Genomic DNA, 72,089 nt, shown 5'->3' with positions numbered 1-72,089 from the left:
AATATATGAAAAATACCTTCTCCTCAAATACTGATTATTGCCAAATTGAGTCGGAGATTGAAGTGCTCGAAATCACCAAAACTTAACTAAGTTGGGGCTCTGAACTGAACTGCTAAAAATAGTCATCTGAGTGAATACAGGATCCTGCCAAAATAATACTACCAGAAATAGCCACTAAGCTAAGTTGTAGAATCCTTGCCAAGAATAGCACCAAAAAATGCTAAAAAACCAACTGCTCAAACTGACCTGCCAGAAATAGCCATCTGAACAGGCCTACTGACATCCTGCTAAAAATAGAACTGCTAAAAATAGTAAGTGTTTGCAAAGTGATTTTAACCACATTCTGAACAGCCGTCGCACCTACTAAAAATAGTAAGTTTGGAAAAATTCACCCAATGCAGATGCATGTCGAACAATCCTGAAGCTCTTTGAAAACCCAAAAGGAATCCAGAATCCAAACTATCAAAATCCCACATATACCCCTTGAAAACACCAAAGAATCCTCCTATAAAATAAGAAACCTTAATTTTTGCTCCCGACTAGCCTACGGGCCTCCAAACTAGGCTAATGACCAACTGAACTAATCACTGCAGAGAAGGGGACATTACAATTTGCCCTTCCCGAATTTGCTTTTCCTCAAGCAATGCCACCACAAATCCAAAAAAATTTAAATTGATCCACACCCAAGCAAATACGAGCCCAGGGTCCCATGTTCATCTCAAGAAGAACCTACCATGCTGATGTTGCACCATTCTGATCACATCAGTGAAAACATCATGCCAAAATTGCACTAATCTCCCTTGTAAAACCAAAATGTTACCATCCATTATACCCAAACTGAAAATCCCTGAAGGATTGAAATCAATATCATGCATCATCTTGTTCCCATAAGGCTCTAAGTAATCAATATCAATAGTTCCACTAACTATCACAAGCTTGGGCAATAGAAAATAAGGTCTACTCAACTCACATTCAAACTCCACAACACATCTCCATATGGTATCTAACAGAGCCACGATTGTAAATGTGACTTCTCCGAATCTTCCTATTAGGAGGAAAACAATCATTTGCAGGAGCTCAACAAACTCATTCTCATAACTCCACATGAATCTACTAGGCCTCAATGGAATTATTCTAATAAAACCATGGAGACTTCTGAAATCTCTTATAGTTCTCACTCCAAACATCTCTGAATGATGAACCATAGAAAGAAAAGGTTCATTGTCCCAATCATAAGTAGAAGAGAGGGCATAAGAATAACCACTAGTTAGAGCTTGAACACTTTCCATACACAGATACCGATTGTCCCAACTCACCATACCTGTCATCCGAGACAATAAACCCATCCTGCCAAGAGATTGTGAAGTATGAAAAAGAGTACACCAGTAGCACACCAAGTCCAAAATGATTGACTTGAGATCTAATTTTAGGAAAATCAGCATCCAAGAAGATGAACTGCTGCAACACAAGAAATCATCGTCCAAAATAACACATATGCTCACGTTCAAGGCTAGAAATATCTTCTCTAGTGACTCCAACTCTGCATGGAACCATCCTTTGCTCAAAATATCTTCCCAATCTACTAGTTGATGAGCAAAAGGAACCATCAAATGGCTGGTAAAGAAGGGAACAACACCATCAAGTCTTAAAATTTGTTCCTTATCCCTCCAAAGATCCTTCTTTCCACATGTAATAAGCTCCATCAGACCATGTTGATGATCTCGAGCCTGGATACCCAACTGAAAGTGATTTTCAATATAGTGAAAATAAAACTCAACACATTCCCAAGTGATAGTGAGGACCAAGTGTATACTTAAGAAATTGATGTCTCCTCTAGTGAACCCTTGTACGACAACTAAACTATGTTTCAACAACACCTTGATGTCAAAGATATTGAAGTCATCCATCATGAAGAGATGGTTATCATAACTTTTCTCAATACCCACTTCAAAGAAAGGGTTATCAAGAACCTGGAAGCCATCCCACTCATAAGAATACAAAGATGGTGTACTTCTGACGGGCTGCAAGAAAAAATCAGAACTTTGTTTCTTGCAATTGTTGCTCCCATAGCTGCTCCAAGACTCTTGTCTAACTCCACCAACTAGCTGAAAATTCTCAATATCATAAATAGGATTAGACTTCACTAATTCTTTGGGCCTTTGATTACAATCAAAATTTCCATTCTTGTCTTCAATGACTCCTTGGTTGTCCCTAGCCTCACACCCCACATCATCCACATGATGACATTGCTCAACACCAAGATCATGATCAACATTGTGCACTAATAGATCTAATTTATGTTCAAGAACATCATCAAACCCTTGAATATTGGGAGTCTTATAGACTTTTAAATCTACTTCCACCCCATTGTCACTTTGATCAAACAAGAAGGCAGCCCCAAGATCAAGTGTAATGTCACCATTGTTTACTGATATAGAATCCTCATCAAGTTCCATTTCATCATCTGGATCAAAGGGAAATTCATCCCACATGATCTCCTCATCGTCCTTACCTGCCTTCACACCTGGATCCCAAATACTAAAAAGTTGATTACTTGGCTCAGTTAGGAAGTGCTCACCATAGCTCCAAGTATCATCCAACTTAAATCTTGAATCTTCTCTTGGTTTCCACACATTGTTATTTTGACCAAGTGCATTTCTAGAACCAAATGATGTTTCATCTTCCCACTCAAAAAGTGGATTGTCATATGTTTTCACTATAGCCATCTCAAACAATGGGTTATCAACAATCTGAAAAGTATTTCCTTTTTCCAACTTAGACCAACTATCTTGTTGTCCTAAATCTGAAAATTCTAATTTAGGACACTGCTCCAAGTCAAAGACTTTCAGAATTTGGTCAATCTCATTCTTCAAACTAGGAGTCTTAGCACCATTATTCTGAAATGCAATTTCTGATTGGTCCTCTAAATCTGCCCCTTCAATGTCATCATTTTGGTATATTTTAAACTCACAAAATAGGACAGCCTCTTGGTCATTAGGAACTTCATCATTAGCTGCAATATTTTCAGATTCATGACATGAATCTCCATCCAAAAATCTGTTAACCTTTTCCTCTTGTTTAATATCTTCAATTTTCGTTTCCTTTTCCTCTAGAAGCACATGAGTGTATTCAACACTATCACTAGCTCCATAAGAAAACTTAATTCATCATGCACATCCTCAATTACTATTTTTTCATCTTCTTTCGGCAATGGTCTCAAGGACAAATAATTGTCCAACTTCTGAACCCACGATCTAGCAAAACTCTTATCACTACCGTCAAAGTTTTCTAGAGTAACCTTTCCAAGGGCTTGTTGATAATCTCATGGAGCATGAGGTTGATTATCATATCTACCACCTCTTTTCATATTTTGGTTCATAAACTAGTCAAAGGTGAGGATATTCCAGATCTCTGCAGGGAGAGAAACATACTCCATGTAACTATTCCTTATTTGATCCATTGTTGATATCTCAGTTTCAGCTTGAGCCACTTCCTTGGGTAGGAAGATGGGTTGCAAAGGCCTTGGTACTAACCCTCTAGGTGTTCCTCCATTCTTGTTAGCTTAAAGTCCATTAGTGGGCTAATTAGGAGTCCCACCATAATTCTGATTAAGTTTGGCCAGCAACTGGGACATCATCTTCATCATGGTTTCAAATTTTCTTCCCACTCTAGCATAAGGACCCTCATTCTGTTCTGTTGTTCTCTCTACCATAGAATCAACCACTGTTTCTCTGTCACTCAAGGAGAACTCTGATCGATTTGAACTAATAGACTGGCAAGAAAACCAGCTCTTATACCACTGTAATATCCCCACAATTTTTTTTCAATTTATTTCTAGTTACAATCACAACAAGAACCTGTTAAGGTTAGTAAATGAAGATACAATAATGTTGAAACTGTAACCCTTCCACTTTCTGGTCACCAAGTGCCCAATATGGGAAGGTGAGAGCATACGGTGTTGAGGGGATCGTTAGCTTCAAATAATTGGAAATAATATAATGTTTGGGCGGCAAGCCAGCCCCTTCCACTTTTCACCGAGATATGGAGAATATTAAAAATCACTTGGCAGTAAACCAGCCAAGGATGATGCAAGAACTGAAGAACAATCACTCTATCGCTTATGCAGCGGGAGGACTAGAAATGAAATAGCAATCAACTCCACCGCTTATTCAGTGAGAGGACTGAAAATGAGATTACAATCAACTCACTTATTCAGTGGGAGGATAGAATTACAATAGATAAGAAGGCAGCAAGCTAGTCTCTTCCACTTATGCAATGGGCTAAAGAACAACAATCCAAGTATATAGTTGTTAGTACTACTAATCATCTTTACAATGCAAACATGGATTACAAAATTAATAGAATCATTGTCCAAACTAGGCGGCAAGGCCAGCCTCTTCCACTTATGCAGTGGGACTAAGAGAATTCAAATAAATTATTGTTAGTACTACTAACAAGCATTACAATATGATTCATCATGGATATTCAAATGTGAAAACCCAAACTAACATCTGAAACTTATTACCAAGACTCTTCACACCACACCCATAGACTCACACACCTAAAAAATAGCTTCAACCCCAAAAAACTAAATCTGATATAAATGAATAGCAGGCTGGAAATATAGACCAGCAACATTAAAATCCTCAAAAACACTTCTAAATCACTCCCTGCACACTCAAATTATCTCTAAACACACTCCAAAGAACCCACACACTCTAAAACCAACTCCACGCAAGGAAACACTCCAAACTAACAATTTTTCAGATTTTGATATGCAACCCATGTGCTGGAAACACACAGACCAGCAGCTTAGAAACTCACAAAAATGTTTGTAACTCTATTCACACTCAATGAAATGACCTCCAAATGGATACAAATGAGAGATAAAAGACAGGCGATGAGATTAGAACCAACAAAATGCACCCAAAACCCCCAAATGAATTTATGCACGCATTCCCAAGTAGCCTAGCATAGTACTACTAGGAAAGAAGTACGATTTGCATTTAAAAATTAAATAGTCAACATTAAGTTCTACAAACTTACAAACTTGATCTCTTGTGGCATAGAAAGAGAATGAGCCACTACCTAGAATGATCTAACACACGAACTAAGAGTTATGAACTAAAACGTGCTACAACCACACCAAAAACCAGCAACACTGAAATCCACACCACACTGAAAATCTGCAAATGCACACTAAAATCGAACCACACATTCAGAAGATCCAATCACAGCTAGGAGTGATATCTCACACTCGAAGTCTGTCAAGAGCCCTAGGAAGTATTCACCCTTGAAGATTGTCTGGAGTCATTCCGACAGCATAACAATATATTTTCTCTGGATACCAAAATGAGAGCCCAAGTCACTTACTTATAACTTTTTGCCAGCCAAATTCAAATTCAAATACACTCCAAATATGCCCAAACCAAATGTCATTCCATTTCATCCACATTTGGCATTGCATTTCATTTCATTTCCTTGCACAAGTTCGCCCAATTCAATTCACCCAAAATTGCCCTTTTTAATAAATATAAGTGTCATAAAATAAAGTGTAAAGTGGGCACCCAACTATGACTTCAAAATAAAAAATATTACTAAGACAATATACTTAGAAAATTGCCCCATTTGCCTTGAGTTATAATTTAATTTTTAACACCATGATGACCGCCTTGAAGTCATGCAAATTTCGCCCAAATAGAATTAGGATAAAATTAATATTTTCTCCCTTCCTAAGTCGTCCATTCATAAAATAATCAAATATTAATACCTCATACCTAAGGTATTAATATATGAAAAATACCTTCTCCTCAAATACTGATTATTGCCAAATTGAGTCGGAGACTGAAGTGCTTGAAATCACCAAAACTGAACTGAGTTGGGGCTCTGACCTGAACTGGTAAAAATAGTCATCTGAGTGAATACAGGATCCTGCCAAAAAAATATTACTAGAAATAGCCACTGAGCTGAGTTGTAGAATCCTTGCCAAGAATAGCACCAAAAAATGCTAAAAGACCAACTGCTCAAACTGACCTGCCGAAAATAGCCATCTGAACAGGCCTGCTGACATCCTGCTAAAAATAGAATTGCTAAAAATGGTACTTACTAATAATAGCATACTGCTACAAATAGTAAGTGATTTTAACCACATTCTGAGCAGCCATCACACTTACTAAAAATAGTAAGTTTTGAAAAAGTCACCTGATGCAGATGCATGTCGAACAATCCTAAAGCTCTCTGAAAACCCAGAAGGAATCCAGAATCCAAACTGTCAAAATCCCACATATACCCCTTGAAAACACCAAAGAATCCTCCTATAAAATAGGAAACCCTAATTTCTGCTCCCGACTAGCCTACGGGCCTCCGAACTAGGCTAACGGCCAACTGAACTAATCACTGCGGAGAAGGGGACATTACAGAATGGGCTGGAAATTGCTATGAATTATTTGGGCAACAGAGTCGATAGGATGGAACTGACTATGAAGAAGATAGTCGAATAGAACTTCCAGATTCTCAAAGCCTTTGTGGACAATATGAACATCTTGATTAATAGATTTGATAACATCATAGATAAAGAGGGCGACAAGGACCAGTTAGATAAAAAGGGTCATGAGAAGAGGACTAGAGCCAACACCAGGAATCAAGGTGACATCAAGGGATGAGAGCTGGATGATTTCAAGACCTCTGCGAACAACATGAAGCAGATGGTAGTTCATGCTGAAGATATTATGAAAAATATCTAGTTGTCTCGATCTCGGTCTCTATCTTTGTCTTTGTACTATGCTCTTGAGGGTCTTTATGTTATGTGTTTTGAGATCCCTTTTTGGTTCTGGGGGATCAGTTTTTGTTGATGGAGTAATCAGGCACGGTTCTTTTAAGCTCTAATGCTCTCTCTTTTTCCTGATATGTAAAAGGTTCGGGTTCCTTTCAAAAACCTTTTTTTACTTAATAAAAACAAATGTGCTACAATAATATATAAAAGTGCTACAATTTGAAACATATGCGCTAAATCTCTTCTCAAAAGAATGAAAACACTATTCAAAAGTCCTAAATCATCAAATGCGTTATTATTCTAATCATATGCGCAAACAAAATAAACAAATGTGCTAGACAAAACATATGCATGAAAATAAATTACAAATGTGTGAAAACTAAATGCATATGTGCTAAAACATTGAAAGCACTGAAAAACTCAACGAATGTGCTAAAACTACTCACAAAAGTGCCAAAACAACAAAAAATCCGAAAAAAAATTGTAAACCCTAGCTAGTGCGATATTTCAAAATTCAAAATCTGACCTAAAAATGCATTAAAAAAATCAATACAAGGCAAGATTAGGGGTACCTACCAAGGGATCATATTCTGGTGGCCTTTGGAATCTCCACACTTGCTTGAATTAGAGTTTGTGATAGGGAATCACCATTCTCACAGTTTTGGCAGCACTCCAAAATCTCCAAGTGGGATCTCTTCCTTTCACTCTCCAATCTCCTAGTGTGCAAATGATTTAGCAATGGGCCCAACTCTTGTTATATATAGCTCCTTATTGACCTAATTGGAGGCATTTTAATTATCTAATTTGAGGGGCATTTTTAATTCAAAAATTAATTTTTCACACATTTATCAAGGGATTTTTATAATTTTTCATGAGATTGATCAATTATTCAATTTTTTTCAAAAAAAATCATAGATCAATCTCCCGAGGGGGAACACCATCAATATTTGACTAACATTAGGGGCAAAATTGAGACTTGATTTTAATTTTTAATTTTTCTTTGAAACAACATTGTTTCAACATTATCTCAATCTGGTATGTCAAATTGAGCACCCAAGGCAGCCAACTTATCTGCTTCCTTACACAAGTGGCAATGGGAGAGCAAGGAGGAGTAGGAAGCGGCAATAAGAGAATTCAAAATTCAAATTCTTTGCAAGGTGCAAACTCTGGTTCCAATGGTGGGAATGGCCAGAACAATGTTGTTGTTGGTCCCATAGGAGAGAAGGATAAGCCTTTGGACATTCCAGAGGTTGTTGTCATACCGCAGATTGGTGGTACTCTACCAGAGAAGATAGCGGGTTCCTCTGGGCTTCTGGGGGAAGCATCCAGTGGGGGGCCCATCCCACATGATGATTCCTTGGAGAGTGGAAAAGAAACAAAAAAATGGTCTTCCCTCTTTGGAACTAGACCATCTGGTAAATCCTCTCTACCTCCTGTCAAGAATATTTCTAATCCTTCTGGTGGAAAGTTCGCTATCTCTATCCCTAATATGGTCCTGGATCATAATATAAATAGTATGTCGAATTCCTTGGCAGGCAAATTTATGGGCTCGCGTCCTAATATTGAAGTTGTTAGGGTTTATGTTAAATGAAAATGGGCCCTGAAGGGTAATGTTGAAATCTCGGCTTTACCTAAAGGCCTTCTGTCTTTTACTTTTTCATGTGAAGAAGATAAATTAAGGATTCTTTGTGGGAGCCCCTAGATGGTAGGAAAGACAACTTTGGTTCTTCAAAAATGGCATCCGAACTTGAATATGAACGACTCTCCCTTGGCACAAGTTCTAGTTTGGGTAAACCTACTAGGTTTGCCTCTTGAATATTGGACAGAAAGCATCTTCTTAGGAATTGCAAACTCCTTTGGTGAACTCCTCTCTATAGACCCAATCACAGCTTCAAAAAGGAGACTCACTCATGCTAGGTTATGTGTATGGATAGCCCATGATGCAGATATGCCAGAATAGATAGATCTAGTATCAAAGTTGGGAACATGGAAACAACATATTGAATATGAATCTATTCCCTTTGCCTGCTTCCATTGTAAAAAAGTAGGTCACTGGGCAAAATCATGTCCAATCAAGATGAAGGCAAAAGCCAAGCAGTCTAAACCCCAGACTGAAAATCAAAGGGCTCCAGAAAAAATGGTATGGCAAGTTAAAAACTCAGAGAATAAGGAAGAAAACTCTAACCACCTCAATCCATTGGAGGAGAAGAAGGAAGCGCCCTCAACTTCTATTTCTAGCCCCTCAACCCAGGAAGTATTGACAAACGAATCAACCAAATTCAACACCCCGGTTACTACTCAAACAGGGGATCTGAAAGATTAGACTGAATCTTCAAATGATATAGCTGAAGTAGTAGCTAACACTTATGAGGGAAAGGAACTGCAAGAGAAAGATGACCAACTTGAGGAAAGGGAGATCCCTGACTCCCAAGAACAAAAGACTTACTCTTCACTGCTCATGCATAGTTTTGAAATACAAGAAGCTTAAAAATGTGCAATTCTGGTATGAACCTTTCGGACTTAGACCAGAGCTCAAAAATAGTTAACAGTGATTCAAATGCTTCCAAAACCCCTAACTGGGGTAACAAAGAAGAAATTTCCAAAATCCTCAGCAACCCGGAAGCGGCTTCTGAGATAGATGTTGAGTGGAAAATACCAAAACATAGGAATAAGAAAGGAACTACTCCCTCAACTTCTCTCCTAAGGAAATCTAGCAAAATAGCTCAAGCTAATGTTGGGTATATCTCCTCTTCCCTAGGTCAACCCTCTAACCATAAAGTTAGAGACAAGGAGGCTAGTAAGAACATTGCAGATGGGACCCAAAAGACTCTTAAGGAGCTAGGAATTTGTAAGTAACTATGAAGATTATCTCTTGGAATATAAGGGGACTCAATAATCCCCATAAACATGACATCATTAGGAATATGATAAGGGACAGTAAACCTGATATTTTTCAAATTCAAGAAACCAAAATGAGTAGAGAAAAAGTTGAATCTTTGAAGTTTTTCAAAAATGGTAATGTTAGTGGTGGTAGTTCAGAAGGTGCTTATGGAGGCATAGCTACCATCTGGAACTTTAATACTGTCAAAGGACATGTTATTATTCAGGAGAATAATTTCTCTTGTATCAAATTTGAGCATTTAAAAGATGGTACTTCATGGGTTCTCACTAACATTTATGCTCCCAATACTTTGAAGGCTAGAAATTCCTTCTGGAAAAAACTTATACAAGCCAAGGATAGCTTCAAAAATCTTAGCTGGCTGGTTATGGGAGACTTCAATAGTCCTTTGAGAGAGGAGGAAAAATTTGGAGGAAGTCCCCCTCAGCTAGAAATTAGGTTGGCCCTTATGGATTTCATTAATTCTCAGGCTCTCAATGATTTGGAAATACAGGGATGCAATTACATTTGGACTAACAGGAAAATTGGTAATGATCTTATCCAAGTTCGCCTTGATAGGACTCTCATCTCTGATGATTGGTATAGTCATTATTTTTGTTCTCTATCGGCCCACATTCGGGTTGGATATGATCACTTTCCTATCACCTTCATTGCTGATTCAATTAATAGAAGGAGACACTTCCCCTTCAGATTTGAAAAAATGTGGACCCTTCACCCAGATATCAAAAGTAACATTCAGAAATGGTGGAGCATACAAGTGATAACTCAATGATGAACAATAAGTACCAAACCGGTACTGAGAGGGCGGGGTGAATCAGTACAGTCACAAAAACTTTTCCCAAACCAGTTTGACAACAAACACTGTAAATGTCTGACAGACAGTAACACCGGTCTGAAATAGAGTGCAACCAGTAAAGCTAAGAATGACTATGACAAGCATTAACCGGTTAATCACTTAGCTTTCCACTCAGCTTAAGACTGCACTTCCATTTCACCCTTATGCATGAATAGGTAATTTATCATCAGAAATATAATAACAGCTAGCTCAGCATGATTTACCTTTAGACACAAATCACTTAAATCATCACATGAAAAATACTATACATGACACACAGATTTTTCACATGGAAACCCAACTAGGAAAAACCACGATGGGGATGAATACCCACAAGTTTCTTTTGAACTCTTTAGAAGTCCTCTTTGTTAGGAGCCTAGTCCAGTTAAAGACTGTTACAATAGGTTCTGCTAGGAACCAATCCTATTAGAGATCACCCAGTTAAAGGATGGCTAAATACCTGGTTAAGGGTTAAACCCTGTTAGAGGTTACCTTGTTAGAGGATTTCAAGAACTCAATGAGTTTGAGTCACCCTGTTAAAGGATTTACAGCAAGCTGGTTAAAGCTACCCAGTTAAGGGATTTTCCAACTGTTGAAGTGGTTAAAGATCAATGGGTATTACAATGATTTGATAATAGCACTCAATGCCTGATGCAGATATGCTTAAGTTCCTTCCTTTTGCACACACACTATGCAAGAATCAATCCTCTTATTTCATCTAGTCTGGCAAGAACCACATATCTCTGCACTTAGATACACACACACCATTTGCCAACAACCTCAACATGAAACACAACATCGACCTTATAGAACACAGATAGGTCGGCAACATAAACCCTAAACCCCAAACACTTAGGTTGAGCAATTGATCGGATCAATCTTGACCATTGAACACTTTGGATTTGAATACAACGGTCTTGAATAGATCTCAAGACATTCTTCGTCATTCGTTCTTCACTGCTTCATGGAGGCGATAACTCATCACGCGTTTTCCACCATTTGCAAAGACTTCGCACATTCCTGAGGTAGATAGGATCAATCTCCTTCATGCAAGATCCTTCACATGCACAAGGCCAATGTGGCAACATGATCTGATCTTGATTACAATGCTAGCTCATCACACAATGTCATCATTTGAATCACACGGACTTGGAACACTTCAACCGGAAACCCTTAAGCTAAGACTACCAACCGGTAGTCATACCATATTAAGCCTTACTAGAAAACATTCCATATGTTGGTTCACATTCTATCATACCGGTTCACTTGGACAAACATACCGCTTCACCTATTGCTCATATACCGGTTATACTAGTTTATACCGCTATACCGGTTCTCTTTGCTAGCTTCTTAGCTTCAATATACCTATTCACTTCTTTGCACATATATCAGTTCACCACATTATACCGGTTCACTTTTCAGCATATTGTCGGTTCACTCTCCTATATATTGACATCAATGACAACATAATATCATCATGTCAACATACTCTGCACAAATGCCAACAATCTCCCCCTTTGGCATTGATGGCAATATACAAAGATATTACCTAGCATCACATCTTCTGCTGCAGATATCTTCTCTACTTCACATCTTCTCCCCCTTTGACAACAATGCCAAAGTGGAGGCACAAGTTTTCCTATTCCACTATGTTGCTCCCCCTGAGGAGTAGCATCCTTCAACACATCAATCCTAAAAAATATTGGACACTGCAATACCTGACTGATGTGGAGCACATACTTTCAGTTCACCTCTTGAAGGGGCAGCACCCCTAATTCACCTCTCAAATAGGTAAATATAGCCTTTGTTAGAGGCTTGGTGAATATGTCTACTAACTTCTCCTTACTGGAAACATGTTCCAACACAACCTCCTTGTTCTAAACCTTCTCCCTCAAGAAATGATACTTGAGCTCAAAGTGCTTGGTTCTAGCATGCAAAACTAGATTCTTGGAAATGTTAATTACACTTGTATTGTCACAAAATATGCTTATCAGTTCAGATACAGGAACTTTGAAGCCATTTAATACATGCTTCATCCAAATAGTCTGGGTGCAGTTCATAAAAGCTGCAACATACTCTGCTTCTGCTGTAGACTGAGAGATACAACTCTGCTTTTTACTCATCCTTGAGACTAGTCTACCACCAAGGAAGAATGCACCACTAGTTGTGCCCTTCTGGTCATCTACATTACCAGCCCAATCAGCATCTGTGAACACTTTCAAGTTGAAATCATTATTGTATGGATACCATAACCCATAGTCAATTGTTCCCTTCAGATATCTAAGAATCCGCTTGACTGCTACCAAGTGGGATTCTCTTGGGCTTTGCTAAAACTGAGCGGTAATACCCACTGCATGTGCAATGTTCAGTCTGCTATGCACTACATAATGCAAATTACCAATCATTGATTGGTAATCCTTCTCATTTACCAATGCTGAGTTATCCTCTTTTGATAATTTACAACCGGTCACCATTGGTGTACCAACCGGTTTACTGTCTTCCATGCCAAAGGTCTTCAACACCTCTTTGACATACTTGGACTTAGTAATAATGATTCCTTCTTTCATTTGTTGAATCTGCAGTCCAATGAAGAACTTAATTTCCCCTATGAGTGACATCTCAAACTCTTTTTTCATCTCATCTGCAAAATCATGACTCATCTTGTCATCTCCTCCAAAGATGATGTCATCAACAAATACATCACAAATCAGAATCTGATTTCCTTCTAATTTCAAATAGATATTTCTATCTTCACTTGTTCTTTCAAATCCAATCTTCACAAGATGTGAGTGCAAGTGTTCATACCATGCTCTAGGTGCCTAATTTAGTCCATACAAGGCTTTATGTAGCCTACACACCATGTCACTATCTTCTGATAGGGCAAACCCATCTGGTTGCTCTATGTACACCTCTTCTTCAAGTATTCCATTTAGGAATGCAGATTTTACATCCATTTGGTATACCTTGAATCCTTTAAAAGTTGCATATGCAAGAAGCATACACATTCCTTCCAATCTTGCTATTAGAGCAAAGGTTTCTCCATAGTCTTCTCCTTCTTCTTGGGCGTATCCTTTACACACTAGTCTAGCTTTGTTCCTTACCACTGTGCCATCCTCATTTATCTTGTTTCTAAAAACCCATTTGGTTCCAATGACATTTTTATGCTTTGGTCTGGGTACCAAAGACCATGTACCATTCTTCTCTATCTGGTCAAGTTCCTCCTCCATTGCCTTGATCCAGTCTTCATCTTTATGTGCCTCTTTGAATGATTTAGGCTCAAATTCAGAGATCATACATGAGCTTTCTCTAACCTTTCTTCTTGTAAGAATTCCTGCATCTTTGTCTCCTATGATTTTCTTTGGATCATGATTGAGTTTGACATATCTAGGTATGTTCTTGAAAGATTCCTCTTGCTTTTCTTCTTCATCCTCATCTTCATCAGCATCAGCATCCACCGGTGTAGAAACACAATTACTGGTACTAGGATGATTTACAACCGGTTCCCAGAAGGTTACTACTAGTTCATCTCCTACTTTCTCACTGTCGGTTTCCTTAGGTTTCCCAGAGTTTTCATCAACCCTAACATTGATGCTTTCAACAATTCTCTGAGTCCTATTGTTGAAACATTTGAAAGCTTTACTCTTGGTGGAATATCCTAGGAATATTCTTTCATCACATTTTGCATCGAACTTGCTCTGATGTTCACTCCTCTTGATATAACATTTGCTACCAAACATTCTAAAGTAGCTTACCACTGGTGTCTTACTGGTCCAGTACTCATAAGGAGTCTTATCCTTTCCCTTTTTTATGAGTACCCAATTCATTGTGTAGACTGCAGTGCTCACCGCTTCTCTCCAAAAGGTGTGAGCAACTTTTCCTTGGATCAACATAGTTTTAGCCGCTTCAACCACAGTCCGGTTGTTTCTCTCTGCTAATCCATTCTGTTGTGGAGTCTGGGGGGCAGACAGTTGCCTCTTGATGCCATTCTCTTCACAATATTCATTGAATTCATCGGAAGTGAATTCCCCTCCTTGATCAGTTCTAAGGCATTTGATTCTTCTACCACTTTCCTTCTCTACCAATGCTCTGAAAGCTTTGAACTTTCCAAATTCTTCAAACTTGTCCTTCAAGAATGTGACCCACATCATTCTTGAGCAATCATCTGTAAGAATCATAAAATACCTATCTCCCTGCACACTCCTAGTTTTCATAGAACCACACAAATCAGTATGCACAAGATCAAGTAAGTTGTCAGCTATGAAAGATTTACCTTTGAAGGTTGAGGAAAACATTTTCCCCAGTTGACATTCTCTACACAAAGGATTTTTCAGTTTTCTCAGCATCGATAGTCCTCTAATTGCCTTGATCTTACTAGCCTTCACAATGTTTTCAAAGTTTACATGGTAGAGTCTCCTATGCCATATCTAGCTATCATCAAACTTAGCCATAAGACATGTACTTATATTTGCATTTAGCTGAAATAAGTTACCCTTGGTCTGCATACTGGTGGCCATCAAATCACCATTCTTTCCTTTGATTTTTCACACTCCATTTTTGAATTCCAGAGTGAGTCCACTATCATTCAGCTGGGCAACACTCAATAGATTGTGTCTAAGACCTTCCACCCAATACACATTGTCAACATTTCTCTTTCCATTCAGAGAGATGGACCCTCTTCCTCTGACCATACATGGTGCATCATTACCAAAGCGAAGCACACCACCATCATATAGAAACTTGCTCTGGTCACCAGTCATATGATGAGAACAACCACTGTCAATAATCCACTCATTGGAATTATCAAAGCGGGAGACAAGAGCCTTCTTGTCTGATACATCTTCCTTTACTGCAACAAACACAATATCTTCATTCTCTTCATCTTCTGATTCCTCATCTATGACACCTTCATCAACTGCAACAAAATAGTTTCTCCGATTTCCTCCTTTGAATTTCTTGAACCTCTCTAGTTTGTCCTTGTTGTCACCATTAGGACAGTTTATAGCAATATGTCCTATCCAGTTACAAGAAAAGTATTTCAAAGGGAGCTTACCTCTGTATTTACCGGTTCCTTTAGGAAGTTTCCTAGCAAGAAGAGCTTCAAATTCCATCAGGATCTCCTCATCATCCATTTCTCTGTTCTGTCTTGGTTCACCACTGGTGCTTGCTTCTTTTCCTTTTCTAGATGATACAGCAGAAGCTCTAAAAGTTGATTCAGTCTTTTGAACACTGCCATCAAAACTATTTAACTCATAGGCTGTCAACTTTGCAATGATGGAGTCTAGGGATACCTTATTCTTGTCTATTGATCTCAACTCCTAAATAGCAGCAACCCTTATTGCATAGACCGGTAATAAGCATCTCAGAACTTTGCTTACCACAATGGAATCTTCCATTTTACCACCTGCACTCTTGATATCTCCAACAACAGTTTTGATTCTTATTACATACTATTGAATGGTCTCACTTTCAACCATCTACATGTCTTCAAACTTCCCTCTAAGGCTTTCTTCCTTAGCTTGTTTTACATGCTCATCACCGCCATAGATATTCTCAAGAGTGTCCCATACTTCTTTGGGATTATCTTTATCATGGACATAAATAAACTCAATGTCAGATAAGCTGTTGATTAGGACTTCCATGACTTTCCCATTCTCCTTTATTTCTCTCTTTTGATCATTGGTGAGAGTACCAATAGGAATAACAAAAGCATTCTCAACATAGCTCCAATGTTGAGCACCCATGCTTCTGATGTAAATCTTCATTCTGTCCTTCCATATTTTGAAGTTATCTCTATTGAAATTTGGACCTTCCCTCTTCATCATTACAATAGGATCTTTCCCTCAAGTGATTAAGCTTACAACACAGAGGACCTGGAGGATTCTCTGATACCAATTGATAACTCAATGATGAACAATAAGTACCAAACCGGTACTCAGAGGGGGGGGTGAATCAGTACAGTCACAAAAACTTTTCCCGAACTGGTTTCACTACAAACACTGCAAATGTCTGACAGATAGTAACGCCGGTCTGAAACAGAGTGCAACCAATAAAGCTAAGAATGACTTTGACAAGAATTAACCAGTTAATAACTTATCTTTCCACTCAAATTAAGACTACACTTCCATTTCACCCTTATGCATGAATAGGTAGTCTATCATCAGAAATATAATAACAACTAGCTCAGCATGATTTACCTTTAGACACAAATCACTTAAATCATCACATGAAAAATACTACACATGACACATAGATTTTTCACGTGGAAACCCAACTGGGAAAAACCATGGTGGGGATGAATACCCACAAGCTTCTTTTGAACTCTTTAGAAGTTCGCTCTGTTAGGAGCCTAGTCCGTTTAAAGACTGTTACAACAGGTTCTGCTAGGAACCAATCCTGTTAGAGATTACTCAGTTAAGGGATGGCTAAATACCTAGTTAAGGGTTAAACCCTATTAGAGGTTACCTTGTTAGAGGATTTCAAGAACTCAATGAGTTTGAGTCACCCTGTTAAAGGATTTATAGCAAGATGGTTAAAGCTACCCGGTTAAGGGATTTTCCAACTGTTGAAGTGGTTAAAGATAAACAGGTATTACAATGATCTGATAATAGCACTCAATGCCTGATGCAAATCTACTTAAGTTCCTTCCTTCTGTACACACACTATGCAGGAATCAATCCTCTTATTTCATCTAGTCTGGCAAGAAACACGTATCTCTGCACTTAGATACACACACACCATTTTCCAACAACCTCAACATGAAACACAACATCAACCTTATAGAACATAGATAGGTTGGCAGCATAAACCCTAAAACCTAAACACTTAGGTTGAGCAATTGATCGGTTTAATCCTGACCATTGAACACTTTGCATTTGAATACAACGGTCTTGAATAGATCTCAAGACATTCTCCATCGTTCATTCTTCACCGCTTCATGGAGGCTATAACCCATCACACATTTTCCACTGTTTGTAAAGACTTCGCACATTCTCGAGGTAGATAGGTTCAATCTCCTTCATGCAAGATCCTTCACGTGCACAAGGTTGACATGGCAACACGATCTGATCTTGATTACAATGCTAGCTCATCACACAATGTCATCAGTTGAATCACACAGGCTTGGAACACTTCAACCAGAAACCCTTAAGCTAAGACTACCAACTAGTAGTCATACCATATTAAGCCTTACTAGAAAAAATTCCATATGTCGGTTCACATTCCATCATACCGGTTCACTTGGACAAACATACCGCTTCACCTATTGCGCATATACTGGTTTATACCGCTATACTAGTTCTCTTTGCCAGCTACTTAGCTTCAATATACCTGTTCACTTCTTTGCACATATACCAATTCACCACATTATACCGGTTCACTTTTCAGCATATTGTCGGTTCACTCTCTTGTATATTGACATCAATGGCAACATAATATCATCATGTCAACATACTCTGCATAAATGCCAACAACAAGTTGAGGGAACTGCTATGTATAGAGTTGTTAAGAAGCTCAAAAGTATAAAGGATAACATAAGACTCTAGAATAAATTCAGCTTTGGGGATATTTTTGAGGCCAAAGGTAAAGTCCAGGAAGACCTTAAAAAAATAAAGGCTCAAATCTAGAAGGATGATTTCAGTACTGTGTCTTTTGCGGATGAAAATGAGACTCTCAAAAAATACCATGATATCATTGCTAAAGAGGAAACCTTCTAGAAGGAGAGATCAAGATGCATTTGGCTTAAGGAAGGAGATAGGAACACAAGATTCTTTCATATGTTGACGATCAAGCATAAAGTTGTTAATAGGGTAACCAAACTAATGGTGGATAACAGGGAGTTGGTCAAGAAGGATGAAATCAGGAACGAAGCTAAAAGGTATTTCTCAGAACTGCTCAAGAGGGATCACAGATTTGATGCTAAAGCTCAATCTTCTTTTCTTCATAACATCCCTTGTCTCATTGATGATCAAATGAACATCTCACTCTCTTCCATTCCTTTTAAATTGGAAATTAAAAATGTTGTTTTTTCCTTTGATGGTAACAAAGCGCCTGGCCCAGATGGCTTCCCCATGTTCTTTTTTCAATATTTTTGGGATATTTTTGGGAAAGATGTCTCTAATGGGGTCAAGGAATTTTTTGGGGCTAGAAATTTTTTGAAAGAAATCAATGGTACTTTTATTTCTCTCATCCCCAAAACCCAAGGTTCTGACTCAATGGACAAATTTAGACCTAACAATCTTTGCAATTCTTTTTATAAGATTATCTCCAAGGTTCTTACTTCTATAATTTTATCTGTCCTTCCTACTTTAATTAATCACCATCAAAATGGTTTTGTCCCTGGAAAATAAATTCTTGACTCTATTATAACTGTCCATGAGAACATTCATTCTCTTGTTAGAGCAAACATGTAGGGTCTCATCCTCAAGCTTGATCTCTCCAAAGCCTATGATAGGGTTGACTGGCCTTTTCTTGAGAAGGTTCTTATGTCTTTTGGTTTCTCCCCTAGAGTTATTGACCTCCTTAGCCAACTTATCACCTCTACCTCTTTTGTTGTTCTTGTCAATGGTTTGCCTTCACCCTTCTTCCAAACTTCTAGAGGTCTAAGGCAAGGGGATCCTATTTCCCCCATCCTCTTCATAATTAAGGCATAATGTTTTGGAAGAACTATGAAAAATATGGTTTTGCAAGGCTCCTTTAAGGGTCTCCAACCTTCTTCTGCTAACCTTATTTTCTCCCACCAATATTTTATCGATGATACTATTATCATGGGGGAATCTAGTATATCTAAAGCTAAAACCTTGAAGAGTACTCTTTGTAAGTTTGCCTTTGCTTCTAGGCAGCTTATTAACTGGGTCAAAGGCGAAGTTTTTTTCATCAATACTCCTGAGAGAAGACAATAGAGAATCAGCAAAATCTTGGATTGTAGGATTGTTGATCTTCCTATGACCTATCTTGATCTCCCCATGGGAATTGCACCTCCTGATCCTTCTGGAGTTCTCTAGTGGATAAATTTCATAAAAAACTAGCTGGTTGGAAAGGAGCCCTTTTAAGTCAAGCTGGAAAGCTCCAATTACTTAAAGCTTCTCTTCAAAGTATTTTTATTTATGTTCTAAGTCTTTTCAGAATTCCAATTAAGTATGTTGATGCAATCGAGAAAATTCAAAGAAGATTCCTATGGTCTAGGGTTGAGGACAAAAAAAGAATGTCTCTGGTGGCTTGGGACCAGGTTTGTAGACCAAAAAGTAAAGGAGGTCTAGGCCTGAGGAGAATTCGAACCCTAAATGAAGCTCTCCTGTCCAAACAGGTCTAGAGAATGTTTCATTCAGACACTGAATGGTGTAAAATCTGGCAAAGTAAATACTCTCTTTTGTCCTCCTCTCTTTCTTCTTTTATCAATTCAGATCTCAATATTAATGGATCTCACATATGGAATCATGCCTCTAAATGCAAAGAAAGCATAGCCAAAGGAGTGATTTGGAAATTAGGAAATGGTAGGAAAGTTAAATTCTGGGAGGATCCCTGGCTTTTTGATAAACCCTTGACTGAAATCAATGAAAGGGCCCTCCATGCTCCCTCCTGTATTAGAACTTTTGGCTCCTTAGTTTCTGAGCAGAACATTGAAAGTATTCACCCTAGGCTTTCTAAGCTTAAGATCCATCTGTCTTCGGTCTGGTTGAATAAAGAGGAAGACTCTCTGATTTGGAAACATGAACCCAAAGGTACTTTAACTATTTCCTCTATGTATTGTATCCTTTCCCCCACCCCTTCAGGTAATCCTTACTGGTCTAAAGCCTGGATTAAGGGTCTTACCCCCAAGATTAATTTTTTTCTTCTGGACCATCCTCCAAAATAAGATCTTGACCCTAGACAACCTAAAGGGCAGAGGCTTTGCCTTCCCTAATAGATGCGCTATGTGCCTTCAGGAGGAAGAGTTTGTGGACCACCTTGCCATCCACTGTTCCTACTCAGCCTCAGTTTGGGAAAGATTTCTTAAAAGTTTTTGCATTGATTGGGTGTTTCCTAACACTATCAGTGATCTGTTTTCTTCCTGGAACTTATATTGGACTAACTCCTTTTTGAGATCTATGTGGCAGCTATCTCTTCCTCACATCCTATGGTGACTATGGAAAGAAAGAAATAATCATATCTTCGGGGATGTCTCCCTCAATCAGAACATTGTGTTCCAGAAAATTCACTGGGCGATTCTGGAAAATATTGGGATCATTGAGGGTCCTTGTTTCTCAAACAAACCTTTGGAATCAAATATCTTTAGTGCATGGAATTTGAAGATTGCTGACAGTTCTGACCCCAATCACAATAAAAGACTTGAAGCTAGATTGAAAACCCCCCTTATGGTTGGTTCAAAGTTAATTTTGACGGTGCTGCAAAAGGTAACCTAGGTCCTTCAGGTTGGGGAGCTATTCTTAGAGATGACAAAGGAATTTGCAAGGAAATGGTTGTTGTCCCTATTGGAGCCCAAACAAACCATAAAGTTGAAGCAATGGTAGCTCTCTAAGGTATTCTTCTTTCTAAAAAATGGAATTGCGCCTACTTATGGATTAAAGGGGACTCAAACAATATCATAAAATGTCTTAAGGGGATCTCAAAGCCATCATGGTCAATCAACAACATCATCAATACTGCTATAGAACTTATTAACACTTTTTAAAAAAAGTTACATATACCACATTTACCGGGAGGCCAATGGCTCTGCTGACTAGGCTTCCAATGCAACGGTTAACAAAGAGGAAATGATTACATGGACGGGAGAGCAAGGACCCCAAAAATGTCAAGAAAATCATTTTTAATGATCGATATAGAAGCACTCCAAATATTTTTGATGGACGGGATAATAATGAAAAGGACTAATTGGAGTACTTCGAGTCATTATAATAAAGAGAGCCTCATTTATTATAATACCTATTTCATTAGTTCCCACACTTTTTAGGTAACTTTGATAGCTCCAACAAGATTTCTGGCTAATTTGCTCTGCAAGTTTCAAAATTTGGCTCTGAATAGCGAGAACATGGGTGGTAATAGGTAGTGATATGAACCAAGTAGCTACAAAGAATGGAAACAGAAGGAGGAGGTCTGGAGCATCCTGCAGAAGGGTGGTTTTTCGAAATTCATGGAGAGACTCCACGGACGGGATGACACAGTTACCATTTTTTTCTACAAAAACTGGAGAAAGGGTATGCTGAAAATGGGAGACCAGACTATTGAAATTGATGAAGATCTTATTGCCGAAGCCATGAGCTTGAGAAGAGAAGGTTGCAACTTCTACAGAGATAGGAAACTCAGCAAGGAGGCTATTGAGAGATATCCAAAAATCGAGAAGGAGAAAAAATGATTGGTAAAGTTGAGAAAAACCTACTACCCTCATAGGGCTTTTGTCAAACCCTAGTGGGAGGTCCTCTTTGTTTTAATGTGCTACATTACATTAGATGGTAGGTTTACAAAATTTTATGGTTACCATTTCATCCTACTGAATCATTTTAGGCACGATGAAAAGGTTAATTTTCCTTATTTTCTACTCTTCTCAATGAATGCCACTATTAAGGCCTACAAAGATAACCCAATGGGGGATACTGCCATGCATCAAGGCCTAATGGTCCTTACTTATGGCCATCTCAAGGCCAATCAAATAGCCCATATGCAGCCCTCTGTAGAGTCTGAGGAGGAGGGGTCTGACTCTACCTTCTCACTGGAGGAGGAGTCTGACAGTGACCCCTCGAGTGATTCTAAGGAGAGCATGGATGTTTTGGATTATGAAACTGGAAAGAAGAGGAAACACATCAAAACAAGACCTTCTTCCTCTAAGGGTAAAAATCACAAAGGCAGAATCCCCCAAATTAGCCTTTCCTCGGAGGAGGAGGTCTCGGAAGACTCAAAGGAGGAGAACCCTCAGGGATGCTGAAAAAGAAGACAAAAGTCCACACCCAGACCAGAAATAAGCACAAACAGAAGGAGGAGAATGTTAAGGAGCTAGAGGTGTATAAGCAGGAAAGGACCTTGGAAGCCGAACAAAATCTAGAGAAGGTGACCATGGATGAGGCTCTTAGGGTTGAAGACATAACTACTTTTTGGGACACCCCAAAAAAGGAACAGGTTATCTCTGGTAAGGGTGATCCCCCCCTAACCCTCTTCCAGAGGGTATGCAAGGTTTCATGGATACTATGGAGTGGCTTATAACTGGTTACAAGAAAGCTGTGGACGACAACAAAAATCTCTGCAACAGAATTCTGATTTTGGAAACCATCAACACTAGGGAAGAGAAGACCATGGCTAATTACATAAAGGACCTGAAAAATACCATTGCTAAAGCTGAAAACATAAGATATGCCTTCAACCCCAGGTTTGAGAAAATACAGAAAGATTTGCTGGAAAGGAAAAATCTTGTTGACGCTAATGACCAAACTATCTCAGATACGTCAGTAAAGTCGGCAAAATTTAGGAGTGTCTGAAGAGCATTGCTAAACAGAGTTTAAGCATCTTGAAGATTTCTGCTAGCAACACTAACACTCTCATCAGCAAACTGGATGAAGAAAAGGAAATCCTGGATATTGACCCGGACACTAAAGTAACAGGGGAAGCTCAAGGTCCCAGAACCCGTACCAGAGGCAAAAAGAAAGAAAAGAAACCTAACAAGGACCTAGAAGATCTTAAAGTTGTTGGGGCCACCTATGGCCAGTTGGAGAAAAAGGTGGAGGACATGTTGAAGACTATACCTGTGTAGCGCCTTCCTTGTTTCTTTGTTGTTGTTTTTCTTTGCTGTCTTTTTGGTTTGCTGGCTTTTTTGTCAGTCATTTTGTAAGCAATTCTTAAGCACTGGACTTATTGGTGTCTTATTTTAATCTCCTTTGTTAAAGGTTTCGGGTCCTGAAAACCTATTTTTCTAATTAATCAGAACATTATCTCAAACAGGGGAAAATTGTATACACCTAAAAATGGCTATGACTAATCAAATAAATATTTATTATTTATTTAATGATTATTCTTCTCTTAAATAAATAAATTGAAAAGTTCATTTATTAAATTCATTGGTCATGTTCTTCTATATCAATTTATTAGTTACATATTTATTAAAGTCTTCCTTGATCAAATAATTCTAAATTATTTAATTAAATATCTTTTCCACATCATCTCATTTGCTAACTCATTTCTATATGTGGCTAAATAAATTAATTTTTCCTATTTATTAAATTAGCTGCATTTAATCTCCAACTTCTAATTCCTATTCAGGGGAAGGAAAAATCCAGTTATTCTCCTACTTCCTATATTCTCTCCACTGCTCCTACTTCTTTGGAGGAGGTTTTTTCACCTCACCCTAGTCAATAGCCACTTGTCCTACATTTCCTAGATCATCTCCAACCATCCTATATTCTTATCATTTCCAACTGTGGTCAATGTGAGCATGTTGCCACTTGGACTCCTCTTCCACCTTTTCCTCCATCCTACATGAGTAGGAGGAACATCTTCCTCCTTTTTCTCTCACATCCTAACCAATCACTCATATCCATCTATCTGTCAAGATTCACTCTCAACCGTTGATCCTTGCCACATGGGATTTTGCTCATGCAAAGTCTATAAAAGATGCATTTTAACAACAATTTGAAACTAATTGTTATCTTGCAATCAAGTCATTTTAGAGCAATCGAAGCATTTTAGCAATTTATAGTGTGCCTTTGTCTTAGCATAGGTTTTTCATATAGCTACATAATATCTTTACATAAACCTATTTTAGCTTGCATTTATAATTCAAATACCACTTTTTGTTCATCTATTGTGATCTTGAAAACCAGAAGTTATGCAATCTGAGAGCAACACATCAGCAAGCAAGATCAAAGGTGATAGGACACAATAAGATAATCATTGGAGGTTTACTGGTTGTAGTTTACTTTTTTATTTTGTTTCATTGTTAATCTTGAATGTTCTATAGGATTTGAGTTTGTGGTAGCTTAGCATAATCTTGCAGGTTCTTCATTCATTTTTCCAAATTACATAGTCACAATAGAGGATATGGCCACAATAACACCCATGTCAATTTCTTAACTATAACCAATAATGGAAATCTCCTTGATATCCATTTCCACAATAATGGTGAGACAACTAATAGTAGAAGAATCCTAATATACCTAACCTACAATAACATCAATATTTAACTCAACAGCTAACAATCATGCCTAATTCATTACCCTAATAATAAAAAATTATGCTTAATCCAACCATATGTTCTTTTGCACAACCAAGTGCACCATAGTTGTTTTCTCAACCAACACCCTATCCTAACAACAAGCCCATCCAATAGGCTTACACTAATGAGACTATCCAGTTTCCAACCTACATAGTTGAGATCGGTGATGTTAACTTGTTCTTTGATAAAACTCTTACTGCTCCTATATCCCCACAAATCACAAAGTTATTTGATGATGAAATAGATATAGATGTCACTAACAATGAGAAACTTGAGTAGACCCAACCACATCTTGATCCCACAAATAAAGAACAACAATTCTTAGAAAAGAAGGCTACCCAAAAATACCACCCTGAGGCTAAATTTGTTCCCTTGGGTCAGATGAAAAATTTCTATGTAAAAATTCCACTTATCCAAGTCATAAATTATGTACCAATATACAATAAGACTATCAATGAATTGTTTCTTAAATGACCGAGGAGAAAAAGGAAAGACCCCCAAACTATTTATGTCAAAGGACAACTAGCTGATATTATGTTAGAAACCCTAGTTGTTCCCAACTTTGGTAGCCTCATAGTGGATATCCATATTAATGAGACACTCATAAAAATTACCTTGATCAATCCTAGTGCAACCATAAACGTGATGACTAGAGAAACAAGAAACAATCTATAAGTAATGAATTTAAAAAATATGCCAATAGTACTCCAACTTGTGGATAGATTAATGGTTATACCAAAAGGAATGATTTAAGACCTAGTTATCACACTTGACTCTTGAGAATACCCTACTAACTTCATGATACTACAACCTAAGGTCAATTTTGGAAGATATCCATTGATTTTAGGCTGACCATGGTTGACTATGATAGAAACCTTTATTAGTTGTAGGTCTGGAAATATGATCATCTAATTAAAATGTCACAAACAAGTTGACTCTTTATCCTCAATCACAACCCCATGTTTATTTAGATTATCTTGTATGTCCAAGTTTGGAATATGAAGAATAATATTCTCTCCAGACACTTATGACTATAGAGAGGGGGGTCGTGATAGATATTCATGATGAGGATGGATTTATTGCCCACATTATACAAAATACGTATGGGATGAACTTGCAACAAGATGATTTTTGGCAATTATTATCTTGCCAACTACATAGCCTATTATCTAATGTAGTAGAATCCATTTCCACTATATTCCATGAGCTCCTATTGTGATGCTAAAAATGTGGTATATAAGAGGCATACACATATAATGAGATAATAAAAACATAATTGAAAAGCTTAATTGAAAGCTAGATTAGAAATGCAAACCATAAGCCTTCCTTGAAATGTCCCATTTTCCTCTATTCTTGAGGACCTTGAAGGTGTTAGATTGATGGGCTCTCAGTGGAGCAATGACCTCCAAAGTGGCAACTCAAGAGTTGAGTAGCTATTTGATCATGATTAACTATGGAGATGATATGAAATGCATGATTTAAGAAACTAGATTAACATGCTATGATAAATCCAAAAGCTAATTACTAGAAAATTGAAATACAAATTTCCTATAGTAATGATACCTAAATTGATATGAGATGGGATCCTTATTGATCCAAAATGAGGGATATTTATAGGAATTCCAAGGCCAAAGATGAGGTGGCAGGAATCAATGGTCCAAAACTGATCTGAAGATATCAAGGGCCAAGATTGAGGAAGTTGGAGAAGAGGATGGAGGAAGAGACACTTGTCATCTCTATGGTGACAAGTGTCAAGGAGCCTTGCTCATGAGAGTGCAAGTGTCCAAGGGAGGAGACATGTGGCAAAAGTGTCATGTGTCTCAAGGAGAGAATATCCACACCATGGGAGGTTAGGATAAGGAGGTTAGAATGTGCAAGATAGGATAGGGTTAGTTAGACCCAAGATTAGATTGAATAGGCTAAGTTAGGGGATGGTTAGGTTGGGTGGTTAAAGTTAGGAGCCATGTGCTCATTTGAATTTAGAAATTCAAATAATTGGAAAATGATAATTAATCTCAACAAACTTGAGTTTGTTAATCTTAATTAGGGATTAGAAGAATTGATTAATATGGGGAGACATTAATTAATTTAGAATTAATTAATCAAGGGGGATGTGAGATGAACTATATAAATAAATCATTTAGATTTATTTACTAGTAGATGAATAGAGAAATTAATTAAATTTCTTGTGAATTCAATTAATTGTGAAGGGGGAAAATTACAAATAACTGTGTATTTAATTAACTATCTTCAGACCATTTTTAGGTGTATACATTTTGCCCCTCTTTGAAGCAATGTGTGACGACACGTTGGTTCTGTGAGACATGGACTAGCTCTGATACCATGTGAAATTTTGCCAAGATCAAGAGGCAATGGAAATCACAAATAAGAGAGAACAAAATAGATGATAGAAATAAATTGTATTCTATCAAGATGAAAAATATGATCAACTGGATCATTAAGCATTCATTAAGCAATGATTGTCCATACAAACAATGTAGATGAGCCTGCTTATATAGGCAAGGCTAGATGGATATGTGAGCACACAAACATGACATGTGGCTCAATAAGAAACAAGGGTAGGTAGGAGAAACAATATAATAGTCCACATGAGGTGGATCACCCACTGAATGTGGAGTGTAACAACAAGATCAACACCATAAACGGTGGAAATTCTCCTACACACACTATCCCAATGTGACACAAACACCCAAGTATCTCATACCCAAACTACTGTGAAATGCATGAACCTAAGTAAACTTAAGTAAAGTGTAATAATATCCATGATGAATAATTATTTACACCAACACCCCCCCCTTAAGTGCAACTTAGGGGAATGCACTAAAGTCTACAATGCAACTAAGCAATGCAAGATGGGTCCCGGCTATGAGGCCATGTTAGGTACCCATGTACAAATGCAAATGCAATCTCCCGTAAAGCGCGGAAAGAGAGAAAAACCCAATGGGAAAAAACCCTCCCCCAAAAGAGAGATGATGAAAGCACATAATGCTCTCAATGATGAATGAGAAGAACAAAACTGTGTCCCCCCCATAAGAGAGAAGAAGAGACCATGAAGCCCCCCCTCAATGTTGAATCTCCTGCAAAGATGGTCCAATGATGATGACCAAAATACCTCCCCATAAGGAAGAAAGAGAGCCAATGTTGCACCAATAATGTCTAAGTGTGACAAAACCAGGTACCAAGTTGATGACGATGAATCACTCGTTGCAACAAAATAAAGATCAAGCATGGAGACAACCTGCTGTGAGCATCATCTGGATACTCAGAAATAGCAAAAATACCAGTACAATCCAAGTCTCACGGGAGCTATGCACAAATGTGTACAATCTAAGTCTCAACTGGAGCCATGCACCAAGTCTCACAAGATATTCCTAATCTATGTATACAAGAGGATTACATCAAATATGTCAACAATGACAAGATACAAAGAGGTGTGGCACTTTATGATAGTGCGAGTACAACATTGCTCATGCAAGAGCATACAACATGATAGTGCAAATCTGGAAACATGAAGATGATGCCACCAAACAAGAAGCCCGGTAGAATACTGCAGAAAAAGACGCCTCCGATTGGGATGTGGCCAAGAGATATAAAGGAGAAAATCAACCCCCCCCCCTTGACTGCCGGTTGGAAGCACTGCAAGATAGGTGTGAAGTGACAAGAAAAAAAGTGTTCCCAATTTGACTTATTAAATGATGTTTGTGTTTTTAAAAGATTTGAAAAATTTAAATAAAAACAAACGTATTATGCCCATGCAAAAAAACTTTATTAAAAAATAAAGAAAAAAAATGCAAAAAGAGGCAATAGTCATTTTTTTTTTTTTTCAAAAAAAAATGATATTAAAAAAAACTTTAATAATAATTTTTTAAAGAAAAAAAAACTTCTTAAAAAAAGTTTATTTTTTAATTATTAAAAAAAACTTATTTTAAACAAATAAGAAAAAATGATTTTTTTTTTATTTATTAAAAAAATAAAAAATAAAATAAAATAAAAGTACCCCACCCATGCGAGGAGGGGCTCGCAGTGCCTGCAAACACCCGCAGGTACACTGCGGGGCCACAGAGCTTGTGGTTACCCGCAGAGCTTGCGGTTACCCACAGGTACACTGCAGGGCCGCAGTGCCTGCGGTTACCCGCAGTGATTGCGGGGCCGCAGGTACACGGTAGTGTACCCGCAGTACCTGCGGCATGCAGCGCACCCCCCAATTTTTTTTATTTTTTATTTTTTTTTGTGATTTAAAAATAAAACAAAGAAAAAAACGCCCCCACCCCTAATATTTAATTTTTTTTTATTTTTAATTTCCGAAAATTAAAAAAAATGGAAAAAATTAAAAAAATATTTTCAGACCCGTACCTGCAAGTCCGTACAGCGGGCTAAGAGGGAAGATTTTTTCAACTCAGGGTGACGGAGGCCGATTTCGACGAATTGACAGTCGATCTTGGGGTTTTTGGGCCTTTTGAGCACAATGGCGATAACAGATTTGACAAAAAATGCTCCAAAATTGCAGATCGCTGCCAGGACAAGTCACCACCCTCCACCTTCAAACGTCTCTAGATTTGGCCTCAAGTGTCGGATTTGGATGAAATAAAAGGCGATTCTTACTTTCTCGAACTTCCTCAATCCAATGGTGACCTCAGATCTGACCCAACAAGATCCAATAATAACTTGCAATAGAAAGCTCCAAAATGCAAACCCCAAATTTCTCTCAATTGGCAAACCAATGGCACTCTAATGGCTCTGATACCATGTGAGACATGGACTAGCTCTAATACCATGTGAGATTTTGCCAAGATCAAGAGGCAATGGAAAGCACAAATAAGAGAGAACAAAATAGATGATAGAAATAAACTGTATTCTATCAAGATGAAAAATATGATCAACTGGATCATTAAGCATTCGTTAAGCAATGATTGTCTGTACAAACAATGTAGATGAGCCTGCTTATATAGGAAAGGCTAGATGGATATGTGAGCACACAAACATGACATGTGGCTCAATAAGAAACAAGGGTAGGTAGGAAATAGGTGTGGGTAGGTAGGAGAAACAATATAATAGTCCACATGAGGTGGATCACCCACTGAATGTGGAGTGTAACAACAAGATCAACACCATAAAAGGTGGAAATTCTCCTACACACACTATCCCAATGTGGCACAAACACCCAAGTGTCTCATACCCAAACTACTGTGAAATGCATGAACCTAAGTAAACTTAAGTAAAGTGTAATAATATCCATGATGAATAATTATTTACACCAACAGGTTCAAAGAAAACTCTATTGATGATGTTGCTGATATTGATTTTGATAGGATGTAGATTCGATCTTGATTTGATGCGGATTTGGTTTCGATATGATACTGATTTGATTTGGAGATGATAAATCTTGATATGATGTTGATTCGATTTTGGAGATGACAAATCTCAATATGATGCTCCAGACGTTGATTGATAGATATCGATGCGAGGATGCCCCCTCGGGAGATGAATCGGATAATTTTCTAATGTTTTTGAATTTTTCACGATTTTTTAATTTTTTTTGAAATTTTTTTGAAATTATTTTGATTTTTAGATTTTTAATGATTTTCTGATTTTTAGAGACTGTTAGAGTCAATCCGATTCATTTCCCAATAAGAAATTTGAAAATGCTGCCCTGTCAGGCTAATTAGTTGATTAGATGATTAAAAATAAGTGGAATAAAAATCCCACTTAAATGCCCCATTATGAGTTTAAAAAGGTGAATTCCTTTTACCACTCCTCATTTGTGCATTGCAGTTTTTGGAGAAAATTTGCTCTGGAGAAAAGAAATGGCAATCTCATAACACTAGCATAGGTTCGGGTGAGTTCGGCGATATGAGCATCCTCTGGCATATGGTCCATCGGTACGTACTTCGAGAAAACCTAGCTTTGTTAATTTTATGAAATGGATGCAATGCAATGGTGCTATTTTATATGATTTGAGATTTGATGAATGCCATGCAATGATCTTACTAAATGAATGAATGAGTTGATGCTTTATATGAATGATGTCTTGGTATGCAATGGTTACATGAGATGAACTAACTTATCATGCAGGATGAATGAATTGATTTTTATGTTATTGTCCAATGTACTCAATCACTTAATAAGAGAGATAACACCATGTTAGCTTTGGCCTTGGAAAAGATGAGCAGTGTGATCCCATGCAAAATGAAATGCAAATCTATCTTAAAATACAAATGCAAAAATGAAATGCAATGCAATGATCGGACCGGTCATGGATTCATTGCTTTGTTTCATCATTCAGCCTTTAAAATGTGGGAAGTGAGTGCAAACATCAATGGTATAATTGAACCATGATGACCTGAGCACTATTTTCCTGGGTTTTGATATTGCAAGTTAGCACAAGCATTGAGGTATCATTGAACCAGATGACCAGAGTGTTGCTTGCGTAAAACAGGTAGTATTAACCATTTCTATATGCAAGTCCGAAATGTCTTCGATGATACTCTGATGATCATTTCCTTAGATAACTTTTCACATATTAATGATTAATTTAAAGACAGTAGACAAGAAAAATATCATGTTCTTTCCTCGTTCCTCTAGTCAAAGACATCCCGGAGTTACTCAGAAATCATGATAGCAAAAATCAAAATAAAATAGTTGAACCATTATTGCCAAAGGGTTAAAATCATGAATCAAGATATATCATCCATTGATATGTGTTTTGTCATGTTTAGATTGATATGTGATAGTTAATGGTTGACAATGTGATCTTATGTTCAATGTTGGATGTATCTCAGTTTTTTGCTTGACAAGTGTTGTCTGACTGTTGTTCTACCTGCTTTGATTAAGCTCAAAATGATTGCAACTTTTTGCCCCCAACCAGGTTCAGGATTATGCCCCTAGCCTAGAAACAAGCCTTATTATGATATAGTTAATGATCCAAACCATGATGAGAAATCACCTGGGATGCTTTATGATGGATATGAATAGCACTGATGGAAAAGAATGCAAGCAAAAGAATGCGCGAACCAATAGATGGCAGAGCTAGCCGATAGATAATGCCTATTTGCCAGGTTTTCACCATCTGTTTTTATTGCACTTTTTCTCATATTTGAATTTTTTATTATTTTCTACTTTTGTACTGTTTTTTGGCTTTTTTTGTTTTTTCACTGTTTTTGGATTTTTTTGCTTTTTCACTACTTTTTGGATTTTTCAGACATAAAACTTCTTCAGATGCATGCTATTGATGGGTTCCTCGAGCTGATCTCCATCTTGTGTTGATAGCTGATATGCCCCTGACCCAAATACTACTGTGACCACAAATGGACCTAACCAGTTTGGTTCAATTTTTCCCTTCTTTTCTCAATCTGACTGATTTCATGGATTTTCCTTTAATACTAGTTCTCCAACTTGAAAGATTTGTGGTTTGACCTTGTGATTATAACTTCAACACATTCTTTGTTGATATACCTTTAGTTGATCAAAGGCATTTTGTCTTCTTTCATGGATCAATTCTAACTCTTGCAGTCTAGATACTCGTTGTTCTTCATCTGGGATAAGTCCTTTCAATGATACACGTAGAGAGGGTATCTCTACTTATATTGGCAATATGGCTTCTGATCCATATACCAGGGAGAAAGGTGTGGCACCCGTCCGTGTGTGGATACTGGTGCGGTAGGCCCAGAGAGCAGGGTTTAGTTGAATATGCCAATCTTTCCCAACATCATTCACTATCTTTTTAAGGATTTTCATAATAGTTTTGTTAGATGCTTATGGTTGCCCATTTCCCTGTGGATAATATGGTGTGGAGAATCTGTGCTGGATCTTGAACTTCTCACATAGATCTTGTACATCTTGATTTTTGAATGATCACCCATTATCAGTGATAATGGTCATTGTTATTCCATAGCGACAGATGATGTAGTTCAAGTTAAATGCAACAATTTGTTTTCCTATGATATTTGTGAGAGGTACTGCTTCAATCCATTTTGTGAAATATTCTGTAGCTACAAGGATGAATTTGTGACCATTAGATGAAGAAGGATTTATCTTTCCTACTAGGTCAAGACCCCATTGGCAGAAAGGCCAAGATGTTGCCAAAGCATGAAGTTCTTGTGCTAGTGCATGGATCAAGTTCCCATAGATTTGACATTGTTTGCACGTTCTAGCTATCTGAAAAGAATCTTGTTCCATAATTGGCCAATAATAGCCCAAGCATATGAGTTTTTTCGAAAGGGTAAGACCACTTGAATGAGTGCCACAAATGTCATTATGGACTTCCTCTAAGGCCTTCTTAGATTCTTCTTGTTCGAGACATCTTAAAAGAGTATCGTCTAGACCATGTTTAAATAGGGTATCTGCAACAAGATTATAATGGGAGGATTGGTGAATAAAGTTTCTCTTTTGATTTTTCAATAAGTCAGGAGGTAAGATGTTATCTTTCAGGTATGTGTAAGTTTGGCCATAGCGGGAGGAATCATGTCCAATAAGTTGACAAATGGTTTGGGAATCAGGACAATTATGAGACGGGTAAAACAACTCTTCAACCAGGAATTCCTAACGCTCTTGATTTTCCTGTGTTTGTAATAGAGAAGCAAGTGTTGGCATGGCATCTGCTGCTTTGTTATCATTTCTTGGAGTTTGTTCAAAAGTGATTTCAACAAAATATTTCTTGAAGTCATCCACCATCTTTTTGTAAGGCATGAGTTTGTCATCTTTTTTTTCATAGTCATCATTTATTTGATTGATGACAAGCTAAGAGTCTCCAAAGACCTGAAGTTGTGTAATGTTCCATTCCACAGCCATTTTGATACCTGTAACCAAAGCTTCATACTTTGTAGTGTTGTTGGTGCATGGGAAGCTTAATTTGTATGCTTTTGGAATTGTATGACCTTGTGGTGTGATGAATAGAATACCTACTCCTGATCCATGTTGTGTATATGAACCATCAAAGTATAGTTGCCATGCTTTTGTTGTGACCGTTAGGATATCAGCATCAAGAAACTCAATCTATAGAGGATGATCATCTTGAAGTGGTGCCTCAGCTAGTTGTTCTGCAATGACTTGCCCCTTGATAGCTTTTTTGTCTACATACTCAATATCAAACTCACTTAGGATCATGATCCATTTTTCTAGCCGTCCTATCAATGTTGCCTTGCTGAGAAAATACTTCAATGGATCGATTTTAGCTATCAACTTGATGGAGTGAGATAATAGATAGTGTCTTAATTTTTGAGAAGCAAAAACTACCGCTAAGCATTCTTTTTCTATTGGGGAATAGTTGAGCTCGTATCCCACTAGTGTTCTGCTAATGTAGTAGATGGCTCACTCTTTTCCTTTATTATCCTGTTGCGCGAGCAAAACTCCTAATGATACTTCAATGGTCGATACATAGAGAAATAACGGCTTGTCTAGAATTGGTGACATTAGAACGGGTGGTTGCATGAGATATGCCTTGATCTTGTTGAATGCATCCTCACATTGATGGTCCCACTTGAAATGAACATTTTTATGCAATAGATGGGTAAATGGTTGACATTTATCTTCTAGTTGAGCCACAAATCTTCTGATTGACTGGAGTCTTCCTTGTAGTGATTTGAGTTGACTTATATTCTTGGGAGATGCCATTTCCATGATTGCTTTGACCTTAGCTAGATCTACTTTGATACCTCTAGCTGAAACAATGTATCCCAATAGCTTTCCTGAAGTGACACCAAAGGCACATTTCTTAGGATTTAGCCATAGCTTGTACTATTCTAACCGGTCAAAGATATTTTCCATTATTTTGATATGTTCTTCTCTATTGTATGATTTTGCCAAGATGTCATCCACATAGTCTTCCATGAATGTATGCATCATTTCATGGAATATCATTGTCATAGCTCTCTGATATGTGGCACCTGTGTTTTTTAGTCCAAAAGCATGATGTTCCAGCAGAAAGTACCCCATGGACATGTGAAAGTTATCTTTTCTTGATCTTCGGGTGCTATTTTAATCTGATTGTATCTGGAGAAACAATCCATTAGAGAGAACATGGACTGTCTAGCTATTAAATCTACAATGATGTCAATGTTAGGCAAAGGAAAATCATCCTTTGGACATGCATTATTAAGATCTCTGAAGTTTGTGCATACTCTGATAGTTTTGTATGGCTTTGAAACAGGAACGATGTTTGATACCCATTGAGGATATGCTATAGGTCTGATGAATCCTACATCCAGTAATTTTTTTAGTTCTACTTTGACCAAGAGAGCAATATGTGGATGCATCTTTCTTAATTTCTGTTTGACTGGTTTGGCTCCTGGATTGAAATTTAAGTGATGCATAATAAGCTCTGGATCTAATCCTGGCATGTCTGCATATGACTAGGTGAAATTGATTTGTCGTCATTTAAAGAATTCCATATATTCTTTCCTTTCTTCTTCTGACAAAGAGGTTGTTGGATGTAGGATCTTTGGTTGCTCTGTTGTCCCAATATTAACTTCTTCTGTTGGTTCAATCAAAATTGATGACCTTTCTTGATAGTCACTAATACATTTGGACTAGATTTTCGACTGAGGTTTCCGACGGAGACGGTATATTGTGGCCAAATTTGATTTTTTTTTGAAAAAATGCCCGCATTAATCGTAATTCCAACGGAAATTACCCATTTGGTTTCGACGAAGAAGGCATTAGCAATGAGAATTTTCTTTTTTTCAAAAAAGTGCTCGAGTTTGTCATAATTCTGATGACGGCGGCCATTACAAAATAAAAAAAGAGGCGGGGAATTCATTTGTCAATTGCAATCCCGCGTAGGCATCCGTGGCGACTTCAACCCCCAAGAACATCAAACCCGCGTTGAAGGCAATCCCACGTAGGAGGTAGATTCAAATTGCCCTAGTTTTTAATTTCATCTTGCAAAAATTATACATGTGGTGGTTAATTGTCCTAGTTTAATCTTGTAAAACCATAGAATTGTGATTGAGGAGTGAGCGTTCAATTTTGTATCAGCAATACCTTCCTCCCGTATACGCGCATGTTGATTGTTCACATGAGATCACAAATCTTTGCAGCATCGTATCAAACAATTCATGAGCCTTGTCCATGTTTCCACATTTTGCATTCATGTCAAGCAGGGCATTTGCAAGTACAACACCTAAAAAAATTCCTCTATCTGTTATGCTTTGATGGATGTCCATACCCTATTCCAAAGCTCCCATTTTTGCACAGGCAGGGAGGATGCTAGCAAAGGTTATGGGATTTGGCTTTATGCCTTCCAATTTCATTTGCTTGAAAGTGTCTAAAGCCTTTTCAACAAATCCATTTTGTGCATATCCAGCAATCGTTGCAGTCCACGAGACAACATTTCTTTCAAACATTCTATCAAATAGTTCACGTGCCTTGTCTATGCTTCCACATTTTGCATACATGTCTACCAAGACAGTTACAACTACAACATCTGACAAAATTTCTCTATCCTTTATCCTTCGATGAATGTCCATACCCTGTTCCAAATCTCCCATTTTGGCACAAGTAGGGAGGATAGTAGCAATGGTCATGGAATTTGACTTTACAACTGTTGATTGCATTTGCTTGAAAGTTTCTAAAGCCTTCTCAACAAATCCATTTTGTGAAGTTGCAACTACATCTGACAAAATTCCTCTATCTTTTATGCTTTGATGGATGTCCATACCCTGTTCCAAAGCTCCCATTTTGGCATAGGGTGGGAGTAGGATGGCAAACGTAACTAAAGAAATGCAATGATTAGCTCCAAAGACATCAAACCACTACTAACAAAACCGAGAGTCTAAAATATGATAGGGAATAGTGTGAGTTGTCCTGAAATAAAATATTTTATTTTCAATTTCTACTAAAACATAATTACTCAGCCATTTAATGTTATTAATAAGTGTTTAATTTATGAAAGAGATAAATGGTTGGCCACAAGTACATGAGTTACTAAATGCACACAAATAAGTGAATTTGATATTCAAAACTATCTACAATGAATTCAATTCTTGTCCATTAGTCATTTATGTTTGCAATAAGCATCTTTCTTTGTTTTTCTTAATCTTTATTCATAGTTATGTGCATATTTCACATTCTATAATTAGGATGTCAATTGCTATGGCTGAACACTAGCATGATGTTTGTGTTGTGGTATAGATGCATGGAAACATAATTATTGGATTGTTATATTATAGAGATCATAAATCTAGATATCGCATATTAGTTATAGCTCTTCTTGGATTGAGTCTAAAGTTGACATACAGTCATAAAGCCATTATTAGCAGATCTATCCATTTCTAGTAGAGACAATTTAGAAAGTCATTTTGATATTGAGAGTTTCTTATCTGTTTACCTATTGATCATTATTAAGCCATAATATTTAGGTCTATTTATCTCTCTTGCAAAACCTCTGTAAGTGTCCTAGATTGTCCCTACTACTCACTCTTCAATTCGGAAAAATGGAGTTCTAAAGATTTGTTGCACAAGATGGTGTTGAACTTATCAACAAGGCTAGCATGGAAGGCATGTTCAAGCTTCCACTTGTACAACTTACAACAAATGATTTTTTGATAGAAGAAATTCTTGAAATAGGGATACAATCGAAAGACAAGTAAGTACATACAAACCTCCTCAGTTGAAAGTAAAATTTGTGTATAAAAAGAGTACATTGAATCCCAATCCATAAACACAATAGAGATACCGATGGAGACTTAATTGGATATAGCATGTCGTACCAAAGTTGTTAGAGTATGCTAAGCTAGTACATAATGTTTCGTAAAGCCACATTAGTATTTTACCCAGATCATTATCTACCAAAACTAACTATAGTAATCCTTTTGAGGATTAATTTCATGGTGCTAGATCTTCATTTAGTTCCACTTCTTGTTGGAGATAAGAATAGTTATTTCTTGAGGTAGATGAATATCCCATCAACAAAGGACAAGACCCTTTCTAGAATATAACAAATTCTACTCCAACAAAAGATCATGGGGGTTTCACTAGAGATATTGAGTAAGAGATAGACTTCTACTGTTGCATTAAAAGCATTGGCATGTTCTTCATTTATTGATGTAAACTCTCTGTGACGCCACCAAAACCAACAAAGGTGTAAAAAGTTGTTTGCAATGCATGGATTTTTAGGATTGTCCTTTGAGAAAATAGAATTAAAGTATGGAAGCAGGATCTGCCAGCTCCTGAGGGAAAGACCATGTCAAACAATAATTTCTATTTTCTTACCTGTGAAGAAAGACCATGTCAGACAATATCAATGAACAACAAAATAAGGAGACAATTGCTAGATTGTGGTCTAACTTGAAAAGAAAAGGTGATGGAAAATGTTATTGTCCATGCAAAATTTGTAAGGGGTTAAAGACTAGAAGACTTCTAATCAAAATAGTGAAGAAACATTGTAGGCTACATGGTCACATTGAAGGTGGACATGATTATCATCCATTGGTAAGTTTTTCATTATATCGTTTTGACAATTTATATACATAATAAATCACGTGATGATGAGATCATGATCACGGTTTATTTATATATATCAATTTTATATAGGTCAAGCACCCCGGAGCACATGGTATGGATCAACACAACCCTGAGAATATGGTTTTCAAAGTGGACGAACATGGAGGTATGAATATAGAAGCTGAAGATAATGATCCCATGGAAGATGACGATCATGAGCCAGAAAACACAATTAAAGATTATGGTACAAATACATTGATCCATGACTCATTTAGTACTCGCGCAGCTGATCATGATTATGAAGATGACCTTGATGTTGTTCATGATGTCCCTCTACTTGAGAAGGCATCTGAGGCCCTTTATGAAGGCTCGTAGGCAACTCTTCTCTCTATTGTATTGTTGTTGGTGAACTTGAAGGTTATGAATGGTTTATCCAACATAACAATGTCACGTATGTTAAGGCATGTCATATATATCATAATAAACTGTGAATCATGTTGTACCATTAATATTCTTTATTATAACAAATTATATTTTGTTCTGATTGATTGAAAAATAGGTTTTAAGGACCTGAAACCATTACAACATAGTTAGAAAGAAAGCTAAGAAAATAGAGTCCACATACAGAGCGACTGGTCAAAAGACCAGCGAACAGAAAAAACAGCTAAACAACAAAAAATAGAAAAGAACCCAAGGAGACACTACATAGTAATTTTCTTTAGCAGATCCTCTGCCTTTGTCACCAGCTCATCATAGGTCGCCCCAACTGCTTTTAGCTCCTCCAGGTCCTTATTCACTTTCTTTTCCTTCCTCTTCCCATGGGTGCAGGTTCTGGGACCTTGGGCTTCCCCTGTTCCTTCTGCATCTAGGTCAATTTACTGGGTTTCCTTTTCATCATCAAGCTTGTTGATGAGGGTATGAGTGTTGTTGCCTAAGATTTTTAGAATGCTGAGGCTCTGCTCTGCAATTTTCTTGAGGCACTCCTCTATCTTGTCCACTTTGGCGACTGTGTCCGAGAGCATTTTTTCACTAGTTTCCTCCAGGGTTTTTATGTCCTGTATCTCCTTTTCAATTTTCTCAAACCGGGGATTAAAGGAATCTCTGATGTCTTCCACTTTATCAATTATGTTCTTCAGATCCTTGATATAATCGGCCATAGTGTTCCCCTCTCCAATGTTAATGGTCTCCAGGATCAGGACTCTGTTGCAGAGTTTTTTGTACTCATCCACAATTTTCTTATTCCCATCAATAAGCCATTCTATGGTTTTCATAAAACCATTCAAGGCCTCAGGAGGAGGGCCAAGAGAGGGAGTCACTTTTCCAGGGGTTATCTGTTCATCTTTAGAGATATGGAGAGCAAAAATAGTGTTGGCGGCCCTGAGAGTCTCCTCCATAGTCTCCATTTCCAGGCTGTGTTCAGCTTCCAGGGTCCTTGTTTGCTTGTCGTCTTCCGGTTCCTTGCCGGTCTCCTCCGGATCTTTGCCAGTCTCCTCTATTTTCTTTTGCTTCTTCCTGGTCTGGGCTTGGTTCTTACTTTTTTCTTTCAGCACCCCCTTAGGGTTCTTCTTCTCCTCAGGGAAATCAGAGTACTCTTCTTCCGAAGAAATACTAATCAAGGGTTTGCTTTGAGGTTTTTTGCTCTTAGAAGAAGAGGGTATTGATTTCCTCTTCTTACTACTCTCATACTCTGAGTCATCAGAGCTTTCCTAATTATCAATCGAGGAATCATTGTCTGATTCCTCCTCCTCTGAGAAATTAGAATCAGACATTTCTTCTTTTGAATCCATAGAGAGCTGCATCTGGTTAATTTTACTGGCCTTTAAATGGTCATAAATGAGGACCATAAGTCCCTGGTGCATTGCAGTATCACCCCGAGGATTTTCTTTGTAGGCTTTTAGGGAGGCATTCATAGAATAGAGCAATTTGTAAGGGAAATTCACCTTATCATTATGCCTAAAATGATTTAACAGGACAAAATGATACCCATATACTTTCGTAGACCTATCATCTAGAGTTATATACCTCATTAAAACAAAGAGAATTTCCCGCCAGGGTTTTGCAAAAGCCCTCGGCGGGTAATAGGTTTTACTCAACTTTCCCAGTCTTTTCTTCTCTTTCTCAGTAACTGGGTACCTTTCAATGGCTTCCCTGCTGACCTTCTGTCTCTATAGAAGTTGCAGCCCTCCCTTTTGAGACCCGTAGCTTTAGCTATTAAATCTTCATCAATTTCCACCAGTTGATCGCCCATTTTAAGCATGCCCTTCTTCCAATTTTTGTAGAAGAAGCTAGTTATCTTTCCATCACGGCCATGGAGTCTCTCAATGAAGCTCGAAAGACTGCCCTTTTGCAAAATTTCCCACACCTCATCTTTCTGTTTCCACTCCTTGCAATTGCTTGGCTCATATCTTCTCCTATTTCGGCCCATGGTGTTGTTTCTCATAGCCAACTTTAGATTACAGAACTGGTGAAACAAAGAGCTTTTCGGAGTTAAAACAAAAACCCAGAAAGCGTGTGTAGCATTAATGATCTGATGGGTTATAAAACACGTTATGCTAGCTTTGATATTATAATGAGTAATTACCTCATTATAGAAGTAACTCGAAGTTCTTACTTCAGTACTTATCATAATTGCCCTGTCAATCAAGAGTCTTTGGGGTACTTCGATATCTTTCATTAATTATGATTTGTCTGACATCTTTGGGGAGACCACTCTCACCTATCCATGTGGTAATAGTCTCATTCTTAACCACCACATTTGCAGCCCAATCAGTAGAACAGTTGGCCTCCTGATAGATATGGGATATGTGGAATTTTTTGAAGGTTCTAATGATTTCAATAGCAGAAAAATTATATTGTGAATCAACCAAGAGGGCTTTGAGGTCCCATTGAGACACTTAATTATATTATTGGAATCCCCTTCTATCCAGAGATAGGGACAGTTCCATTTTTTGGCTAGAATAATGCCTTGAAGGGCTGTCATAGCTTCCACTTTATGATTGGTTTGAGTGCCAATAGGGATAGCAATCATACCTTTGTAAATGCCTCTATAGTCTCTGAGAATAGCTCCACAGCTTGAGGGACCTGGGTTTCCTTTGGCTACTCCATCAAAATTGATTTTGAGCCAACCTTGGGGAGGGGTTTGCCATTTAACTTCAAGCCTTTTATTGCAGCTGAGATTATGACCATCAGTGATCTTCATATTCCAGACTCTTAAGATGTTTGACTCCAAGGAGTTGTTAGAGTAACAAGAGACCTCCATGGTTCCCATATTTTCCTGAATAGCCCTTTGAATTTTCTAAAAGATAATGTCTTGATTTAAGGACACATCCCTGAATATTCAGTTGTTTCTTTCCTTCCAAAGACCCCACAAAATGTGTGGAAGAGAGAGCTGCCACATACATCTCAGAAAAGAGTTGGTCTAATGAATTTGCCAGGAAGAGAACAAATCTCTGATGTTACTGGGAAAAACCCAAGCTATACTAAAGCTCTTGAGGAAGCTTTCCCAAATAGAGGTTGAGAAAGAACAGTGGAGGGCAAGATGGTCCACTGACTCTTCCTCTTGAAAACACAGCACACACCTATTTGGAAGGGCAAAACCTCTGCATTTAAGGCTATTAACAGTAAGGATCTTATTTTGGAGAATAGTTCAGAAGAACAAATTGATTTTGGGAGTGAGACCTTTTAACCAAGCTTTAGACTGGAAGGGATTCATAGGAGGGGAGGGGGAAAGGATACAATACATCGAAGACATAGTAAAAATACCTTTGGGGTTATATTTCCAGATAAGGGAATCCTCTTCCTTATTCAACCAAATAGCAGACAATTGGGTTTTGAGCTTAGAGAGACTGGGATGAATACTATCAATGTTCTGCCAGTTGTTCCCATCCCAGTAATCTTCCAGTAAGGTACCAAAAGAGCCAATATAGGAGGGGGCATGGGAAGCCCACTCATAGAAATCCATAAGGGGTTTGTCAAAAAGCCAGGGATCCTCACAAAATCTAACTTTTCTGCCATTTCCAAGTTTCCATGTCACACCTTTAGCAATCACATCTTTAAATTTAGAAACATGGTTCCAGATATGGGATCCATTTATGCTGAGACCCAAATTAAGAAAAGAAGACAGAGAAGAGGACAGAAGAGAATATTTACTTCTCCAAATTTTGCACCATTCAGAATCAGAGTGAAACCATCTCCAAGCTTGTTTAGACAAGAGAGCTTCATTTAAAGTGCGAATCCTCCTGAGCCCCAGACCACCTTTGCTTTTTGGCTTGCAAACCTAATCCCATGCCACCAAGGACATTCTTTGCTTTTCCTCAACCCCAGACCATAGGAATATTATTTGAATTTTCTCAATAGCTTCAACGTACTTGACTGGAATTCTGAATAGGCTAAGAGCATAAATGGGGATACTTTGAAGAGTAGCCTTAAGGAGAAGGAGCTTACCAGCTTGACTTAAGAGAGCCCCTTTCCAACCTGCAAGTTTTTTGTGAAATTTATCAACCAGTGAACTCCAATAGGAGTCAAGAGGGGAAATCCCCATGGGGAGACCAAGGTAGGTAGCAGGAAGGTCAGCAATCTTACACTCCAGAATTCTACTAATCCTTTGTTGTCTTCTCTCCGGAGTATTAATGAAAAAGACATCACTTTTGGCCTAGTTAATAAGCTGCCTCATAGCAGAAGCATATTTACACAAGGTACTCTTCAGAACTTTAGCTTCTGAGATGCTTGATTCCCCCATAATTATTGTATCATCAACAAACAGTTGGTGTGAACAAATAAGGTCAGCAGAAGCAAGTTTAAGGCCCTTAAAGGATCCTTTCTGCACCAAGTTTTCCATGGTCCGACCAAAGCATTCTTCCATAATAATGAAAAGGATGGGGGAGATAGGATCTCCTTGCCTAAGACCTCTCGAAGCTTGGAAAAAAGTTGAAGGAGAACCATTGACAAGAACAACAAAGGACGCAGAGGTGGTGAGTTGGGAGAAAAGATCCACAACTCTTGAGGAAAACCCAAAGGAAGTGAGAACTTTCTAAAGAAGAGACCAGTCAACCCTATCATAGGCTTTGGAGAGGTCAAACTTAAGGATGAGACCCTACTTCTTCGCTTTAACAAGAGAGTGAATATTCTCATGAACAGTAATAATGGAATCGAGAATTTGTCTTCCAGGAACAAACCCATTCTGCTGGTGTTTAATTAAAGCTAGGAGAATAGACAAGAGTCTAGAAGTCAGGACCTTAGATATGATCTTGTAAAAGGAGTTGCAGAGGCTAATAGGTCTGAAATTGTCCAAAGAATCAGCACCTTGAATCTTGGGGATGAGAGCAATAAAAGTGCCATTGATTTCCTTCAAGAGTTTTCTAGCCCCAAAGAATTCCTTAACCCCATTAGCAACATCAGTCCTGATAATATCCCAAAACTCTTGAAAAAAGAGCATTGGGAAACCATCAGGACCAGGAGCTTTGTTTCCATCAAAGGAGAAAATAGCATTTTTAATTTCGAAGATGGAAGGAATGGAAGAGAGAAAGACATTATTTTGGCCATCAATGAGACGAGGAATGTTCTGAAGAAAAGAGGACTGAGCTTCAGCATCCAAACTTCGATACCTCATTAGGAGGTCCGAGAAATACCTCTTAGCTTCATTCCTTATTTCATCTTCCTTGACCAGCTCCCCATTGTCCACAACTAACTTGTTCATCCTATTGGTTGCTTTATGTTTGATGGTTGACATATGGAAGAATCTTGTATTCATGTCCCCTTCCTTGAGCCAAATGCATCTCGATCTCTACTTCCAGAACATTTTCTCTTTAGCAATGATGTCATGGTATTTCTTAAGAATCTCATTCTCCTCAACAATAGAAATAGTGCTGAAACCATCCTTCTGGATCTGGTCCTGTATTTCTTTAAGGTTTTCCTGAATTTTACTCTTAGCCTCAAATATATTCCCAAAGTTGTTCTTATTCTAGATTCGAATGTTGTCCTTCACACTTTTGAGCTTCTTAACAACTTTGAACATTGTCATTCCCTCCACTTGGATACTCCATTTTTTAATATATTTTTTAATGTCGGGGTGAAGGGTCCACATTTTTTCAAATCTAAAGGGATAGTTTTTCCTTCTATTGATCAGATCAGCATTGAAGGTGATTGGAAAGTGATCGAAACCAACCCGAATATGTGCAGACAAAGAATAGAAATACTGACTATACCAATCATCAGAAATAAGAGTTCGATCAAGGTGCACTTGAATAAGGTCATTACCATTTCTTCTATTTGTCCAAGTGAAATTACAACCCTGTATCTCCAAATCATTAAGAGCTTGGGAATAAATAAAATCCATGAGGGCCATCCTACTTTCCAGTTGAAGAGGACTGCCTCCAAATTTTTCCTCCTCTTTCAAAGGCGTATTGAAATCCCCCATAACCATCCAACTAAGATTTTTGAAACTTTCCCTAGCCTATCTAATCCTTTTCCAAAAAGAGTTTCTAGCCTTTAAGGTATTAGGAGCATAAATGTTTATGAGAACCCATGAAAAACCATCTTTAAGATGCTCAAATTTAATACAAGGAAAATTACTTTCCTGAATAATGACCTGGCCTTTAACAGTGTTAAGATTCTAGATGGTTGTAATGCCTCCAGAAGCACCCTCAGAACTTCCCCCACTAATATTACCATTTTTGAAGAACTTCAAAGATTCAACTTTTTCTCTACTCATTTTGGTTTCTTGAATAAGAAAAATGTCACGATTTCTATCTCTTATCATATTCCTAATAATATTATGTTTATGGGGATTGTTTAGACCCCTTATGTTCCAAGAAATTATCTTCATAGCTACTTACCAATTCCCAGCTCCTTGAGAGTTTTTTGAGTTCCATCCGCTATGTTCTTGCTGGCCTCCATATCTCTAACTTTGTGGTTAGAGGGTCATCCTGGGGAAGAGGAGACGTATCCCACATCAACTTGAGCTATTCTACTGGATTTCCTAATCAGGGATGTCCAGGGTGTTGCTGCTTTCTTACTCCTATGTTTAGGCTACTTCCATTCCATTTCTGAAACAAGAGCCGCTTCTGAATTGATGAGGAATTTGGAAATTTCATCTTCATTACCCCATTTAGGAGTTTTGGACTCAGTTGAAATAATGTTTGTTGTTCTTGAGTTCTGATCCGAATCTGAAAGACTCAATCCCAAAATTGCACACTTTTGGGCTTCTTGAATTTCAAAACTAGGTATGGCTACAGAAGAGTCTATCCTTTCAACTTGTGGATCTGGGATCTCACCTTCCTCAGGTTGATAGTCTCTAGCTTCCACTACCTTGTTTTCATATGTGTCATCAACCACTTCATCTTTCTCTTTTGGAGGATCATTCTGATTGTTCAAATCCTTTTTCTGAGTTGTTCTTATGGGACTAGCTTTGGTTGTTTCATTTCTATCTGCTTCCTATACCGTGGGACTGAAGATAGAGATTGAGGCTTCCTTCTGTTCCCCCAAAGGAGAAAAGCGATTGGAATTTTCTTCCTTATTTTTTGTGTTTTTAACTTGCCACACCCATTTCTCTAGCATATTATGGCTTTCAATCTGAGGTTTTAACTATTTGGGCTCCGCCTTTTGCTTTTTTGGGCAAGATTTTGCCCAATGACCTACCTTTTTACAATGGAAACATGCAAAAGGAATAGTTTGATATTCTATATGTTGCTTCCAAGTTCCCAGTTTTGAAACTAGATCAATCTGTTCTGGCATATCTGCCTCAGGGGCTACTCCAACACAGAACCTTGCATGCGTTAATCTTCTTTTTGAAGCAGTGACTGGGTCTATGGAGAGCGGCTCACCAAAAGAACTTGCTATTCTAGAGAAGATGCTTTCTACCCAATACTCAAGAAGCAATCCTGGGAGCTTTATCCAAACTGGAACCTGTGCTAGAAGAGAATCATTCATGTTTAATTTTGGATGCCATTTTCTTAGAACCAGAGTTGTCTTTCCCACCATCCAGGGACTCTTGCACAAGATCTTAACCTTATCTTCTTCACACAAAAAAAAGAAAGATAGAAGACCTTTGGGTAGTGCCGAGACCTCAACGTTTCCTTTAAGGGCCCATTTTCATTTAACAAAGGCCCTAACAACTTCAATGTTTGGGCACAGACCCATAAATTTCCCTACCAAGGAGTTTGACATACTGTTGATATTATGGTCCAGAACCTAGTCAGGGATGGAGATAGCAAACTTACCACCAGAAGGGTCAGAAATGTTCTTAATAGGAGGAAGGGAGGATTTACCAGTTGGTCTAGATCCAAAAAGGGAAGACCATTCTTTCCCCTCCCTCTCGCTATCCATGGGGTCAACTAGTGGCATGGGCCCCCCATTGGACCCTTCCCCCAGATGCCCAAAACAATCCGTTGTCACGACAAATAGAGTACCATCGGACTGTGAGTCAGCAACAGGAACTAGGAAGTATGGGGGCTTGTCCTTATCGTCAATAGGACCAGCACCATTGATCTGGCCGCTCTCACCATTGGAACCAGGGTTCCCGCCTTGCTGGAAATTTGAGATTTGAGCTCCCGCTCCCACTCCTCCCATGTTGTCTCCTAGAATACAAATTATATTTTGCTGTTGTAGATTGATAGGTGAGTTTTTGTTACCACCATCAAATATTCTACCTCGCTCATACCGAGAATTATCTACCGTTATGAAAGATATTGGAATGGAGTATCAAGCAATAGATGCTTGTCCCAATGATCATATTATATATCACAAACAACATGAATTTTGAACTGAATGCCCTGAATGTCATATCAGTATATATCGAACAGATCAAATAAAAAAAAGGGTTCCTCGCAAGGTTCTTCACTATATTCCCATTATTCCACATATGAAACGATTATTCAAGTGCACTACCTTGGCACAATTTATAGATTACCATGCATGCAATAGAAGTCGAGATGACATTATTTGAATGCCTATGGATGGTTCAGCATTTATGGACATAGAGGAAAAGTGGCCACACTTTAAAGAAGAACCTCGTAATCTTAGGCTTTCAATGGCAGTGGACGGTGTCAATCCATTTGGAGAGATGAGATCTATTTACTCAGTGTGGCCTGTTTTTGTTATCAACAATAACATTCCTCCATGGATGTCAATAAAGAGGGAGCACATAATGTTGGTAATGATTGTTCCAGGTATTTTATCATTTAAATATAGTCGTCTAAATTTAATTATAAATATTGCAGTAAAATGGTCATAATAATTATGTAATGTTTTTGTTCATTCGATTAGGTAAGTACCAAGTTAAAGATATGAATGTATATATCGGGCCTCTTATCGATGAGTTGTTGGAGTTATGGAATGGTGTCACTATATATGACATCTCTAGACCAATAGGACAAAGACAATTTCAATTCCATGCGATGCCCCGGGGCTAACACATTTTTGTGGTATGTTATAGTGTTTAAGTTGTGCATGAACATTATAATTCAAAAAATTGTCATATTTAACCCAATTATACATTATCTTGTAGGTCTTCAAACAAAGGGAAAATTTGCATGTCCTATTTGTGGTCCAAAGATGAAATCTCGTCATTCAAAAAGTTTAGGAAAGCAAGTGTTTGATGAGTATAGGCACTTTCTCCACAAAAATCATAAGTATCGAAATACTAAAAAACATCTTTTCAATGGGAAAGAAGAGAATACATCAAAGCCACGAAGAATGACACCTCACCTATGGAAGTTGGAATATAATAGAATTAATCATCAAGGTAATTCCATTCCATCTATTGGTTTGTCATAAAACATCTTTTCTATTTTGTTTTGTTTACTGATGATGTGATTGATGATCATGATGGTCATGAAGGCATAAATGACCACCTTCCTAAGGGAATACAAAGTTGTCCTCGACAATTTAGTAGGTTTCCCTACTACGAGCAATTACAAATTGTTCATTTGTTTGATAGTATGCATATTGGAAAGAATATAACAGAGACATTATGGAAAATATTGGATGGAAGGCATGACAAAGAAAAAATTGTCAAAATATGTAGTGACATTCAGGATTCCAATCATGCAATGATAAATGTCATTCAATCAAATAGCCATGGAGATCAGATTAATATAAGTGAGTTGTCATGCCCAAAATTTAGGGCAAGAACGGGATTTTTTTTTTTTTTAAACATAACTTTTAAAAGCATTAAATTGACAAATATAAAATGCTACAACATGTCTTTTCTTAACTATAGCTGGATTAGCTTTATCTACTAGCTCCTTTTGCAAAATTCCAATTGAAGGGTTTTAATGTCTACTTGAATTTAATAAGACAATTAGTTTAGATAATTAATTTACGCGGGCAATATTAATCATGAATGGCTTTTAAATGATTTTTTTTTTTAACACTAATTAAATTTATTCTCCTAGCACCCCTTTAGTCCATAATTAAAATTTACTAAAGTAAATCCAATTTAATCCAAACTTAAGATGTGCTCAAATTAGTTTAACTAAGATATAATTAAGCCCATGGCAAAAATACGTCCCATAGGTTTTAAATTTCAAAACCTATATCCAAGAAGACAATTAAATTACTATTTATTGAAATACCCGTAGACTGATTAAATAAATATTGTTTGCCCACTTGATTTTATTTATAAAAAAAACTATATTAGATATGTATTTAATCCTATAGGCCTGCATCTTTTTTTAAAAAAAACTTCAACTTTCTAATTCTTATTTACATATATGTGCATGTAAATAATTATAATTATATATAAAAACACATATATTGAAATATATAATTTTAAATCAATATAATGCTTTCTTTCCAATTTTATTAAGAACATCCTATGCAAACCCTAATTAAAAATTTGCATTATAAAATCTTCCTAAGATTATGACTCTTTTATTAATTCTAATCTCGTTACCCTAACCCTACCTGGGCTAGGGTTTATACTATTATTTATTTTTTTTATTAACTCCCCTTTTTTTCCCACAGGGCCAAATCGAGCATCCCCGAGCTAGGCGGCCATGGTGGAGGAGGAAGGCAGATTGAAGTGGGGGGAAGGTGGCGTGACCGATGCCTTCCACTTGCAATACACAGTGGCCTCGGCCTCGCCGACCACTGTGCATTGCACAGTGGAAGGCGCCGCCGTCCACTGTGCCTTGCATAGTGGGAGGCGTCGCCGTCCACTGTGCCTTGCACAGTGGGAGGCGTCACCGTCCACTGTGCCTTGCACAGTGGGGAGGCATCGCCGACCCCTGTGCAAAGCACAGTGGGTTTGGCCAAGGTTTTTACACCCCCTCGCTTTATTTTTTTTGTAGTTTATTTAATTTTTATTTTTTTATATATATATTTAAATATATATATATGTATATATATTTAAATATATATATATGTATATATATTTATATGTATATTTGTATATATAAATATACATATATATATATATGTACATATATATATAAATATAGATATATATACATATATATACATATATATATATACATATACATACATATACATATACATATACATATACATATACATATACATATACATATACATATACATATACATATATATATATATATATATATAATGGATGTATACAATGCATAATGTTTTGGCCAATTTACTTTGCAAATATAGATTTTAGATTTTTTATTTATTTTTTTAAACCCTTAGATTAATTTAAATACTCAGATTTTTATCATTGTTTCTTATCATAGGCATGAATATGATTTTGCTAAAATCTGAGATAGGAAAAAAAAAAGTATATAACTATAGGTTTATCTCCTGCAATTAAATAATGGCAGACTTAAATAAATTTATACCGCACTATATAAATATTTTTTTTTTTTAAAAATAGATAGCCTATTTAACTTCAGATTTACTTTCTACACAAAAGTAATTAACAAAATTTATTGAACTTAAAACAGCAATTATAGGACTATGAAACTATTTAAATCAACTATCTATTTATTCTAGATTTCTATTTCTGCAACTAAGTAAATTCCAGAAAACAATAAATTTAATAGCAACTTAATAAATCTAGAATTTATTAAATTAAAACTATAGAATTAGTAAAAAAGATACTTTAGATTTTATTTCTGCAATTAATTATGAAACTTTATTTTCTGCAACTCTAATTATCTAGAATCCATAAACTTAGATCATGCAATTGGGAAGAATAAACTGCAATATTCTCATTCATAGCAACATGCATACAATCATTAAATCCTTTCTTTATTCCCTGGATTTATTTCACAAGCATATAGGGTAAAATAAATTCAGATGCTTTCCCACATTTTTAATATACACAACAATCATTAAAATTCAGAAAACAACACTTTAGAAAATTGAATCCAAATTTATTCATTTCTACTTTTGCAATATAGCAGCTAAACTATTACATTTACGGGAATTAGTTTAAAAGACACTATAGGCATTATACAAATAGGTCACTCAAATGAGGACATTTTAAATTAGAAAATTACATATTTCCAAATGGATTCTGCAACAAATAACTCCATCAAACTTCCACTTATCCTAATCCCTTTCTTTCAACAACCTGCAAATAAGATCAAGGATATGACCATGGAGTGATCACCTCCCAGCCTAGGCTAACTGGTAGTCACCCCGGAGCTCGAAGAACCAAGCCCTAGATGGGAAACAAACATGTAACATAAAGGGACAGAATGCACACATATTCAAACACACTCCCATCCCAGCTACACTACACCACACCTTGGTGATGACCTTCTTAAGGGTGGTAGTGGACCAATTACCCTGAGGAGAACTGCAAGTATGAAAAAGAACATGTAGCCACCTCATGGCAAACCATATACATCAATTATAGCAACCCCTTAAATCCTTATGCCCCCCAAGGCATTCATGCCTTATTTCCCTCCTTATGACCCCCATTGCACAAACAAGCCATGCAGCAAGGGTCACACAAAATCCCTTGTGATCGCTCTCATAATGAGAGTCTCTCACTTGAGGACTGTCACTAATACCACCCACAAGATCCTCCTCTCTCCCAAGAGTAAGAGGTCTTGATGACTCCCAAAAACACATACAATACATAACACAAAATACCAAATGAAATTCCCTAAAGAACATGCAAGGAAGCAAATCTTTTACGCCAACATTACTTTCAAACACATGCAAACAAAAAGCCATTTTAAGAAGAATGCAACCAACCTTAATCTTCCCAAAGGTAGGTTAGTTTTGTTGAGGATGAGCAGCCCAATTCCACGGTTCTTCTCCTTCTACCCTCAGCCAAAATTCTCTATTCGAAATCTAGTCTATTCTTTTCAAAATTTCTCTTGTCTCCAAAAATGGAGAGTGGGTGATTACCCACAAATTTTCTAATTCTTGCTTAAGAAGCCCATTGTGAGAGTTCTCACAAGTTTCTAAAAACTAAAGAGGAAGGTAAGATAGAATGGGAAAGGGAACTCTCATTCGAAAAGGAAAGTTTACAACTAGGTTCAAATCTTCTAATTTCAATTTTCGCACAACTCAGAAAAGTCAATTTTTAGGGTGTCTAAAAGGTCACTTGGGAGTAGAAACTTGCCTTAAATTACCCCTAACCCTTAGGTATACCTTATGGGCTTTAGGAAACCCTATTAAACTACCCCTAGGTGTCCATTTAACCCTTTTTAAACCCCTCTGAAGTTTATTTTCGGGTCAAACCTATGTTGACCATCCCAAAGATTCTTTACCCAAGGCATTTATGACATCAGGTTACATTAATTGAAAAGGCTATAGTTAAACACTTTTCCACCAAGAGACAAAAATAAAAATTCAAACTTAAATCCACACATGTGTCAAGTGACACAAGAAAACACTTTTACAATTTAATACATGAAATCGTCTCTTGTGGATTTTACATAAATCAATTAAATAACACTTAACACACATGCATCATATAATGTTATGAATAAAATACAACACAAATGGGGTGTTGTCTCTCCAAATAGACAAACCCTGGCTTACGAACATACATAGGTCTAGGTTTGGTTCTCTGTAATATTTCCATGGTCACATGGATAACTTCCTGCGCATCTAAATTTACACATTAGTAACTTTCAAATAACCACATATAATATAAATCACAAGAATAATAATACACATCATCACTTGCATACAATTTACATCTGAACAATTTAATACATCTTTTATCCAAGCAATTTCACATAATCAATTCATCCTAATTCTCATAATGTTGATCCACACTTAAACATACATCATAATTCTATTATCATAGTAAAGTCCTGCAAATTCAATAACGACATTTATCACCGCAAATTCATCTTATTAAACAATCATGTAGTGTTCTATCTCATAAAGCATGTAAATAAATCATCCATATATAGCAATATTATCCAATTCATGAAATCATATAAGTTCTAAATCCAAAATGCATAAAAATAAGTATCTGTCATAGTCTCAATATAAAAACCATTGAAATGTGAGACTAAGTCGAGGTGGGGCCTCACACCCTCCCCCTCTAGGCATGAACTTCCTCCTGGAGTTCATTAAAGACTTGGGGGTACTCTGATCTCATACGTGCTGCGTCCTCCCATGAAGCCGTAACCTCATCATAACAATCCCACTAGACCCTAACCTGGTCCAGCTCTTGACCTCGAAGGGCCAGCGTCCGATGTGCCAAAATGCGAATGGGCTCCAAAGCTAGCTACTCGTCCGACTCCACCTGCAAGGCATCCCAATCTTAAATATGAGACTCATCATAGATATATTTCCTCAAAACTGATACATGAAACACATCGTGGATGCGTGACAGGCTAGGTGGCAATGCTAAACGGTAGGCAGCTGGGCCTATCCTCTCAAGAATCTCAAAAGGTCCTACAAAGTGAGGTGCGAGCTTAGAACCCTTTCCGTAACGGATTGGACTCTTATGCGGTTGCACTCTCAAGAAGACTCTGTCTCCAACCAAGTAGCTACGATCTATCCTCTTTGCATCAGCATATTTCTTCTGTCTATTCTGAGCCTCTCTAAGATGCTGCCTAATCAAATCCACCTACTACTACATATCTTGAACTATCTCAGGACCAATAGCAACTCTGTCCTCTATGCGATCCCAACTCAAAGGTGTCCTACAGGGCCTGCCATATAATGCCCAATAGGGTGGCATCCCCAAAGAAGTGTGATGCCCATTGTTATAGGCAAACTCCACTAAGGGAAGGTACTCTTCCCACCTGGTCTGATGATCCATGACGTACATGCGAAGCATATCCTCTAACAACTGATTAACCCTCTTTGTCTGACCATCTATTTTCGGGTGATAAGTTGTACTGAAATTGAGCTTAGTGCCCATAGCTGCCTGTAATGCCTTCCAAAAGGAAGAAGTGAAGAGGGAATCTCTGTCAAAAATAATCTTACAGGGCATGCCATGAAGTCTAACAATGTCTCACAAGAACACTTGTGCTACTACTGGTGTTGTGAATGTAGTCCAGACTGGTGAAAAGTGGGCCACTTTGGTCAACTTGTCAACTATCACCAAGATAGCATCATGGTGACAAGAAGACATAGGAAGACCAATGATGAAATCCATAGATATAGTATCCCACTTCCACTCAGGTATAGCATGAGACTAGAGCAACCCACCTGGATGGTGGTGCTCGGCCTTTACTCTCTAACACTCGAGGCATCGAGCTACTATCTCAGCAATGAGCTGCTGCATTCCTGGCCAATGATATAACTATCTCAAGTCAGCATGCAACTTTTTAACTTTGGGATGCATTGCATAAGGAGCTCTATGAGCCTCCGTGACAATGAACTCTCACAATCCCCCAGAGGGAGGTACATAAATGTGCCCTCTATGGCGTAATAGTCCATCGGACTCCAAAGAATAATCCACATATTTCCCCTCTAGAGTAACCTGAGATCGTATTACCTGACCAACCTCTGCATACCATCCATCCTCTAGCAAGTGTTGTAGTATATGGTCTCTCAAATCCATGCCCATAGATATGGTGTAAACCTCGTGACATCTCCTACTCAAAGCATCTACAACTACGTTTTCCTTTCCTTTGATGTAGTGAACGTCAAAATCATATTCGCACAAGAACTCCATCCATCTCCTCTGACATGCATTAAGGTTCGGCTGAGTGAAAATGTACTGAAGACTCTGATGATCTGAATGCAGCTCGAAGTGATGACCTAAAAGGAAGTGTCTCCACCTTACAAGTGCATGCACTATTGCTGCGAGCTCAAGGTCATGAGTAGGATAATTAAGTTCATGAGTCTTAAGTTTCCTAGACTCGAAAGCTATAGCCCTACCATCATGCATAAGAACTTCTCCTAAACCCTCTAGTGAAGAATTTGTACAAACCATGAAGTCAGCTGAGGGATCTTGTACAACAAGGATAGGAGCACTAGTAAGTGCCTTCTTGAGTTCCTAAAAGGCCTTCTCACACTTCTCTGTCCACTCAAATGTCTTCCCTTTATGGTGAAGAGAAGTAATAGGATGTGCAACTTTGGAAAATCCCTCGACAAAACGTCGATAATACCGTACTAAGCCCATGAAGCTCCTAACCTCTATCACACTGGTTGGTGCTGGCCAATCCATAATAGCCCTAATCTTTGATGGGTCAACTGAGATCCCATCACCGAAAATAACGTGCCCAAGGTACTTGACCTCTGATCGAAAGAAAGCACACTTTGACAAACTGCCAAACAACTGGTTATCCCGCAAACACTGCAATACATGTTTTAGGTGCTCCTCATGTTCCTTCTCATTCCAAGAATATATCAATATATCATCGAGGAACACAATCACAAAACGGTCCAAAAATATACGGAATACCCCATTCATGAGGCTCATAAAAATAGTTGGGGCATTCGTAAGACCGAATGGAACTACGGTGAACTCATAGTGACCATATCTAGTGTGAAATGCGGTCTTGTGGATATCACTCTCCACTATTCTTAGCTGATGGTATCCTAACTTCAGATCTATTTTGGAAAAGACTTTGGCACCCTGAGGTTGGTCGAATAAATCATCAATTCTGGGCAAAGGATATCGGTTCTTGATGGTTACTTTATTTAGCTGTCGATAATCCATACATAATCAGAGAGATCCGTCCTTCTTCTTAATGAAGATGACTAGTGCACCCCAAGGGGATACGCTAGGATGAATATGACCCTTCTCAAGGAGTTCCTCAAGCTGTATTTTGAGTTAATTAAGCTTGTTTGTGGTCATCCTATAAGGTGCTCTAGAAACTGGCTTGGCTCCTGGTACAAGGTCTATATGAAAGTCAATCTCTTTACGGGGCGGCATTCCAGGTAACTCTAAAGGAAACACATCTGAATATCCCTTAAGGATAAGATGGTCGTCAAGCGATGTTTCATTTTCTTCCTCTTCTCCTCTGTCACTGATAGTGATAGGAAAAAGTTGACATCCCTTTCGCATGCTCCGCTTAAGCTGCATAGCTGAGATCATACAAAGAGACACGGGTCTCTGAATCCCAGTGATAACTATGGGCGAACCATGATCATCCTCACACTCGATCTTCTTCAGGTGGCAATCCATCTTGGCTCTGTGGGCATAAAGCCAATCCATGCCAAGTACGATGCCATAAGATCCAAGTGGTGTCACTCTAAGGTCTACTAAAGTGGTGGTCTTGCCAATATGCAGCTGGCATGCCCTAACCTCTAATTCCATTAACACTCTAACCCCTGAAGCTAATTCCACTTCCCAACTAACACCCTGTCTAGTTGCCACTAGCCCGCAACACTCCACAACCAATGGAGATATAAAGGAGTTAGTAGCTCCTGAATCAAACAAAATAGATACATTGTTACCTTTTATCATACCTGCAGACTCAATGACTATGGCCTAATGCTCAGCCTAGCGGTTGTCAACTGCTGTGAATACTCTATGGGACCTACCCATATCACCAACTATTGGCTCTCAAGTGGCCATCTGTTGATTCCCTGCCATCTGACCCTGAGGGAAATCCCTCGCCATATGCCCCATGGCTCCACATGTAAAGCAAGCACCCTGTGCCTAGAACTGGGTGCCCTGAGGCCTAGAGAAAGCCTGACCTCTTGTCCTACTGGATCTATTATACCCACCCCTAGAGGACTGTTGAGTCCTCACCGGAGGTGTGTACGGCACCTACGCTCTCTGATCACATCTCTGTCCCTGGTTCTACCACTACTTGGGCTTGGTTCCCTGCTGATATTGTGGAGGCTTCTACCTCTGGTTCTATGTTGTTTGTTGTGGAGGAGGAGGTTTGGAGAACCCCTATGAGTTTCAATTGTTTCCCTTCCAATGTGGTTTCTGGAATCCATAAGTCTGAGGTGTGGGATTTCAGTTCTAAAACCGATCCCTATTGTCCTATGGTCTAACCTGAATTTCCTCGACTATCAGTGCCTTCTCCACAGCAACCCGAAGGTTCTCTGGAGCGGACATCCTCACTGGCCCAGCTATACCGACATTTAACCCTCTAATGAAGCGGTTTACAAGAAGTTTCTCATCCTTTAGATAATCTACATAAGGCAACAGCTCAAAGAATTTGCTCTCATATTGGGTGACTGATAAGCCTTTTTGTTGGAGGTCATGAAACTCATCTATATGATGCTGTCTAAAATGTTTTGATAGGTACCTCTTCCGAAACCTCTCTGTGAAAATCTCCCAAGTGAGAGTATCAAGAACTAATCCGCATTTGTACTCTTCCTGTCTCCACCAAGTGGAGGCCGACCCTCTCAATAGATGGACTGTGACACGTGCTTTTAGGTTTCTCTCATAAGAACGCAACACAAAGCACCTCTCAAGACTCAAAATCCATGCCTCAGCCTCTACCCCATTGGTAGAACCTCCAAAAGATGGTGGTTGGAGGCGCATGACCTCCCTGATAAGATCCCCTGGATCCCGACGAGCTCTCTCAAAATAAACTGGTTCCACCACTGGAGGTGGTCCTGGTATGTGCACAGACTCTGGCTCATTTCCACCCTGACTCTCTATAGGAATAGGAGCTGGGCTCCTGCTTTGTTCTCTATCAACTGATCTATGACTCCCAAAGTCCTAATTTCTAACCTGAGGGTTCTCTGTTGGAATCCTTTCCTGAACTATGCCAATAAGATTCTGGATTGCTTCTAAGAGGTTTCGGTTAGGTTCATTTGGCTATTCGAGAGGTGCTCCTGGGTTCTCTTCTGGAACTGATTCCTCCCTCACTACCTCTTCGCATGCTATGCGCACACGCCTAGGACCCCTTCCGCGCTTACGAGCTTGTCGCATTGTCGGAGGCATCCTAAGAGGAAAATAAAGTAAAATAAATAACTAATTTCTTTTAAAATAAGATTAACTCAATTAAATTTAAATGTCTTATAAAATCAATTTAACAAAAATAATTTAAATAATCTAAAGCGAAACATAAGTGGAGTAAGGTTCCTAGTGTGGAAACCTTGCTCTGATACCAAAATGTCATGCCCAAAATTTAGGGCAAGAACGGGATTTTTTTTTTTTTTAAACATAACTTTTAAAAGCATTAAATCGACAAATATAAAATGCTACAACATGTTTTGTCTTAACTATAGTTGGATTAGCTTTATCTACTAGCTCCTTTTGCGGAATTCCAATTGAAGGGTTTTAATGTCTACTCGAATTTAATAAGACAGTTAGTTTAGATAATTAATTTACGCGGGCAATATTAATCATGAATGGCTTTTAAATAAATTTTTTTTTTTAACGCTAATTAAATTTATTCTCCTAGCACCCCTTTAGTCCATAGTTAAAATTTACTAAAGTAAATCCAATTTAATCCAAACTTAAGATGTGCTCAAATTAGTTTAACTAAGATATAATTAAGCCCCTGGCGAAAATACGTCCCATAGGTTTTAAATTTTAAAACCTATATCCAAGAAGACAATTAAATTACTATTTATTGAAATACCCTTAGACTAATTAAATAAATACTGTTTGCCCACTTGATTTTATTTATTAAAAAAAATATATTAAATATGTATTTAATCCTATAGGCCTACATCTTTTTTTTTTTTAAACTTCAACTTTCTAATTCTTATTTACATATATGTGCATGTAAATAATTATAATTATATATAAAAACACATATATTGAAATATATAATTTTAAATCAATATAATGCTTTCTTTCCAATTTTATTAAGAACATCCCATGCAAACCCTAATTAAAAATTTGCATTATAAAATCTTCCTAAGATTATGACTCTTTTATTAATTCTAATCTTGTTACCCTAACCCTACCTAGGCTAGGGTTTATACTATTATTATTTTTTTTTATTAACTCCCCTTTTTTTTTCCACAGGGCTGAATCGAGCATCCCCGGGCTAGGCGGCCATGGCGGAGGAGGAAGGCAGTTTGAAGTGGGGGGAAGGCAGCGTGACTGACACCTTCCACTATGCAATACACAGTGGCCTCGGCCCTGCCGACCACTATGCATTGCACAGTGGGAGGCGCCGCCGTCCACTGTGCCTTACACAGTGGGAGGCGCCGCTTACCACTGTGCGATGCACAGTGGGGAGGCACCGCCGACCCCTGTGCAAAGCATAGTGGGTTCGACCAAGGTTTTTACACCCCCACTTTATTTTTTTTGTAGTTTATTTAATATTTTTTTTTTAATATATATATTTATATTATATATAATATATATATAAATATATATATATATGTATATATATTTATATGTATATTTGTATATATAAACACACACACACACACACACACACACACACACACACACACACACATATATATATATATATTTACATAATGGATGTATACAATGCATAATGTTTTGACCAATTTACTTTGCAAATATAGATTCTAGATTTTTTTATTTTTTTTTGAAACCCTTAGATTAATTTAAATACTCAGATTTTTATCACTGTTTATTATCATAGGCATGAATATGATTTTGCTAAAATCAAAGATAGGAAAAAAAAAAGTATATAACTATAGGTTTAACAACTACAATTAAATAATGGCAGACTTAAATAAATTTATACCGCACTATATAAATTTTTTTTTTTTTTTTTAAATAGATAGCCTATTTAACTTCAGATTTACTTTCTACACAAAAGTAATTAACAAAATTTATTGAACTTAAAACAGCAATTATAGGACTATGAAACTATTTAAATCAACTATCTATTTATTCTAGATTTCTATTTCTGCAACTAAGTAAATTCTAGAAAACAATAAATTTAATAGCAACTTAATAAATATAGAATTTATTAAATTAAAACTATAGAATTAGTAAAAAAGATACTTTAGATTTTATTTCTACAATTAATTATGAAACTTTATTTTCTGCAACTCTAATTATCTAGAATCCATAAACTTAGATCATGCAATTGGGAAGAATAAACTGCAATATTCTCAATCATAGCAACATGCATACAATCATTAAATCCATTCTTTATTCCCTGGATTTATTTCACAAGCATATAGGGATAAAATAAATTCAGATGCTTTCCCACATTTTTAATATACAAAACAATCATTAAAATTTAGAAAACAACACTTTAGAAAACAGGATCCAGATTTATTCCTTTCTGCTTTTGCAATATAGCAACTAAACTATTACATTTCTGGGAATTACTTTAAAAGAAACTATAGGCATTATACAAATAGGTCACTCAAATGAGGATATTTTAAATTAGAAAATTACATATTTCCAAATGGATTTTGCAACAAATAACTCCATCAAACTTCCACTTGTCCTAATCCCTTTCTTTCAACAACCTACAAATAAGATCAAGGATATGACCATGGAGTGCTCACCTCCCAGCCTAGGCTAACTGGTAGCCACCACCGAGCTCAGAGAACCAAGCCCTAGACGAGAAACAAACATGCAAACACAAAGGGACAGAATGCACACATATTCAAACACACTCCCATCCCAGCTACACTGCACCACACCTTGGTGATGACCTTTTTAAGGGTGGTAGTGGACCAATTACCCTAAGGAGAACTACAAGTATGAAAAAGAACATGTAGCCACCTCATGGAAAACCATATACATCAAGTATAGCAACCCCTTAAATCCTTATGCCCCCCAAGGCATTCATGCCTTATTTCCCTCCTTATGACCCCCATTGCACAAACAAGCCATGCAGCAAGGGTCACACAAAATCCCTTGTGATCGCTCTCATAATGAGAGTCTCTCACTCAAGGGCTATCACTGCTACCACCCACAAGATCCTCCTCTCTCCCAAGAGTAAGAGGTCTTGATGACTCCCAAAAACACATACAATACATAACACAAAATACCAAATGAAATTCCCAAAAGAACATGCAAGGAAGCAAATCTCTTACACCAACATTACTTTCAAACACATGCAAACAAAAAGCTATTTTAAGAAGAATACAACCAACCTTAATCTGCCCAAAGGTAGGTTAGTTTTGTTGAGGATGAGCAGCCCAATTCCATGGTTCTTCTCCTTCTACCCTTAGCCAAAATTCTCTATTCAAAATCTAGTCTATTCATTTCAAAATTTCTCATCTCCAAAAATGGAGAGTGGGTGATTACCCACAAATTTTCTAATTCTTGCTTAAGAAGCCCATTGTGAGAGTTCTCACAAGTTTCTAAAAACTAAAGAGGAAGGTAAGATAGAATGGGAAAGGGAACTCTCATTCGAAAAGGAAAGTTTACAACTAGGTTCAAATCTTCTAATTTCAATTTTCGCACAACTCGGAAAAGTCAATTTTTAGGGTGTCTAAAAGGTCACTTGGGAGTAGAAACTTGCCTTAAATTACCCCTAACCCTTAGGTATACCTTATGGGCTTTAGGAAACCCTATTAAACTACCCCTAAGTGTCCATTTAACCCTTTTTAAACCCCTCTGAAGTTTATTTTCGGGTCAAACCTATGTTGACCATCCCAAAGATTCTTTACCCAAGGCATTTATGACATTAGGTTACATTAATTGAAAAGGCTATAGTTAAACACTTTTCCACCAAGAGACAAAAATAAAAATTCAAACTTAAATCCACACATGTGTCAAGTGACACAAGAAAACACTTTTACAATTTAATACATGAAATCATCTCTTATGGATTTTACACAAATCAATTAAATAACACTTAACACACATGCATCATATATTGTTACGAGTAAAATACAACACAAAAGGGGTGTTGTCTCTCCAAATAGACAAACCCTAGCTTACGAACATACATAGGTCTAGGTTTGGTTCTCCGTAATATTTCCATGGTCACATGGATAACTTCCTGCGCATCTCAATTTATACATTGGTAACTTTCAAATAACCACATATAATATAAATCACAGGAATAATAATACACATCATCACTTGCATACAATTTACATCTGTACAATTTAATACATCTTTTATCCAAGCAATTTCACATAAGCAATTCATCCTAATTCTCATAATGTTGATCCACACTTAAACATACATCATAATTCTATTATCATAGTAAAGTCCTGCAAATTCAATAATGGCATTTATCACCGCAAATTCATCTTATTCAACAATCATGTAGTGTTCTATCTCATAAAGCATGTAAATAAATCATCCATATATAGCAATATTATCCAAATCATGAAATCATATAAGTTCTAAATCCAAAATGCATAAAAATAAGTATCTGTCATAGTCTCAATATAAAAACCACTGAAATGTCAGATTGAGTCGAGGTGGGGCCTCACATGAGCTTCCTTGGTTATTAACGGACTAGCAAAGCAATGCTATAAAAGAAGTCATACAAAAAATTTAATTTCCCATAGGATTTTCTGCAAACATGAACAATCTCATATCAAAGAAAAGTGAATTTGGGCCAGGGATGAAAACGCATGATTGGCATACCTTCATTAAGGTAATTCATGTTCTTGTGTTTTTAGTGTGTATTTAAGTACTGAGCGTACGTGTACTTTTCATTATGTTACAAAAAAATGAAAAGATAATTTTATAATTGTTGCAGTACGTTCTACCTCTATCTCTCCCAGACGACTTTGACATTAATGTCAAGCAAGTTATATATGATCTTGGAAAATACATAAGGTAAGTAGTGATATTTGTTTAGTTAGTTGTATAGATATTATATTTGTGATTTGTTTTACTTCTTATGTAATATATTTTTTTGCGTCTTGAATACCTTGTAGGTGGTTGTCATGTAAAGAAATCCATAAAGACGATATAAAATATTGGAAGAGAAAAATTCCTCATTTAATGTGTGAAATGCAAAAGTATCTACCTCCAGCTTTTTTCAATGCACAAGAACACTACCTCATACACCAAGTTGAGGAGATTGAATTGTGTGGACCTGTACACACTAGGTCAATGTGGATGGTTGAGAGGCACTTGAAATTTTTGAAGGCTTTGGTTCGACAAAGAGCACATCCTGAGGGCTCTATGGTAGAGGGATATATGGTATACCAGACTATGGTGTACATTTCTGAATATCTTCCTAAGTTTGCAACAAAGATCCACGTGGATCGCATTTGGGATCCTAACACCATTAACAAATTTGGAGGGGAGTACTTGATGGGGAAAGGTAGATTGAGGAAAGTGAGAGGTAATTATAAGATGTTATTGTAGTTAATTAATTCTTAATCTTCAAAATAAATCGATTGTAAGATGTTCTTTTATTTTTTGTATAGTTGGTTGAGAGTGGGATGCACTACATTTGTATATTGCAAACAATCTTGATTGGATGACGGTATGGATTGAACGTTGTCAACATTCTGGACGCATGTTAACATGGGAAGGTGTGGCTTCATTGGTTAAAGAAGCACATCGTAATGGAGATTCCAATGTTATGCAAAGGGAAATTTATTTAGCATATGGTTTAAGAGATAAACAGGTATGCATAAATTTATTAATCACCCATATGTTTATCAACTCACAATGCAATAAATTTTGCATGTTTGACATATCGCAGGTCAAACACCACAACGCTATGTGTTGCAATGGTCATAAATTTCGCATAAAAAAGTTGGATGACACGAAGAAAACTTGTGATTTTGGCATCACTGCAGTCTTTGAGGTGACAAATATTTCATCGAGAAATGACATTCATCCTCAATAGTCTCAAAATCGATACTATGGCATTTTGGATGATATACTTGAATGTGACTTTAATTCCTTCAAATTAGTTTTGTTCGTCGTCAAATGGTACAGGCTACGATTGAATAAAAATGATCCAGATTGAACTGTTATTGAACATGATAATGGTTTTATAATGCTAAATACAAGGTTATTTGAACTAGTTGGGGATGAGCCCTATGTTCTTCCAAGCCAATGTGAGCAAGTATTTTACTCTGAGGTTCCACATAAATCGGGTTGGTCATTTGTTGTTAGACATGATCCAAGAGGAAGGCCGATAAAGTATAATGTGATGGAAGAAGAAGATACCAAAGAAGAAGATACCGAAGAAGTAGAAGATGAAGTGGATGATGATCACGATCGATAGTTTCACAATGACGATGAAGAAGAATGAGAAGAAGAAGAAGATGATGATGATGATGATGCTAATGATGATGATGGTGATGGTGATGATGGTGATGATGATGGCGAAGACGTTGATGATGATGATGACAACGACGATGATGATGATGATGACAACGACGACGATGATGATGATGATGATGATGATGATGACCTTGATGTTCATGATGATGAGGAATGAAATGTATGAGGAATGCGATTAGTATATTATCTATTGAATATTGACTTCTTGATAGAATTTTTTTTACATAATTAATTCATTTTGTTTTGAATTCTAATGCCATTACATAATTAATTCATGATGCACCTTTTAATATGGAGATGGAGATAGGGGGTGTGACTATTTATGTGACAATTTTTAAACTATGTTTATTTATGGAAATTGGATTGTTTATTAGCTATGTGACTATTTATGTGACCATTTAGTTGAGGATCCTGCATAGTCTACATAAAGTAAAGGTAAGGAATTACAAAATTTACAATGATTTTGATGACAACATCTTTTTATTATTTAATACTCTTTTTGTCTACAAATTTCATGTTGTTCATGTTGTGTATGATGTAATTTCGCTAACGTTTTTTATATTTTTTCTTTGTCACAGGCCGACATGGATCTATCACATATCACAGACAGAGATGTACCTTGCGACACTTCTACCGAGTAGGTAAAACTCATTGTAATTGTACAAATTAGGTAGAAGCAAATTTTTACATTATTATGTTCTTTTTTTAGTGATTTATACTAATTTTGTAATTGTTAATGATATTCTTGACACAAACGGATGTTCGGGGAAAGGGAAAGGGAGTTGCAGTACCTGAGCATCTTTCTATGGATGTGGAATCATTAGGGTTAAGCAATGATGACCCTAAAGATCCCACAGACCTTGTGAAATTCTTTAAAATGCCTCTTATAAAAATTAGAAAAGAGATTGTTGCTTTGGCAGCCGTGCATCCTACCACTAATGAGATACAACAGAGGGTGGAATTATTGTATAAGACAACAAAAAACTTGCAAGTAAGCAGTAATGAAAGCTTTAATTATAACAAAAGTTCAATAATGGTTTATATTTTATTCTCTTTTTATGTCATTAACTAGAATATGTACGTATTGTTTTTATAGCAATTTATCCGCCCTCATGAAAGTCATTCCTACGATCAGGGTGTTGCAGGATCAGGTGATGATGATTTTCTTGTATTATCACTTGCTTAGCTTATCACTCTGAGTACCCAAAACACATCATACTTGATACTTCTTGTGCATTTTCTCTTGAAATTTGCTGAAATAATCATCCATTATATCATTGAAATTATCTCCCAACTTCTTGATAAAGTCATTAATTTGATGGGTGATCGGTCGGTGTAGCTCCCAAACTACTTTACCGACTGATGGAAAGAATTTTTCAAAGTAGAAAAACATGCATACAAGAAGTGAACCAAACTTTAGTGTATTTGTTGAGTTGTTCTTCTTTGGCTTCCTTATTGTGTTCAGGTTCTCAAACAGGTTCTTCAGTAATACTTCACATAAGTCAATCTTCATTCCCTTTTTCACAATTTTATAAGCTATGTCAACTGCGGCATAGGGTACACTATTTTCCCTTGCAGATTGGAAGAAACAATAACCAATTACTCTAATTGCAAACTTAAGTTTTGCATCAGCGACATTGTTCAGTTTTAATCCTCTATAATCAGATTCTACTCCAGTTAAACTGATTAACTCCTTCTATGATAGCATCTTCTGTGCTCATGCATGATCATAGATAGGATACCCAGTGATCACATGAATGATTTCCTTGGTGATTTTGAATGGTTGCTCTTCTAGCCACACAAAATCATCATGAACTCTGCTCAAAACAAACTTAACCCATTAGGGTTTGAACACACAAGGGTAAGTTAGGGCTTCAGTTAATCCCTTGATTTTGATATGTTCGTACTTGCTATCCATTTTGCCATCGGTACATAGCTCATCATATGTGTCACTTATCTCAACATGACTGAGTTCTTCAACATGGAATTTTGTGAAGAATCTCACATCTTTGACTAACAAGACTCGATCCAGGATGAGTGAAAAGGCGGTTTTGTCATCCGGTTCAGAGGCGACTTTAGGAGTCAAAGAGTATTTCAGAGAGGGCTTCTCTACATTCTTGACAACTATGGGATCTTGGATCTTGGGTGCCATTTGTAGATTTTAGGTAAAACTTAGCAAACTATCCTTAGGGTTTGATGGTTTACAAACGGCAGATGTTTCACACTCAGTAGATAATAGCAATTTGATAAGATCAGTAAACTAGCTTACAGTGTGATGAGATTGATGTAAATACCTTGGATTCGCTTTGAATGAGGTTTGATCACCTTGATTCACTCTGCTCTGCTCTCTTGAAAACTTGGTGAATGAAAATGACCGCAAAAATGCTTTTAAGTACACAAAATACCTTATCGGGCTCCATGCGAGTTAGGTCAAAAGATTAAATGCACTCGGTTCACCTTTAACCGATTTACTACTTTTTTTTGTTTTAATCGAGTAACCAAATTTCCTTCATTTACCGACTTGACAGGCTTCCTGTAAAGTACTTTTGATAGAATTTTAAACTTACTAATGCATCTTGACTATGCAGATTTTGAATTTAGTATATAATAGAATAGGAGCTGTTATGATTTTGACTTTCAGAGAATGCAGTCCCTTCATACCTTTTCTGATTAATTTGGAATAGGTGCACCTAACTCGGTAGGTAAGGTGCTTTCTTCATTTGACATGATTTCCTTCTTTTTCCAAATCATCTTTAATTTTTCTTTTATCTCTTCAGTGTCTCCTCTAGGTTGATCTCTACAATCTCCAGCTAAATGTCCAACTTTATGACAATGAAAACATGCCATACCAGGATTTCTCCATGATCTTTGGTTGTTCATTCCAAACCTTATAAAACAGTTGGCACTAATATGTTCATATCTTCCACAACATTCTCACCATATCCTTGTATTGTAATCCCATGGTACTGCTGCATATTGTTGGTAAGGATTTGTGTGAGTTCGATAACCTCTAGTGTTTGCTCAGTGTACAGACCACATGTGTTTCTTTTTCTTAAGCCAACACTTCTCGGTACTATGTCCATATCTATTGCAGTTTTTACAAAACCCTTTGAATTTTGCCTTTTGATCATTCTTAATAGACTTTGTCCTACATTGATTAGATCTGTGACCATATTTATTGCAATTGTAACAATAACCATTTGATTTAGTGATATTCGGTTGCTTACCTTTTCTGATCTGGCATATGTTGGCAGTATGACCTTGATTTCCACAATAGTAGCAAATAGGCTTCTTTCTTTTGATGTTATTCCTGTTTCCAGCTTGCTTTGATGATTCTCCTCTCTCGATAGTGTGAATTCCTTTCTCGGTAGAGTCTTTTCCTTTGTAACTGAGTCCTACATCTTTGTTGGGTCTTCTTGTATTCAGTTGCTCATCCAACATCTTTGATGCTTCATAACTCTTCTTCAATGTTTCTTTGGATTTCTTCTCTATTTCAAGTTCATCGGTCAACCTTGATACTTCAAGTTTCAATGCCTGATTTTCATCATTCTTCAGAATTGCTTCATGATGTGCATAACCTAGTTGATCTATCATATTTTGTTGTATCCCAGTCAATCTTATGATTTCATCATTTTTATCAGATACCAAGACTTCATGTTTTTGTTTCTCTCTTTGTAGATCTCTTGCTTTATCCTCAGCTGTCCTCAATGCATCTAGATTTTCAGTCATCTGTGTGTTGAAATATTCATGTTCTCTTTTCATTTCTTTTAGTTGATCAGCCAATGCTTTGTTCTTTTCTTTCAATACTCCAATCATTTCTTCAGTTTCTTCAAATATACTATTCTCAGATGATTTCTCAATTTGTTCCACTAACTCTTGAGAATCCTGCAAATCATCAAATAATCTTCTTCTTACTTTCAGAGATTTTTGCATTTGCCTTTGCATGTCTGCAATCACTTGATTAGCATGATCCAGCTCTTCTTGCAGATATACAATCCTCTGAGATTGTTTATAGCCTTCCATTGATAAGATCTTTATCTTTAGGTAGTTAAACCCTTTTCCAAGATTACTGCTATGATACCAATTGTTAGGCCCAATATGGAAAGCTAATGTACTGAGAGGGGAGGGGTGAATCAGTACTTCAAAACTTTTCTTGAATAATAACCTTACTGTTATGCGTAAACAGAATAGTACAGGAACATAAAATAAAGTTAAAACAAATAGATAACAATCATACATGATTCACTCCATAACACATTTATTTTTGTTACGCAAAAACTCTTGGTTAGAGAGAAAAACTGCGGTGGGGATGGCACCCACAACTTCACTACTGCAATAATAAAGAGTGCTTGGTTAGAGCTACATTTTAGCTATTTTTTATAGCTTACCCTATTAGGAGTAATAAGATCTATTAGATCTACCTTTCTAAAGGATTTTACAACATTTATTCTGAATGTTGCACCTGGTTAGAGGCTTTACAATTTATAGACTTGATTAGAGTCTTTTACCCTATTAAAGGTTTCTCTTTCAACTTCACAATATTACAATAAAATCATTACAAATATCTGCAACTTTACATCTGAAATGTTATAGCAGATTCTATGTGCTCAGAATAGATTCCCTTGCTTATAGCATACCTCGGTAACCCATATAGTAACTCGGTAAACCCTTCTATTTACTCTGTTCTTCGATTGTTCACTGAAAACCTTCTCGGTGACCTCTGTGTCTTTGTAACAGTCTTCCTTCATGCATACATACACTTTACTCATGCTGTATAAATAGATCTCTTAAAACGGTGATCCAATTCATTGCTTTGAACTTACAAACAAGATTCCTCAAATGAATAACTATACAAAATATTTCATTGGTTAGATTGATCTCAAAATCATACACAATATTCTGGTGCAATTTCCAATGTAATAACGGTTAGATGTGCCTCGATCTTGTAACATGTTTTCATATGCATGTCTAGGTTCAATGTATCTGGTAACACGTTTCAATCGATGAATATCAACTCGGTGTGTCATCTTTGCTGCTCGGTAGTCATAAAAAGATACTCGGTAGACATCTCGGTATATACTACGTTCTGTGACTACTTTCCTCTGTAACCGACTAGACTGTGCATACCGACTTCTCTATTATACCGACTGCATGATTCGGTAGTGCTAACTGACTAGAGTATATAGTATGACTTTGACTATAAAAACTAATAGCAACTTGATAATTAGTAACAAAATGTAGCTTCAGTTCATTTCTGAATCTAACAGGTTTGTTTTTGCTTTAAAAGGTGGAATGACCAAGAAAAAAGGTTAAAAGATGAATTGACAAACCAAATGGTTGAGTGGTTTGGAAATGACACCTTTGACAAAACCAAGCTCCTTGAAAAAGCTGGCACATATCTAAAGTATGTGAGGGACCAATAAAGGACCCATTTGGAGAGGAACCTAAAGTACGAGCATCCCCCCATGATTCCAGAGAGGGAGTGGAAGGACCTGATTTTGGATGCCAAGGAGAGAATTGAAAGGAAAAAAGGAAATACACCAGTAGACGCCAGAAAAAGGTACGGGATACTATTAAGAATGTAATTGTGTACTAATTAATTACTCTTTATATTTATATAATCTAACGTATTTCAAACTTTTTATAGATTGAGTGACACGTCAAAGGCAACCAACGCAAGGCAAGAAAAGCACGGGCAACACAAACTCGGCTCTGGTGGTTACATGAAACTTGCTGCACGAATTGTAAGTATCTCATGTAAACTCCCATATTGTCTCAAAATATTAATAAATTGCAAACATTTTTTTTTTATCAAACAATGCAAGCAAAATTCACAGTACCAAGCAAAAATGCATGGCTCTAAATTCAATAGAGCGCCCACAAAAGATGACAAGAGAATTACCTACTAGCAAGGCTATTCAGCCATGGCTGATCGACTACGAGAATTGAGTGGGCATACACAACATTCAAGTGCATCCATCACAAAGGTAAATATGGTAAATGGAAGTTATTTCAAATTGAATACTTTACCAATAATCTAATTGATGTTGAGTTCCAACATAAAGTGACTATATTTGTTTTAAATAAGCAAGCAATGATAACAATGTGCATGTCATTGGAATGCAACCTGCTAATTGTGAAACACCACCTGCACATGAACGTCCAGATGTACATCCCAGTAGTGGAGGTATTCATTTGCTATTCAAATTTATTTATTTAGCTATTAATACAATTAAACATCTTAATTTGTAATTAGAGTAGTAATTAATGTAACCTTTCTTGTTAATATTTTAGAGCATGTAGTCGGTGGTGAGCAAGTGGAGCATGATCTGGGTACACAACCTCAAGAACGTGATGTTCCCCACTCAGGTGAAGAGGACCGTGGTGTCCAGCATGTTGAGGTTGAGGCTACACAAAATGATGTGGCCCCATCAGGTAAAGAGCAGAACAATTATGTTCTCTCAATTAATGAAATACTTGTAACAATAATATTTATTTTTTTTGAATTTAACCCATTTCTTTGTTATTGCAGAGGACGCCCCTTCGCTTCAGTGTCCTCGTCCTCAGTATAGGACTAGGCATACATTGAGATCATGAGCAGTTGGCAAAACATCTATAGAGGGGGGAAATGATGAAGACATCGATGTTCCACTTAGTCTTTTCATAGCTTCAAAGAAAAAACAAAGAAAGAAATGATTGTAATCTAACTTATTTGATAATGACTGATTTTTATGTGTTAGTGAATGTAATTATGTGCTAATTAATGGTTATTGATGATATGTGTTAATTAATATTGATGAATGTTGCATGTTAATTAATGTTAATCAATGTTATGTGTTAATGAACGTTATGTGATATTAATGAATGAATGCTATATTTTATTAATGGTAGAAAGAATTAATGAATTAATGTTATAAGATGTTAATGGGGAATTTAGAGTGATGTTAGGGTGGGGGAGGGGCCAAATGAGCTTCAACCTTCACGTGGTTGGTCCTGTTAAGTAGAGAATATTAAGCTATTCTCGAAACCAAGCGAAGCTCAACAAGGTAACACACTTTTCAATATTTCATTATGTTGCACAGTTAATCTTATTGAATAATGTATATTGAATCTTAATTGCAGGGTCCAACAGAGCCAACACGAACAACAACACCACGAGTTGCCGGGTATAATGAACTCCCATATTGTCTTGTCTTTACATGAACAATATGAGTTGCTTCTAGTGTTGATATCCAAGGTGGGACAGCAAAAGTTATGAATATGCCTCATCCTTGTAAGTTTTTTTATTACAACTCCTAATTCTTGAGACTAAACTTTTTGTTCTTGATGTTTTTCACTAGTTGTCATAACCTTTGACTTTGATGCTTGTGCCTTAATAGAACTAGATGTTTCTTGTATGCATACTTGGTCAAGGACTACATTATGATGCTATAGGGCTACAAACTAAGATTATTTATTGTATTGAGTTGCACATTTGACATAAGTTGCCCTATGACTGATATGCACATTTATGTATATACACTATTTCTAGTCTATATATTGATATTAATTTGGAGAAAATATTACAAAACTCAGAGTATTCTCCATAAGACTAGAAAAAAGCTCAGATAAATTTCTGCAGTATTTTCTTACAATTACTTGCGATCATTTTTTTAGGAGTCCTGGTATCCATTTATAATAGTATGGATGCATACAAGCTTTGGACCCTTCAAAATAAAGTTTGTTACAAACAACCGATCATTTTCAAGAAGCAGTTTTTAGTCCTTTTTAACATCTGTAGCTTCCTCTGCTTGTTGTTCTGTTGCAACCTCTTGTAACTGCTCCCGAGCATATTCTTTTTGTCCCATATACTTATCTTTCCACTCCTGATACACATCATCACTAGGCCAAGTAAAACTAGCAATCTTCTGTTTCATATCTTCTAGCCGCTTCCAAGTGACTCGTACATGCCCAATCTCTGTTTCTATAAATCATAATGAGATTTCACTTTTTCAATTTCCTCAATTGTTTGGACAAATAAGGATGTGTCATCAGTACTAATAATATGATTGATCCTTAGGGACAAATTGTGGTCCACCTCCTTTAACCAAGTCTTCTCTTCCTTTAGCTAGACAGGACCAATGAAACCTCCTGGAAACATTTCCAATTTATGATTTGCATATTCTTTTCTATAAAGTTGGGCTTTTCTTTTTATACCTACTCCTTCCACTAAAAGAATATTCATCTCTTTTATAAACTCACATGTGGACCTTAGATTGGCATTCTCTTCTGCATCTGCATGGGAAGAACACATGAGCTCTAACTCGTTACCTCTAGGCACCCACTTATTCAGGATTGGTTCCAAAGTGGCTTCTTCTTCTCTCAATTTGATCAAAATCTCAAGAATCATCTTCATATTTATGTATACATTGGAGGTTTTGACTGAGTCAACAAACTTCAAGATGGTGGCTTTCATCTTCTCCT

This window comes from Cryptomeria japonica, chromosome 8 (assembly GCF_030272615.1).
Source record: "Cryptomeria japonica chromosome 8, Sugi_1.0, whole genome shotgun sequence".
Taxonomy (NCBI): domain Eukaryota; kingdom Viridiplantae; phylum Streptophyta; class Pinopsida; order Cupressales; family Cupressaceae; genus Cryptomeria; species Cryptomeria japonica.
This window is presented reverse-complemented; position numbering follows the sequence as displayed.